The sequence below is a fragment of the Callospermophilus lateralis genome, chromosome 18 (assembly GCF_048772815.1).
Source record: "Callospermophilus lateralis isolate mCalLat2 chromosome 18, mCalLat2.hap1, whole genome shotgun sequence".
Taxonomy (NCBI): Eukaryota; Metazoa; Chordata; class Mammalia; order Rodentia; family Sciuridae; genus Callospermophilus; species Callospermophilus lateralis.
The window spans coordinates 11,169,243-11,238,686 of record NC_135322.1 but is presented as its reverse complement, the minus strand read 5'-3'; the positions used below and the strand labels follow the sequence as shown (position 1 = coordinate 11,238,686).

The following is a 69,444-nucleotide window of genomic DNA, read 5'->3' as shown; positions in this document are numbered from 1 at the left end:
AGGGAGGGTGTGGCCATCAGCCCGTGGACCTTCAAGCTGCTCTGTGACAACTTGGCTTTGTTGAGAGACCCCTTGCGCTGCTAGGGTGCCCTGACCCACCACAGAGCCAGCCTCCTCTAAACCCTGGTGTCACCAGCCGTCCATGGGCTGCACGCGGGTCCCGGCGGGAAGCCTCCCAGGTAAGACATCTGGTGTCTGGCAAGGGCCACTTGTCATTTCCTCTAGTCAATCGCCAGGGACAGTGTGGGTTTCTATCCTGCTCTGCCGTGGCCCACACAGCCCCTGAGATGGGTGTGACCTGCCAAGATGCCAATCAGCCTGCTCTCTGCAAGAATCAGGAAGGGAGACTTTGCCCCTGCAACCTTACCCCTGCCTTTGATGTGCCCCTTAAATAAACAACGGGTGCCATCTTGACTCTGTCTGGTTCCAGCTCCCATGTGGACGACATCTACCAGGGGCTTCTGAGTATTTGTGTTTTGTTATTCACTAATTATTTGAGATTTTAAGTTTTCGGGTGGCTTACACCCTCCTGGGTGGGAAGAAGAACCCCCAGTGAGACGCTGGCTGTCGACCCCCCGACACCCTGGTACTGCCTCTTAAGAGCTTGGACAATTTATTGAAGCTTCATGTATCTCTATTTTCTTGTGTGAAAAATGGAAACAATCTTTTCTACCACTTCGAGATGTTGGAAGGTTTTTAAAACCTGGGCCTTTACACTGAGACCCCAGGCTCCAATCCCAGCAGCTGGGTCTGCCCAGCCGTTCAGCAGCTGTGTGGCCGGATCAGTCACTCAACCTCTCTGGGCCTCCCTTCCCTCTGCTACAGTGGGAGGGAGAGGGCCGCACCTGCCTCACAGGGCTGCTGGAGAGAGTGAGGTAAGAGCTGTGAAGTCTGAAGTCACAGGAGCCGGGCCCAAAGCTCATCTGGGTCAAGAACAGCGGCCAGCACCAGGCAGGGTGGCGCACGCTGGGGCTGAGGCAGGAGGATCCCAAGTTCAAAGCCAGCCTCAGCAATTTAGCGAGGCCCTAAGCAACTCAGGGAGATCCTGTCTCTAAATACAATACAAAAAAGGGCAGGGGATGGGGCTCAGGGGTTAAGCACCCCTGGGTTCAATCCTTAGCACAAAAAAAAAAAAAAAAAAAACAGCGGCCAGTTCACGGTCAAGATCTCTGTTCATCTGTCCATGCAGGCAGTTGTCATGATTGCTCCTGGATGAGAGGAGGGAGGCCAAGAGGTTTTGGTGGTGTGCCAGACAGAAAGCTTCTCTCAGAACGGGGACAGACGTCTGGCTGAAGCGCAGGTTGGTACACAGCTCCCAGGTGTTCAAACCTGGGTGAGCGTCTCTGTGAGTCATTTAAGGAAAACACGTGCAAAGAGCAGACAGGAGGTACGTGCAGTCACCAGGAAGGGTCAGGAGAGAGCCCGGCTCTGGGGAGGGCTCGAGGCCACCCAGCGAGCCAGGACAGCAGACTTGGGGTGTCTGCAGGGGTCTCACCCTCCGCCTCGCGGGGCCTGAGCAGCTTCAGTCAGGGAGAGCTGGTGTCTTACTGCAGGGGCCGGCTGGAGCTCTGCAGTGGGAAATGCCGACCTGCTCAGGCCTCCTCCTCCCTCTAGGGTCAGTCTGATTGTTATGTCCCTTATCCAACCTCCGTCTCCCCTCGATCCATCGGGAGTCTCATCCTCTCAAATCACTATTCATCTTTGCTTTCAATCAGCTGAACCTTTTGGATGCGAGTAGCTGAATCCCAAATGGAACTGGTTCAGGAAAAACAGTGGGAACATTAGATGAGAATAACACAAGGATGCGCGTGGACTTCAGGCACGGGTGAATCTAGGCGTCTGAATGATGTCATCAGAAGTCTCTCTACTGACACTGACTATTGCTTTCCTATCTGTTGGCCTCATTGTCTGGCCGTCTCTCTACTCGTAGGAGAAAGATGGAGCCAGCAGCTGCACCCACATCCCTCCAGTAGCAAACCCAAAAGAAAACTAAATGCCTTGTTCCCCAGAGTTCCAATAAAAGCCCCAGGATTGCTCCCTCCTGCCCGCCCCACTCTCAAGCCATTACTGGGCCTCGAGATGCTCTGGTTGCCCAGAGTCACACCATCATCACTGTGAGATGAAAGTGGCCTGCGTGTTCCCTCCCACGCCCCCACCCCCGGCCCGCCCTCAGGGCCGCAGAGGACAGCTCTGACTGGGAGGAAGGACACAGAGAGAGGCCCACGGAGTCTTGTCCTCACTGTAGGGTAACACAGGTTGCGCACCAAGCAAAGCTTGGAATTGAGTGGCTTGGGGTCTAAAAATGACACAGAGCTGGACTTTTTAAGGCCTGGAAGAGAGGGTAACTCATTTATTACCTAGAGGCCCGCGTGTGTGGTCTGTGAAAAATGTGGCCTCAGTTGCCAAAGGATCCAGCCTCAAATTGCTCACTTTTCTGCACTTGCAAGCTGTGTGAGCTGGGGAGGGCACTAAACCTCCCTGAGCCTCGGTCTCTTCTTCTGTGAAATGGGGATCACTGGCCCCTGCCACTGTGGGGGTGGTGGTAAGGGGTGTGAAGCGTTCTGATTGGTCAATCCTGAGCCCCTCCCCACCCTGAACCCCCCGGGGTGTGGGGCTACCTGGGTGGTGCACCCTGACTCCAGAAGCTGAGGCAGGAGGATTACAAGTTTGAGGCCAGCCCCAGCAACTCAGCGAGGCCCTAAGCAACTTAACAAGACCCTGTCTCTGAATAAAAAATAAGAGGACTGGGGATGGGACTCAGCGGTAGAGTGCTAGGATTGAGTCCCCTGTTCCAAAAATAAAATAAAACAGGGTGAAGGGGAAGGAGCAGACACCAGGTCCTGCGCACACTGCAGCCACCTGCCCAGACTCTCGTGGTCTCCTGGGCGGCCCAGCACCCAGCAGCGGCCAGACAGGCCATAAAGAGGTGGCTTATTGGCAAATGCTAATAAATAACCAAGTCTCTGGGTAATGACTATTATCAGAGTCTCAGGGGTGAATCTTTGCCCCTGGGTGGAGCCTGGACCTCTCTAGGAAGGAAAAACAGGCCTGTGAGTCAGACAGATCCGAGTTCAAATCCCAACCCTCTCATCTCACTCACTCACTTGTTCATTTATTCACTTAAAGAAACATATGATGAGGCTCTATGATGTGCACAGCTATGAGTCAGACAAAAACCCCTGTCTCCTGGATCCGACATTCTGGGGGAGGCAGGGAGGGAGAAGGAGACAGATGATAAACAAGTGAACAAAGCAATAAATGAGATCATGTCAGGAAACACTGGAAGGGGGGGGGGGTGGCTCAGTAGCAAGGAGCCGGGTAGCTGAGTTGCAGCGGTTCTGTGATAGGAAAGCCTTTTTGAGGAGATGACATCTGATTTGAGACCAGAATCACAAGACACAGCCAGCCATGAGATGATTTGTATAAGGTTCTTAGGAGCAGAGATGTCAAGTGCAAAGGCCCTGAGGTGGCTCCCTCCAAGAACTGACAGGAAGTCACTGTGAATAGCTGTGCAAAGTCAGGCCAGATACTTAGCCTCTATGAGCCACTGGAAAGTGAAGAATGACCATAGCCACCCCTGGGAGGTTTCAGTGAGGACTTGATCAGGCAACAGTTGCAAGAAAGTAAGTGTTCAATAAACACCAGCTATTCATTTGAACAGTAGAAAAATTTTTTGTTTTGCTTTGTTTTTTTCATTGCTGGAAATCAAACCCAGGACCTTGTGCATGCTCTACAACTGAGCTGTGACATAATCATTAATTTGAGGAGGAAGCAATGAGCCTGGAGAGTCAGTAGGATCAGGAAAAGGAGATTTTCTGGTAAATCCTTCCAGTAACTAACTTCAGAATATAGTATGAGCAGAGTCCTAGTAAAGTAATTCTGAACATGCCTCTGGGCACCCTGGATACCAATAATGGTAATTAGCATTATTTTAATAGCTGCCGGTTTTCCTTGAGCACCTACACGCACCCTGGCCCTAACACTGAAGTCCTTCTGCCTCTGGAACAGGCTCTATTATTAACACCCTCATTTTTAGATTTTATTTTTTATTTTTATTTTTAATTTTTATTTTTTTTAGTTTTATTTACTTATTTATTTGGTACTGGGGATTGAACCCAGGGGTGTTTTACCAAGGAGCTGCACCCCCAGCCCTTTTTATCTTTTATTTTACGACAGGGTCTTGCTAAATTGCTGAGGCTGGCCTCGAATTTGCCACCCTCCTGCCTCAGCCTCCTGAGTCTCTGGGATTGCGGGCTTTCGACGAGGCACCTAGATGCATCCTCATTTTACAGGGGACAAAAGCTGAAGCTCAGAGCCCATGGTCACAGAGCCTGGGCCGGAAGCCCGGAGGCCAGCCCTGGGCCCGCTGCCACCTACCTGGGACCTTTGCCCATTGCCTCACTTTGCGGGCAGAAGGCTCTTTGGCCTCACCTCGCACCGACACGGTTCCCCCAGGGAGGGTTGCGGGGTGGGAAGGAGGAGGAAATCCCTGGGTCCCTGCGCCCTTCCACCACCACCGACTAGATACCGGGAAACCGGGCTGGGGTGGGTCCCAGAGGCAGCGGGGCCGGGGCGGGGCCGGGTCTGTGGGCGGGGCGTGGGCGGGGCCGGACCTCGGCGGTGGGCGGGGCGGGGCGGGGCCGGGTCTGTGGGCGGGGCCAGGCCTCAGGGTGGGCGGTCCGGGGCGGGGCAGGGGCGGGGCGGTCTGTGGGCGGGGCCGGCGGCTTAACTGCGGGGCCACCCATCTCCTTGAGCTGTAGCGCCCAGCAAGAGGCTCCCAGCTGGGTCCCAGGCCCAGCGCAGCGTCATGAAGTGTCCTCCGGCCACCCGCTCCGGTCACAGCCCTGCCTGGAAGAAGCTGCTTCTCATAGGTGAGTGAGAGAAATCGACTCCCCATGGGTTGGGGACAAGGGGGGGACATCCCCAGGAAGAGTCTCCGTGAAGTCAACGTCACCCTGCTCTGGTCAATTTAAAGACCTGGCAGCCAATTCACAGCGCTCTTGAACCACACCCCCTCCAGCCCAACCGGCGACACTACTGACCCCTTTACCAAGGAGGACAGTGAGGCACCCAGTGGGGACAGGGCACCTACTCCGGACCTCGGGGGCTGGCCGATGGCACCGCCGGAATCCAGAATCCCAGCCCAGGCCCGTTCCACCAGAGCACCCTGTCTCACCGCAGCTGCCCACGAGCCAATGAAACAATAAGAGTAATAAACTACAGCAGTAACGGTGATAAGCGGTCACTGCACCTGAGAACGTCTACGGCCAGCCCCTTCTGCGGCTTTCCAGGCAGGAACATAACCCCTTCGGGCAGGGGCCTATGATCCCCATTTCACAGAAGAAGAGACCGAGGCTCAGGGAGGTTTAGTGCCCTCCCCAGCTCACACAGCTTGGAAGTGGCAGGAAAGTGAGTAATTTGAGGCTGGATCCTTTGGCGACTGAGACCACACTTTTCAGAGACCACACAGGCCGGCCTCTAGGTAATAAATGAGTTGCCCTCTCTTCCAGGCCTTAAAAAGTCCAGCTCTGTGTCATTTTTAGACCCCAAATCACCCAATTTCAAGATTTGCTGGGTCCCCCATTCAGCCTGTGAGGACAAGACTCTGTGGGCCTCCTCTCTGTGTCCTTCCCCCCAGTCAGAGCTGTCCTCCGGGACCCTGAGGCCGTGGGCAGGGAGGAAGGAAGGCGCAGGACATGTGCATCCCGCCGGTCCCCGGGAGCTTCACCCACCCTGTCCTTCATCTGGGGACATACAGGTTGAGTCCCCTTCTCCCACACTCCAAGTCTCCAAGAAGTTCCCTTCAAGCCACCCTCCCTCGGACATGCGCCAGGTCTCCTCAAAGAAGCCTCCTGGGGGCCCCTGCCCCTTCCCCAAGGCCTTGGGAGCTGGCAGGGCCATGAGGGAGCCCCACGGGGCTAGACCTCAGCTGGGAGCAGAGGTTCCTGGTTTGTTTTGTCCTCGGACTTTTTATTTTTAACTATTCTTAACTTTTAAGAAGACAAAAGATGAGATTTCAGAGCTGGAACCGCATAGATGATTCCAGAACTCTTACTTTAGAGAAACTCGGTTATTTAAATAGCACTAAAAAGAGGGAGATTAAGAAAGAGAGCCAGATGCTCATAGCATGGTCAAGCCGGGAGACAACAACTCGCATTCAGTATAATGAGTAGGTGCGGAAGGAACTCGGGTCCAATGCCAATCAGCTGTGCCACTGGGCAAATCGGGCCAGCCAACTCCACCCCTCGCTAAGGATGGAACCCAGGGCCTCACATAGATGACAGGTAAGGCTCGACCACTGAGCCCCGTCCCCAGCCCTTTTTAGTTTTTAAGACAGGATCTCACTGAGTTGTCCAGGCTGGCCTCTAATTTGCCATCCTCCTGCCTCAGCCTCCTGAGCAGCTGGGATTATAGGGGTGCCCCATGGTGCCCAGCCCAGGGTTTCTTTGGGGAGTAATGAAAATATTCTAAAGTTGATTGTGATGATGTTTGTACAATCCTCAAGGGAAATGTGCCTCCCCAAATGGTCACCTTTGAGCACTAGAATGCAGGTGGTGGGGATATGCAAAGCCCCTCAGTTGCACACTTGAATTGTTGATGCAAAGAGTGGATTCTAAGTGTTCTGGTCACAGGCTGTGAAGTCATGCATGTGGGAATCCGCTCAGTTGAGTCATTCCACAATGGAGTTTTAAAACACAGAGTGGTACACCATAAACATATAAATTTGTACTCGCCAATTAAAATAATTAGTTAACCTTTAGAAAGAAAAGACGATATTATCGATTATCAGAGTACCTAGGCCAAATATCCCATCATGCTTCTAAACGTCATACCACACACTGGCGTATAACCCATTGTGATTTCAAAATGATGAAACATGTGGGGCTGAGTAAATGATATGTCCTATGGATTCTGCATCAACAAAACTATAGATTATATACAATTATATATAGCTACATATATATGCCAATGTTTTTTTGAAAAGTCTCAGTTAAAGCAAGGTACAGAAAAGCAGAAGAAGGAAAGCCGCAGAGAGGAGGCACAGGTGACGGGTCAGGTCCTGGTGATTTGCAGCTGAGCTGAGGAGAGGGTGGTAGATTGCCCCAGGCCTCCTCACTGGGCATGAGAATGAGAAATGGGTGGCTGACCCTTTAAGAGGTGAGACCTAGTGGGGAATGATTAGATCATGGGAGCATCGTTGTCCTTCGATGTGATGCCCATGTCTGAGGAGCAGGGAGTAGTGGGTGAGGTCTCCTATGACTGGATTCGTTCTGCCAAGAACAGGTTGTGAGCTGGGTGTGGTGACTCATGTGTCATTCCAGCAACTCAGGAGGCTGAGACAGGAAGATCGCACAAGTCTGAGGCCAGCCTCAACAAGACCTTAGCAAGACCCTGTCTCAAAACAGAAAATAAAAAAGGGCTGAGGAGATGGCTCAGTCGTACAGCACTCCCAAGTTCAATCTCCAGTGCCAATTGAAAAAAAAAAAAAAAGAAAGAAAGAAAGTAAGAAAGAAAAGTGGGTTGTCATAAAACAAATCCACCCTGTGTGCTTGGCCCTTTCTGCATATGGAGGTTCCTTTTGTTTCTCCACCACATTGCAACACAGCCAAGGGGCCCCCTCACCAGTGTGGAACCTTGTTGTTTGGACTTTCCAGCCACCAGAACCAAATAAACCTCTTATCTTTATAAAGCACTAGCCTCAGGTATTTTGTGATAGCAACACAAGACAGACTAAGACAGACCCCAAGTCTGAGACTCAAGCTTGCTGTGCCTTGGTTTCCCTGCCTATAAAACAGACTGTCACACCTACGACATCAGACACAGCTGTCTTAAATTCCCTGACTCTGGTTTCTTACCTGTCATGGGGTATAATAGTCATATCAATCAGGGCTGAGGCAAGAAACAGACGGTCTAATGCGAGGGACAGAGGAGTCACCCACCGGCAGAAGCCAGCCAGCAGCAACAGGCCAGGGGACCCCAGGCTGGCGCCCAGGGAAGTCGGCCTTTGGGGAAGCAGAGCAGAGAAAGGTGCTGTGGCTGCAAGGGCGGCTGGATCGTGACCCGTGTGGCACCGGGGACCTCGTCTAGCTCGGATTGTTGTGCAGCGCCATCGCCAGCCTGTGTGGGCAGCATCTCACTGTCGTGTCCTGTCCCTCCTCCCCACCCCAAGGTACCCTGCTCGCCTGCAGCACCTGTTCTGCGTCCCTGGAGCTGCCCCTGGCAGAGGGAGGCGGTGGCCACCCGCCTGTCCCCGGGAGCCCCGATGGCCTCCGCACCGCTTCACGGTTCCCAGGGCGCAAGGCCCAGCCGGCAGCCGTGGTCTCTCCCGAGGGCCTCCGAGGACCGGCTCACATGGGCAGGGAGTGGCTGGGCTCCCGGGGTCCCCTGCTCATCACCAATGTGACAGCCCGAGATGCGGACAGCGATGCCACGGTGCTGGGAACCAGCAGGGGACAGGGACGTGCCAACAGTGAGTGCAGCCCCAGGGCGGGGGGCGGGGGTCCGGGCTCTGGGGAAGCAGAGGGCCTGTCGCTGCACGGCCTGTGCCAGTCACCTGTGTGACGTCGCTTGCTGTTGCTGTGACAGAATGCCTGAGGCCAGGACACTTACACAGAACACAGGCTGGTTTGGGCTCCTGGTTCTGGAGGAGGCGGAGTTCCCGAGCTCGGTGGGAACGAGCCTGTCTTCCCACAGAGCCACTAAGGCCATCAGGGGCCTCACTGGTGACCACATCCCATTCGGAGTTTGCCCAGCGAGCTCACAACAGACCGCAGCCCGGGGTTGCGAGGCGACAGCTGGCCGTGCCTGATGCCCTCGATGTGTTTCTGTTCGTGTTTAAATACTGATCACAGCTTCTAGACGGTTCCACCTCCCACGGGTCTCACGGGCAGCTGACAAGCCATGAGTGGCACTTGGCTCATGGAGGACCCCCAGGGCCGGCGGCCGTCTCGATGAAGGTCATGCCTGCCGTTGGTGGGCGCCCTCTCCTGCTCTGAGCCCAGCCGGGCACCGCCTCCTCCGGGAAGCCCTCCCGGAGCCCCTGGCTGTGCCCAGGTCCTTTTCACTTCTCACACTGCGCTCAAGGTGGACGTGGGCTCTGGGTGGAGGTCCCAGCATGTGCCACAGTGTCAGAGTCACGGTCCTTCCCCTGGCCGGGTGCGGGGCACACACCTGTCATCTCAGCAGCTCTGGAGGCTAAGGCAGGAGGACCTTGAATTTGAGGCCAGCCTCAGCAACTTAGAAAGGCCCTAAGCAACGTAGTGAGACCCTGTCTCAAAAACATATGAAAAGGGCTGGGGATGTGGCTCAGTGGTTGAGTGCTCCTGAGTTCAACCCCCAGGGCCATAACAACAACAGAAAACGTCCTCCCCACAGCCCAGGGGCCCCACAGGGTCTCACGACCTCTCAATCTGCCTTTCTTTGACCTGAACTGGGCTAGCCCCACCTCCAGTCCAACCGCCCCCATCTTTGTCTTCACAGTTCTTACCTCACCCCAGCTATGTATGCACCCACCGGTCCACTGATTATCCCCCCACTCCCTCTCCCACTCCATGAGGCGGCTGTCTGTCCTCTTGCTGCTGAGCCCAGGGTCCTCGATTTGGTTCACCCCGAATTAGATGCCCATGGTTAACTGCTGGGGAGCTGGGAAGGGCTGGGGGTGCACAGGAAGAGAAGGCAGGGGCTGGTTATCACCATGGCAACGGAGCGCAACCCACTGAGCTCAGGGCCTGGGGTGGGACAAGCCCCAATCTCCCACCCGAGCCCCTGGGGGCTCCAGGCGAGGGCAGTCATGGTGAGGGCGAGGGGTCGGGGCACCAAAAGTTCTGTCCACTGTGGTCTCAGCGGGCGCCACCCCAGGCCAGCGGCTCCGGCTCCTTGGCGGGTGGATGGATGAGCGCTGCCTCCGCGGCGGGCAGAAGCGAGCCTCCCTGAGCGGCCTCCACCGGGTGGCCTTGCTCCCTGTTCCCACAGACAGCCCCAGGCAAGTGCAGCTGCGGACATCCCCCAGCGCCGTCCGGGGCGTCATCTACAGCGACCTCAACTTCTCGGTGATCATGGCGTGGACGGTCACAATGGACCCCGAGCCCGAGCTGACCTGGACCCTCAACGGGAGGCTCTGTGGCACCGGAGGGAACCTGTTCATCCGGCGACTGTCCCGGGAGCTGCTGGGCACCTACGTGTGCACGGGCAGGAACAGCCAGCAGCTGCTGTCCTCCTACCCTGTGACCATCTCGCTGCCACCTGAGCCACGTGAGTCCCCCCTCCCCCAGGACCCCTGCTGCACTCCGGCTGGTCTGCGGCGGACTTCAGGGCTCTCTTGAGCACCTTCCAGAAGCCTGGGAGGCACCCCCTTTTTTGGGGGGGGATCAGGGATTGAATCCTAGAATCCAGGGGCGCTTAATCTCGGAGCCCCCCCCCCTCCAGCCCTTTTTACTTTTTATTTTGAGACAGATTCTTGCTAAGTTGCTGAGGCTAGCCTCAAATTTGAGATCCTCCAGCCTCAGCCTCCCAAGCCGCTGAGGTTACAAGTGTGCACCTCGGCGCCCGGCTCTGTGAGACCCTTTCTAGCCAAAGTGTCGTCTGTCCTTCCCTCCAGCAGGCCAGCTGTGGTCGAGGCCGAAAGAGGCTGATGCTAATGAAAGCCCAGGACAGGATCTGCACCAGGTCCCAGCTCCAGCCCTCTGTCCCCTCTGCGCCCCAGCACGCGCCTGCGAAGCGGATGGATAGATAGACAGACAGATAGATAGACGGACAGACAGACAGATAGATAGATAGATAGACAGACAGATAGATAGACGGACAGACAGATAGATAGATAGATAGACAGACAGATAGATAGATGGACAGATAGATAGATAAATAGATAGATAGATAGATAGATAGAAAAAATTTAAGTTTGAAAACATTAAAGAAAGACCCTGCGGCTTCCAGCTGGTGGGGAGGTGGGGGCCAGGCTGCGGCGACCCCTGGGGAGGAGCTCGGCAGAGGCTGGGATGGGTGGAGGCCGTCCCGGGTGACCCAGAGGTGGAAGATGGGAACGGGGATGTGCGGGAGGGCGGGCAGCTCTGCACCCTCGCTCCTCCCTGGTCCCCAGAAGTCGACGTGGAGCCCACACCTGCGTGGCCCGTTCGGCGCGACCCCGGCCTGACCCTGACAGGAGCATCTGCCATCGGGCTCATCGTGGCGGCCAGCGTGGGCGGCGCGACGCTGCTCGGCACCGCGGTCTTCTTCTGCATGAAGAACCTATGGTACGGCTGTCCCTTCCCTGACCACTGGGCCCGTCCACTGGGCCCCCACCACATACAGAGCTCCCTCTGCATAGAGACAGACCTAAGCAGCCGGGTGTGGCGGTGCCCGCCTTGGATCCCAGTGACTAGGGAGGCTGAGGCAGGAGGATCACCAGTTGGACACCAGCCTCAGCAACTTAGGGAGGCCCTAAGCAAGTTAATGAGACCCTCTCTCAAAAATTTTTTAAAAATAATAAAAATAAAAAGGGCTGGGGATGCGGCTCAGTGGTAAGAGCGCAGCTGGGTTAAATCCCTGGTACCAAAAAAAAGAAAGAAAAAAGAAGGAGCCAAGGACTCCATCAGAGAGGGTCACCCTGACCTCCCGTGTGCCCCGCTGATTCATCAGTTCAGGAAGCAACATCGGGCAACAGAGAGGGCGCTGGAGCTGGGTCCTGGGCTCCACCAGGCAGGCCCTTACCCTGTGCCTCAGTTGGCCCATCTGCAAAGTGGGACCAGAATAAAAGCACCCACCACCCAGGCTTGATGTGAAGAGGGCTGGATCTCACAGCACCTGAAGCAGTGCCAGGGACCCGGAGGGGCTGCCGGTCCCCTCGTCACACCTACCTCAGCCCACCCTGGCCCGGGGGCTGCGGTCCCAGGGGATTACGCATGAAGGGTCCCTCGGGGACCCCGTGTCCCTCTCGGGGATGCCCAGGATGCCCACGTGAGCAAGGAAGACCTGATAGTGGGTCAGATGAGGCTGAGTGGCTCGGAGGGAAGGCCTGGAGGGGGACAGGGAGTGTGGGGGCCGGTGCCACTCATCCAGCAGGGAAGGAGCCCCGTGGGGACCTTCCGCGGAGGTCACTGAACGCTGCTGAAGACACGGGCCTCAAGCGGGACGCACCAGGGCTAGGGCTTCAGGTCTGACGGTGACGGTGACTCTCCCTCTGTCCCCCGTCTTCATCCCAGCACTGACCGACAGAGGTGACGAGCGTGCAGCTGGCCGTGACCTCGGACAAGCTCCAGAGCAGGGGGTCCTCGGGGACCTCCTCCCTCCTGGTTCCCTGATGATTTGCCGAGAGCCCAGGACTGCTCCTCTCTGTCCTGCCGACTGCCCGGGCCCCGACCGTCCAGCTCACCAGGCCCTTGAAAGCTACCTAAGCAGGCCGTCTGTGTTTCTTCCACATTTGGAGCTGCAAGTAACAGAAACTCACTAATGTAACCCCCCAAAACAGGGGGGATGCCAGATACTGTGGCCTGTCATCCCAGCGGCTCAGGAGGCTGAGGCAGGAGGATCACAAGTTCAAAGCCAGTGTCAGCAACTTAGCAAGGCCCTAAGCAACTCAGCAAGACACTGTCTCTAAATAAAGTATTTTTAAAAGGGCTGGGGTGTGGCTCAGTGGCTAAGAGTTCCTGGTTTTGATCCCTGGTACCAAAAAAAGGGGTGGGGTTAAAGTTTGGGGTGAACTCAGGGACAGAGTGCTTGGCTAGCATGCATGAGGCCCTGAGTTCCAGTGTCAGCACTGCAAAATAAACAAACAAACAAACAAATAAATAAAAATAAATGGAAAGGAAGACTTTAATATTAGGATCCAGAAGGATTTCCAAGAATCCTAGGTGTATCCGTCAGCATCTGCTAGGTAACAAATGACCCCCAAAATAAAGCAACTTGAAAACAACTGTTTATTTAATCACAGTTCTGTGGGCGGTCCGTCAGTTTGGGCTGAGCTCTGCTGGGCAGTTCTTCTGGATGCTGTGGGGCTTGTTCCTGTGTCTACAGTCAGGTGATGGGCCGCCTAGAGCTATCGGGACTAGGACAGCCTCCACTGAGGCACCGATCTCGGGCCTTTCCCATGTGGACTTGCCCTCCAGCAGGTGACCCAAGCTCATTCCCGTGACAGAGTCAGGGCTCCAAGGTGGGGGAGCAGGTGCTGCAGGGACGCTCGAGATCCAGGCTCAGAACTGGCCCACGGTCATTCCCGCCACATTCTGCTGGTCAAAGCAAGTCACGTGGCCGGTCCATTGCAGGGGTGAGGAGACCGACTCCACCTGTTGCTGAGAGGGGTTGCATGCGTGGCCATTTTGGCAATCTGCCACCACCAAGGCAGAAGTGCGTGGCTGCCGCTTTCAGCCTGTCGCCGCTGCGCCTCCGTCCCCTTCTCCATCCACGTGGAGAGAGACGGTCCGTCCCTAACACCTGTGTTCAAGGGAGCAGCCCAGCTCCGCCGGCCCTGTCCCTGCTTCCAAAGCCCTGGAGGAGCATCTGATGGTCCTGCGCTGCCCTTGGTTCCGTCGCCGTGGCCATGGGGCCGCGCACGGCGCCAGCTGATGTCCAGGTCAGCCCTTCTGTGCGGCTCCTAGAGCTGGGGGACTTTGCTCATCGGCTGGGCAGACCCCAAAATATGTCTTATGTACATGGAGGTCATTTTTGCTCAAAAAAAAAAAAATCCCAATGTAGAGAAGATGGGGAGGTGGCCACAGCCCCCAGAAATCCATGGCACACATGGAAATGAGACAGGGAGGGGACTGGCCTCGCCAGCGAAGCCTCACAGATGGCAGGCATCGGGGACATCATCGTTGATGGCCCTTGTGGGCCAAGGTCCAGCCCCGGTCCTGAAGGGAGAGTGGCATCCGCGAAAGAAGAAGAGTCAGACGACAGGCTGTAAGTTAGGAGCAGCCTCCTGAAGACCGCTCCCTGCCCCTGGAGGGACCTCTATTTTTATACCTTTTTTGCAGGTGTTTTTTCAGGTAGTTAATGGATATCTTCACAGCCCAAAACTTTTTGATTTACGTAATTTTCAAGAGTTACGATCCTTCCTGACATACATTGATTACCTAGATATTGAGTACATTGTTCAAAATATTTTTCTGTAACCTTAGACAATCACGATTCAGCTTTTACATTTTCACCTCAATCGCTAGGTGCTAGGCGACACAACCGGACCACACGACTCCTGACCCATTATGCACTTCTAACTTTAAAGCACACCTGTAATCATTTCATTAACCTTTAATTTTAAAGCGTACTTATGATTATTGGTGAGCTTTCTTACTTCTAAACTAAAAACCCAGTAAAACACACTTAAAGTAGTGAAAGTCTATATTTAAAAGCCTACCACTCTGAAGTGCCTCTAAAGTAGATCTACGTTAACTTTACATTATTCTATTTTTAATTTCCAAGGTAATTTCCTTACTTCATATGACTTAATCAACTGCTTTCTTAAAGAACTTCCTTGATCTTTGGTCAATGCACAGCAATTCCTGTGTCTTTGTAATCTTTAACTAAAGGGCAGGCTTGGCACCTCGACCCCTTTGTCATTAATATTAACTAGTTTTCCAGTTTCATCATAAGTTTCTGCGTAAGGCAAAGGAGGGTCTCTTGGTTGGGGAATGTATTTCTATTAGCCTCTTGTCCTTGGGGGGATCCCATAAGCTGCACAGGGTGGTCCTTGTACTGTGGGCACAGCAACTGTTTCTCTGAAGCTAGGAGTTGTACAGGTTGTGGGTTTAGGATGGGGTTGGGGGGGCTGGTGTAAATTGTTAACCGTGGGATAAACATTTCTCGTTGTTCAGGTTGGGGAATACACCAGGTTTGTATCCTGGGAGACACTGAAACGCACCTCAGGGCCTGTCTCCACTGCACCCTTAGTCTCATTCTGGTTAAAAAGGTTTAAGTAAATGATATAAAAAAGGTCTGTGTAAGTTGCTTATAAGTATAAGTTTTTAAACAAGTAATCTTAAAAAAATTAAACAGCTGGTTAAACAAGTGCTGTTGTTTTAAAAAATTTGCTATGTTATCTCTTTAAAAGCTAAAATTGGTTAATATAAAAACATCAATGTAATTGTGGTGCCATTAATATGTTTATATCTTCCAGGTATACAAGTCTGTAAGGTAAAAGCTTCAAAAGAACATTATATCAAACTGGTGTCCTAAAGTTGTATGGTAATTTTAGGCTTAAAAAAATGTTAGAGATTTATTTATATCATTTGTGTTCTATAACTGGACTTGTTATCAATAAGATATGTAAAGTTCTATGTTAGTTTTTACACTGAGATACAATTTAAATATATTTTTAAGTTAATGAGAGCCTAATCTGTGTAAAGGTTTTATTGCAAAACACAAAAGTACTTTGCCACTTTTCTACAAAAGGTTAAAAGCTTTCAGCCTTTCTTTAATTCATGTTTTAAATGTGATATTATGTTATGTTTGCTCAAGTTCACAACAATTTATGTAAACTTTGTAAAATGATGTCTAAAAAGTAAAGATCAGTCTCAGAACTGCAGTACTTAAAATTTATAAAGAACCCCGCCTTACTTGAGATAAAGCTCTATGTCCCATCCCACTATATATAAAAGTGACTATAAAAAAGGTAGGCTAGATTTCAGTACATTTAAAGTTATGTCCAAAAGTTAGTTTTTGTTAAGATTACTAAGATCTCAAACAGGAAATTATAATGTATAACTCTGCCAAAATTCAAGGTAGCTATTATATGAACTAAATATGTTTTTACTCTTTGATAATTTTATCTTGTAGTTTTCAAAATGGCTGAAAGACTGCCTGTTAATGTTCTGCAGAGGTACTGATTTAAGAACTCACAACCTGGGTTAATGTAAGATAAAAAGTTATCACCTACAGGATAGAGAGATAGACATTAAAGCCCAGTGCTCTTAATATAAGGCTGTTGACTTATTTGCTGGATGTTTAAGATCAAGTTTTAAAATTAAAAATTTGGCTCTTGCCCTCTGAGTCAGTCTGAGTCAAGGGATAGGGGACTTTTCCAAAGGGCTCTGCAACTCTAGGCCACATAACCTCCCGATCAGGGAGATTAATGAGACCAGTGGAGGACAGAAAGCCAATCAGTGCATTTGCTGTGAAGAGGAGGGTCATCAGAAAAGGGAGACATCCCTGATGCTTCCAAGGGAAGCCACATGGTCAAGCAAGGCCTGGACCCATCCTAGCACAAATGGCACTAGCAGATCTGAAAAGCTGCTGTAAGTTCCCGAGGACTCCCAGGGAAACTCAGCTGACTGTTAACAATAGATAGAAACAAAGGTCAGTTTGACTTGCTTCATCTTAAACACTTAGCAAAGACAGTCAAAGCCAAAACACAGTTATTCCTGGACATTTTAAATAAAATAATAGTTAAATGTAACTTCCATAAATAAATAAACTGGAGGCTTCAAAAGAGATTCTTATGTAGAAATGCCTGATAACCATCAAAAGGGAACTGCCAGAGTAATTTTAGCTTAAGGTTAAGGCCTTTATTTCTAACCTATACAGGTGGGCTTAGTTTTTGCTAGTATGGTTATTCAGCCCTAATAACAGAATTAAAGATTTTACAAGATCAGATGACATTAAATTATTAAACTGTGTCTTAAAAAAGGACATCTGTAACCCTAAAAGTTAAATGTTATGTTTACAGTCCTAGTAACTGGGGATGTTAAAGCCTGGTGAGGAAACTTACGTACAGTGACGTGTTCCAGCTGCTGCAACACTTATTCAGTACTCATGGTTTTTGTTTCTCTCATAGAAGCACCCATCCCCAGATGACAGCCTGTTTTTCCCCAACCAGACCTCAAATGAAACCTTCTTCTAAAAAAAAAGTCACATCCCCCACGTCGCCGCTCCCCAACGTCTTCAAGCCCCCTCATGTTCGACACCCCTTTTTCAGCTCTGAAGCAGCCGGAACGAGTCATCGCCCCTTCTCCACACAGCAATAAAGTTTCTAAAATTAGGGGGGGAACAAAGCCAAAAGTAGATAGATAGTGTAGATAGGTAAATCGAGTCAGGTTGGATCTAGGAGGTCAATTTTAAGTAAGTCTGGGAAGTTAAAGACTGTCCCCTGAGGATTACTGTTTACCAAGATGTAGAGCCAGCCCAAATAGGCCCCCAACTGAGGGAACCATGATTGGTTCCCAAGTTTCCAGACAAAGGGGGGAATGAAAGACCCCAGCCCAGCAACCTTAGGCTTAGTTACAAAATTATTAGGGCACGTCACAAACCTGCAGACATGTGTTTTTCAGATAATCAGTTAAGTGTGACCGATTGAAAAGGGAAAAACAGGATGGTTGGGAAAGAGCAGAAAAACAGATTCCAGGGCATGCCTGAATAAACAGGGACTAATAAGCAGGAACAGAAAAATCAGAGTGCTCATATGTAACTGTCATGTGGTATAATTCCAGGAACATAAAATGAAAAATAACTTTACCCTTTAGGTAACCTGTATGCTGGGTTCAAAATAACCAATAAGAAACCTGTTGCTTACCGCGCGCGCGAAACCTGTCCCTTGACCCTATAAAAAACCTGTACCCCAAAGCCCGGTGTGCCAGCTCACCGAAGCTCCGGCTGAGGTTTCGCTGAGCACCCACAGGCGTCTGTGTCTGAATAAACCTCATGCGTTTGCAGCCAGTGCCTCGTGCGTCTTTCCTGGACAGGGAATCGGTGGGTCTTTCACTGGGACTTTTCCTTCCATCTCATGCAACACGTACTTTTATTATCGATTGACGCGCACCCTGTTGTCCAGATCATGAGGATCACAAACAAAACGCTTGACATTCCCGATGGCTCCGGTTTCTGTCGGAAGCCATTCTCACACGTGACTGGGTGACTCCCGGTTAGGGTCTGAGGCGCTCTGGCTGTGTCGGAGCTTTCCCGGCCCTCTCCTGATGAGAGAACCTGTCCGTGTGGGGGTGTAACTGACCACTGACCCCGGAGGCCCAATCACTGACCCTGACCTTGGAGTGCGGCCCCCCTTCAACCTTCATTGGATGGAATTCTCCCCTGAATTTCTTGTTCCCCAATAAAAGGCTACTCCCTGGCGTGCTCGCTCTCTCTCTCTCCTGCTAGCCCTGAGTAATCCTTGCTGCCCTGCCGGGCGGTTAGAGGAGGGAACCAGAGAGGGGAGCCGTCTCGGACCTGGTCATAGAGAAAGGTAACTGAGTCTGTGTGTTTATTTCGATCTCACTAGCTAACTTTTATGCCAAGAACCTCATTAATGAAACCATTGCGCTGGCCGCATGGTAGAATTGGCGCCCACGAAGGGGGCATTCTAGATTAGCTAGATTGAGTGGGAGTGCGCGCTATAAAGATAAAGAAAAAAGTAAAAGATAAAGGAAGTGGTGACAATTTGGGTCACAAAAGGAAGTGGTGACAATTTGGGTCACAAAAGTACCTTAAGATATTGAAGGAAAGAGATGTTAAATTAATTAAAATAAAAAATTCAACTTCTACCTATAAGGAAATGTATCTATTTTAGACAGTATAATTAATCAGAAAGGAAAACAGATAAAGAAAGCTCAGTTATTATAATTCTTAGAGATTGTAGGTAAATATTGTCCTTGGTTTTGTGAACAAGAATCTCCAAATTTACTTACTTGGGAGAAATTAGGAAGAAAGTTACAAAAGGTCTGTCTTTCTAATGAATTACCTGGAGGCATAGATAATATTCAGAGAACCTGGACGGCTTTGGAAGTTTGTCTTTTTGAATATATGGGCCAGAATTCGTGGCCCCCTGAAGACCTGCTAAAAGGCATTCAACGGGCCATCAAGTCTATTCAAATGGAAAATCCGCCTGAGGCTACGTTAATTCCTTTTCCTTTAAGCCGCTTAAAAACGAAGGCGCTAGGGGCCAGGCCCAAAGTTAAAAATGTAAATTTAAACTTGCAAAATCAGGCTACTCCACAGGGAGATTATGGAGAGCAATATCAGAAAGGAGATACCTCCGAGGTCCTAGAGAGCCCTCCAAGGGAGGTAGACAATCTTCCTGGAGAGGAAAATCCGGAAGAGGTTCCTAGAGGGGCTCAGAGTTCCTCTCAGCCACGTGACTTAGAAGCCCAAATTCAAAATGGCGATAGCGCAGAATCCGACCTTGTCTCAGAGTCAGAGGGAGAAGAATCAGATGTTGAAATTCGGGATTTACAGGGAAATTTCGACAGGCTGCGTTTAACACCGCCTGCCCAGGCTACTCAAATTCGGCCCATACCCGCTAAAAGAACAAAGTTTAACAGGTACGCTGGATTAACGATGACCTTTCTTACCCCATTCCAGCGAGGTATTAAGAAGGCTCAGGAATTGGGGGAGGATACTAGTGGCTTTCAACTTTTTCCCGTTTTTGAGCAAGTTAATGAGCAAGATCAGAGAGTTAGAGTTCATGCTGTAATTCCTTTTAAAACCATTAAGGAACTAAAAAGTGCATGTGAGACGTAAGGTCCAAATTCGCCTTTCGTACAGAGTCTGATAGATAATATTTGCTCCCAGCCCCTTCCTCCTAGCGACTGGATTTCTGTAGCCAGATCCTGTCTGAGCGGGGGAGATTTCTTGCTCTGGAGAACTTATTGGACTGATTTTTGTACTGAACAGGCAGAACTGAATAGGAAACGTAATATAGAAACACCAGTCGAAATGTTTTTAGGGACAGGTGAATTTGCTGATTTAGAAAGGCAGTTAAATTATGACTTTGTAATATACAGTCAAATAACTGATTGTGCAAAGCGTGCCTGGAGACAAATAGTCTCTAAGGACCAATCCAATTTAGTTCTTACCAAAATCAGGCAAGGTGCCAGTGAACATTATTCAGATTTTGTAGCCCGATTGTACCAGGCTGCAAACAGGTCGATCGGAGATCCAGGAGCCAGTGAATTCATAGTCAGACAACTAGCATTTGAAAACGCAAATAAGTACTGTCAAGATATTCTCCCACCGCACCGTAAGAAAGGCACAGTTTCTGAGTTCATTCGCTTGTGTTCTGATGTGGACTCTACACATTTACAGACTGTAGCTTTAGCCGCAGCCCTAAAAGAAACCTTAAAGCCACAGGATTTAGGGCGAAAACCCCTCGGAAAATGTTACGTTTGTGGGAAAAACAATCATTTTGCGCGGGAGTGTCGCATGCGCAAGTTCAGGACTCCATCTACTGGCGATAATAGATATTGCAGGACTCGATCCCACATGGCGGATCCAGATGGCGCGGATCAGCCCGCCTTCTCGCCGTCATTTCCTCCTAGCGGGAGGACAAAAAACTTCCGGTCGGCCCCTCACCAGGCCGAGCAACAATACGGGGAATTCGAGGAGAGGTCGCACAGTGTGATGTCACTGGCGCCGACCAGGACAGCCCGCGATTTTTTCCGGAGGGATTTTTACCAGAACGTAGATCGCAGACAGTTTTCCTAGGGCCTTCAAGGACAATTGAATTGAGTCCTGAATCAGGACCAGAACAAATCCCTACTGGGATTTTCGGGCCGCTTCCTGATAATACTATAGGTTTAATTTTGGGACGTAATAATTTAAAGGGAGCCATTGAGGTGGTACCTGGTGTGATAGATTCAGATTTTAAAGGACAATTAAAGGTTACTGTAAGATCCAATTATGCCCTAAGGCTCACTCCAAGAGATACATTTGCCCAATTAATTTTATTGCCCTGTGATGCAGGGAGACACCTGCCGGTAGGTTCAGCTTCTAAGCCACTGGACAGAGTATACTGGTCACAGTTAGTACGACAAGAGCGTCCTTTATTAGAACTTAAAATTAATAATAAAAAATTCCTCGGAATAATTGACACAGGGGCTGATATCTCTGTTCTTTCTAGTAGGTTCTGGCCAAGAAACTGGCCTTTACACGTAGCGCCAGCTAACCTAGAGGGCATAGGGCAGATTTCACAGCCCGCTCAAAGTGCCAACTATCTCCATTGGAAAGATTCTGATGGGAACAGTGGAGTATTCAAGCCTTATGTGTTAGAGACTTTACCAGCTAATCTATGGGGAAGAGATATTTTAACCAAAATGGGATTATTATTAGTTACTCCTAACTCTATGAGATCAGTTGAGGAAGTTAGTCAGAGATATTTGCCTGGAGATGATAGGGAGACCCTTCAGGAAGAGTATCTGTTTACAAACCAGTCTCCACGACAAAGATTAGTAAATGCTCCAAGCCAAAATTTTTATTAGGGGCCCTGAGTACTTCCCCGATCCCTAAGACAGCTGAAAAAATCACTTGGCTCACAGAGGAGCCTATATGGATTTCTCAGTGGCCCATCTCAGGGGAAAAGCTTAAAATAATTCATGGGTTAGTAGAGGAACAACTTCAGGCTGGTCATATAGAACCAACGCTTAGTCCTTGGAACACACCTATTTTTGTTATTAAGAAAAAGTCAAGAAATTGGAGATTGCTGCAGGATTTAAGGGCAATAAATCATGCAATTCAGCCTATGGGATCCTTACAGCCAGGACTTCCCTCTCCCACAGCCATTCCTTTAGATTATAGCTTGATGGTAATAGATTTAAAAGACTGTTTTTCCTCTATAAGGTTACATCCTGGAGATTGTGAGAGATTTGCTTTCACTGTCCCAACAATTAATTTTAAGGAACCTGTTAAGAGATATTGCTGGAAAGTACTCCCACAGGGAATGCGTAATAGTCCTACTCTGTGCCAAAAATACGTAGACCAGGCGATAGATCCCATAAGAAGTAGCTTTCCTGATGCATATATTATTCATTTTATGGATGATATATTATTGGCTCATGCTAATCCAGAGGTACTTTCAGAAATTTTTACTCAGTTAGAGACTTCGCTTGCAGCAATGGGTTTATGCATAGCTCCTCAAAAAATTCAAAAAGTGTCACCTTTTCAATATCTAGGTCAGATAATTCAAGGACGTACAATCCGTCCTCAAAATCTTCAGATAAGAATTAAGGAGTTACATACCCTTAATGATTTTCAAAAGCTATTAGGAGATATTAATTGGCTGAGGCCATCCTTAAAACTAACTACTTCTGAGTTAAGTCCTTTATTTCAGATATTACAAGGAAATCCTTCTCCAACCTCTCCACGTCACCTAACTTTAGAGGCTAAAACAGCTTTAAGGAAAGTTGAAAATGCAATTAAAAATGCACAGCTTACTAGAGTTGATCCTAAGGAAATGGTGTATTTATTAATATTTCCAACTGAACATACACCAACAGGAGCCATATGGCAAAAATTAGGAGTTATTGAGTGGATTTATTTATCCCACTCCCCTCAAAAAACATTAATTCCTTTTCATGATTCTATAGCTCAATTAGTAATTAAGGGTAGAACTAGGATTTTACAATTAATTGGATCTGAACCTGATATCATAATTATTCCATTTTCTGTTCAACAGATTAATTGACTTTTTCAAACTTCTAGCCCATGGCAAATAGCTTTTGCTGATTTTCCTGGCCAGATAGATAGTCACTATCCTCGTGATAAGATTATACAATTTACATCATTAACGTCACTTATTTTTCCAAAGATTGTACGTGCCCATCCTATAGATGAAGCCTTATCAGTGTTCACTGATGGATCAAGTTCAGGTAAAGCAGGATTTTATAGTCGTGTTCACACAGAGGTAATACAAACTTCTTATACTTCTGCCCAAAGAGCAGAGCTTCAAGCTCTGATTTGTGCCTTAACTTACTTTGCAAATGAGCCTATTAATATTTATTCTGACAGCTTATATGCAGTCGGAGTTACTAAAAATATTGAAACTTCAGTTATTGGGTATACTTCATCACAAGAGTTATTTAAATTATTTCATAATTTACAAAAGGCAGTGCTAATGCGGAAATATCCATGTTTCATAGGACATATACGAGCTCATACTAATCTTCCAGGACCTTTAGCTTCAGGTAATAACAAAATTGACAGACTCGTAGCTTTTTGTCAACAGATGTCTTCATATGACTGTGCACTAGCTTCCCATTCCTTGCATCATCAAAATGCTTCTAGCTTACGTAAAAAATTTAATATTACTAGAGAACAAGCTCGTCAGATTGTAAGCCAATGCCCTAAGTGTGTTATTCACACTCCATCTCTGCTATCAGGGGTAAATCCCCGTGGATTAAAACCAAATCAAATCTGGCAAATGGACGTAACTCATATTCCTCAATTTGGTAAGCAGTGTTATGTGCATGTCATAGTGGACACTTATTCTAGATTTATTTTTGCCACAGCACGTACTAAGGAAAATTCTCAAAATGTAATTTCTCATTGCCTAGCAGCTTTTTCTGTTTTAGGATGCCCTATGCAGATTAAAACAGATAATGCTCCAGCTTATGTGAGCTCTTCTTTTCAACAATTTTGTCAAGAGTTTAAAATTAATCATAAAACAGGAATTCCTTATAACCCCCAAGGTCAAGCCATTGTAGAACGAGCTCATTTATCTATTAAACTTCAATTACAAAAATTAAAAAGGGGGGATAGGCTTATGACTCCCCAAAATAGCCTTAATCATGCCTTGTTTGTTCTAAATTTTTTAAACTGTGACGCAGAAGGTCACACTGCTGCTGAGAGACAAATGTCTCCCTCAGTAACAGGCCCTTTAGGCAGAGTTTTGTGGAAAGATTTACAAACCGGTCAGTGGAAGGGCCCAGACCCGGTGCTTATATGGGGCAGAGGGCATGCTTGTATTTTCCCAGAAAATTCTTCTCGTCCTATTTGGGTGCCTGAACGTGCTATCAGACATGGAAGAGATAGAACCCAGATTCAAGCGACTGAGGATCAACCCAGAGGAGCCCCCATCCAGAAGGAGGAGATATCGGAAAAGGATGAAGAAAGACCAGATTGACCCAGCCAAAAAGCTGATTTCATGGAAAGACGTGAAGAAGCTAACAACCCAGGCTTCCCGAATACTTCGAGACCTAGGAGAAAACAGGACCCCAATGATGATGGTAGCAACAGTAATTGCCCTACTGGGCTGTCAGGTAAAGGGGGATCAAGTAGACACTTACTGGACATATTTCCCAGATCCACCCCTGGTACACCCAGCTGTGTGGACTGGAGAATCTATTCCAGTATTTACTAATGACTCATTCATGATGGGAGGATTTACAGATACTCATATTACTCCCAATCATGTGACTAGATTTAATTATTCTGGCTATAGTGCCCAATTACCCTTGTGTTGGTCCCACGATAAACATGCTGGCTGTCTGAAAGTATCATTCGAAGAAAAGACAGCGATTGGTAGACCTAGACTGACAAATAATTCTATTTATGGAGATTTAAAACCTAATACTAGATCAGTAATTAAGATGGGACTTTCCCATAATAAGCCAGTCATTTCTGCAAAACCTCCACAGATACACCACTGTCCAAATAGTTCTACAATTGAGATTGGCACCTTTCCTAAATGGATGGATTGTATAAATCCCTTTCCTGTACAACATAAGGTGTCTAAAGATAGTGGGTATATTTTAGACTGGTCTCCAAAAATTGATAAGAGACAATTACAAAGAAATTCTGCTATGACACCTGCAGGATTTGTTAGTAATATTTTGACTTATAGTAAAGGTGGTGTTCAAAAAGATATTTGGCATTTAATTGCTGCCTCAGAATTCTTACATTTTACAGACAAACCCTTACCAAGATTTATTGGCAAGAACTGTAAAGAGGGATCTTGCTATGGCTTACGAGCTTGTGTCCAATCTCCTTATGTTTTAATTATTGGAAATGTAAAAGTTAAATGGATAGATGACAGATATATTGTTACTTGTAATAAATGTAACCTAACCAATTGTATTACTAGGTATAATGGAGGAAAAGGAGTGTTGATACTTCATCAGCCCTCTTTCATTTTATTACCTGCTAATATTTCAGAGCCATGGTATGCTGATGCTGGTTTACAAGTCTTACAGCAAATTCATGCCCAGCTGGCAAGACCTAAACGTGCTATTGGAGTTATAATTGTTGGTGTTTTGGCGTTAGTCTCTTTTATTGCATCAACTGTCTCTGCGTCTCTGACATTGTCTCAAAATATTCAGCATGCAAAATTTCTTAATAATTTAGCTCAAAATACTTCCAAGACTCTACGTAATCAAGTAAATATTGATGAAAAGATTGAAACTAAATTAAACGCCTTAGAGGCAACTGTTATTGACATAGGTAATAAACTTTCAGCCTTAAAATTTAAAGAAAGTCTTAAATGCCATGCTAATTATAAGTATGTGTGTGTTACAGCTGCCAAGTACAATGCTTCTCTCTGGGATTGGGAGAAGGTTAAAAACCATTTGTTAGGTATTTGGCAAAATAGTAATAATAGCTTGGATATTCTGGAACTTCATCACCATATCCAAGACATTCAAAATAATAGAGCTGATTTTTCAGATCCTTCTTCTTTGGCTAACCAAATATTGAAGGAGTTAAATGGATTCAACCCTGGAAATATTCTTAAACACTCGGCCTGGTACATTATTGGATTATTCTCTTTGCTGCTAATTCTCTACTGCATTGTAATTGCAGGATGGCAAGTCTTCAGAACAAGAATGCAGAAACTCCAGAGAGTGAACCGCCGCCTCATTTTTACGAAAAGAAAGGGGGAATATGTCGGAAGCCATTCTCACACGTGACTGGGTGACTCCCGGTTAGGGTCTGAGGCGCTCTGGCTGTGTCGGAGCTTTCCCGGCCCTCTCCTGATGAGAGAACCTGTCCGTGTGGGGGTGTAACTGACCACTGACCCCGGAGGCCCAATCACTGACCCTGACCTTGGAGTGCGGCCCCCCTTCAACCTTCATTGGATGGAATTATCCCCTGAATTTCTTGCTCCCCAATAAAAGGCTACTCCCTGGCGTGCTCGCTCTCTCTCTCTCCTGCTAGCCCTGAGTAATCCTTGCTGCCCTGCCGGGCGGTTAGAGGAGGGAACCAGAGAGGGGAGCCGTCTCGGACCTGGTCATAGAGAAAGGTAACTGAGTCTGTGTGTTTATTTCGATCTCGCTAGCTAACTTTTATGCCAAGAACCTCATTAATGAAACCATTGCGCTGGCCGCATGGTAGAGGTTTCCAGGTGGTGGGCCCTGCCCAGCACCCCCCCACCTGTGACCCTGTCAGACAGCGGGGACAGGACCCTTCACCACTTGTGCGGATCTATCATCCAAGAGCATTCGGTGCTTCCCCGACCAACGCGAAGCCCCCTGACACAGGAAAACAATTAGCAAACACTGTCCCCACCTGAGCTCAAATCCTGTCCCTGAGGACGCTCCCAGGGAAGGCCACCACCTGGGCACCTGATGTGACCCATGCAGTGTGCTTCCTTCCTGTGCCCACTGAGGACAGGAAGACACAGCTCCATTTTTCAGACAAAGCCAGGGAGGCTCAGAGAGCGGTGGAGTGACTCACCCACGGTCACACAGGTGGAATGTGAGGCATGGTCTCTGACCCAGGCCACCTGGCTCTGAAATCCCTGTGTCCAATACTGCACTGTCCTGTGGCCCCCTCCCTGGAGCCAGGGCCCCCTTCCCCTTCTCTGTCAGGTAAATGGCATTGTGCTCAGGTATAGAGGACGAAAGTGAGGCTCAGAGAGGAAAGGCAACCTGACCAGTGTCACACAGCCTTGCATGATGCCAGGTCAAGTCTGCCCAATTCCAGAGCCCGGCCCAGTCAGCACCTCCCAGTAGAACTTAGCACTGGTGGAAATGGTCTGGGTCCGTAGTCGTAGGTCACCTTCTAGGCTAGTGCCCCTCGGTATGTGAATAGTGCAACTGAGGAACTGGGTTTTCAAGCTTCTTTACCTCTAATTCATTTTAACTTTAATGTACAGAGGCACCTGTGGCTAGTGGCTATTGTATTAGACAATGCAGCTCAAAATCCTGATATTATTTTTTGACACTGGGGTTTGAACTCAGGGGCACCCAACCACTGAGCCCCATCCCCAGGCCTATTTTGTGTTTTATTTAGAGACAAGGCCTCACTGAGTTGCTTAGGGTCTCACTTTTGCTGAGGCTGGCTTTGAACTCCCGATCCTCCTGCCTCAGCCTCCCGAGCCACTGGGATTCCAGGCGTGCACCACCGAACCCAGCTTCTAAATACTAGTTTTCACCAACAGTAGTAGTAATGAATCCCCAGCAGCCACATGGTTCCCTTGCCGACTCCGTGGCCACCCTGGGAGGCCTTCCCTGGTCTGTCCGAGGGTCAGGACTTGCTGGAGAGCCCCTGGCACCCTTCCCACCAGAGTGTCCTGTGAACCTCTTCCCTTCCTGCCCTTCCCTCTGTGGCCAAAGGAGAAGTCAGTTACTTCCTTCTGGGTGACAGTGGGGAGGGGACTTCCCCACAGCTCCAGAGCCTGGCTGCGTCCCAGAGGCGACACGGCAGACGCTGCCTCGTCCAGTCGGCCGCTGACCGACGCTCCGGCAATTCCCCCTGCCCTTTAGAACAGCAGGCAAGGGGACACTGTGACAGTCCCTCCATTGTCCCCTGGGAATAGCTTCAAATTTCCCCAGAGAGAACTTCCTGGCTACCCCGTTTGTAAATGTCACCCCTTGGTCACAGTCTCACTTACCAGACTGTATCATCAAGTCTTTGTGTGGACATTTGTTTCTCTTGTCCATCAGACGGCCAGCCCCGTGACTTCCGTCACACAAGAGGGGCTTCATGACGGCTGCTGAATGAATAAGTGAATGAGAGACGAGACCACGGCCCCAGGGAACTGGGAGAGGTCACCTGAGGACCCTTCCTGCACCTGAGGCTCCTGCACCTGAGGCTCCTCCTTCCTTAGGATGCTACGCGCCCAGATGCAGGAGGGGGACAGCCTGAAGAAAGGCTCCCTTGAGGACGCGGGCTGAAGGTCATTCCTGTCACTTCCACTCACCTCCATCCCAGAACGTGGTCCTGTGGCCCCACAAGGTCCAACGTGGCCTGTCCCTAACCTGCCGATGTCCCTCGCCTCGTTCACACCACGCTCCACCTCCCAGCCACGCTGCCCTGACTCAGCCCGGCTCACAGGTGCTGGTGCCTTCGCTCCGTGGGAAGGGACACCACATCCGTCCTGGTCCGATGCAGGTAGCTGAGGGAGATTCTGCTCCCTGTGGCCATTCAGGGACCAGGCTTCTCCCAGCCTGGTTTCTGCTCTCCTTTGGGCCACCCGAGACTGTGAGGACTCACCAGAGGCTCTGAGAGGGGTCGTTGAAGGGAATGCTAGGAACAGCCTGCCAGTCTCCCTCACTTCGGTACTTCGCGGGTTCTCTCTGACCACAGGGCATTTGCACCTGCTGTTCCTTCTGCTTGGTAATGCTGTCCTCTCCTCTCTTCACCCCATGCATCCCTACTTATTTAAAAATCCCATCTCGCTCTTGTCTGAGTTGCAACCATCCAGCAAACTTCTCCTCAAAACTGATCCAAAGTGGCCAATTTGGCCTGGTGCAGTGGTGCAAGCTGTAATCCCGGCACCTCAGGAGGCTGAGGCAGGAGGAACTCAAGTTCAAAGCCAGCCTCAGCAATTTAGCAAGGCCCTAAGCAACTCAGGGAGACCCTGCCTCTAATGAGACATTAAAAAAAAAGGGCTGGGGACGTGGCTCAGTGCTTAAGTGCCCCTGGGTTCAGCCCCCGGTACCAAAAGAATAATGCTAATAACAATAATAATAATAACAAAACTGAGGGACACACTTGTGCAAGCTGAGGAGGGGAAGGACTGAGGGACACACAACATCAGGTCATGGCCAAAGCTGTTCATTCATTCAGGGACACACTTCCTGCTGGGCCTGATCTGGGGATGACAGGTGGCCAGCCCTCCTGGCCCGAAGTTCAGCGGGGGAAGCAGGGCTGGGCCGACCCAGCAGGTCAGGGTCGAGGCTCCAACGCAGAGCAGCAGGTCTGGCCCCGGAGGGGGCCCTGGGGCGGGCAGGGGGCGGGGCGGCTGGGCCACGTGAAGGGGAAACTGGGAAAGCTGTTCCCGAGGGCGGTGCTCCGGCAGCCTCGAGGGCTCAGGCGTCCTTGTGTCCTGGTTCCCGGGGTCTGGAGGGTAGGCGCCCTAGGACGGGAAACTGACCAACCCCGAGAAGTGGGAAAGTGACCGCTTCCTAACGTGAGCGTCACTGCCCCAGCGCCACCAAGCTGGCAGCCCAGTGGGACTCAGCCCCGTCCCCACGGTGGGCAGGCTGGGGCCGGCCAGAGAGGGCACTGCTCACCCTGGGGTCCCATCGGGCTTCTGGAGGGCGGGGGCTTGGCCAGGAGCTGAAGGGTGAGCAGCCACCAACGGGGCGCAGAGGGGGGAGACCAGGGTCCAGGAGACAGGACACGAGGACACGAGGACAGGATTCATCCAGAGGAAATTCCTCCGAGTTTCCAGGGCTGGGGGGGGCTGGGGGGAGTAGACGGCTGGATCCCTTGGGATGTCGCCAGGTTCCAAGAATAGGGACTCTGTTCTGGCAGAAACCCACAGTCCACCCCAGGGTGTGGCCAATTAGTCATCAGACGCAGGGGAGGACTCTGTGTGTCACTTCCTCCCCCCACCCCCACCCCCGCCCTTGAGAAGACCTGGAATTTGGAGAACGACCCTGTGAGGCACCACACTGCACCCCAAAGGGACCGGGGAGTGTGGGGGCTGTGGGACATGGGGCTGGGGATGGCCGCCTGGGAGCCAGCAGGTCATGGAGGACCAGAAAGGGTGTCGTCACAGCCTCCTTCCCAGCTCTTTGTGCCTAGCCTCAGAGAAGAAAGAATCCTTTATTCTCTGCACTCCCGGGTCCCTTTGGGGTGCAGTGTGGTGCCTCACAGGGTTGTTCTCCAAATTCTGTACCTTCACCAGCACCGCCATCCACTCTCTGTCCCCTCCACAGCACCACCCCAGGAACGGACGGGATCATCATCCATCTGAGGAATGTGAGACCAAGCAAGGGTGAGACCCCTCCCCTGCCTGGAACTCTCTATAGCTCCCTGCTACCCACAGAAATCGATTAATTAGGAGTAGTGCAGGGGGTCTCCCGAGCCCCCAGACACCAATACCTGTTGTTGCCATTTGCTAAGCAGCTGCATAAGTATATTATTGTTATTATTGGAATTGAATGCAAGGGCACTCAACACATTTCTGTGCATTTTTATGATCCACCACTTCATGGCTAAGAAAGAACGAGGCAGGAAAAATGATACAGGTTGCTTAGGATTCCAGCTGTTCATTAGTGAAAACAGAATTGGGACCAAGGGAATCCCAGAGCCCCAATGTCACCTCTGGTCTGTGTCCTTCCCCTCCGCAGGCTTTCCTCCTTTCTGTCCCCACCCCCCCCAAGCCCTCCCACATAGACCCTTTTGGAAAAATCTCCACATCTGAATGTAAAGGAAAACCAACTTCAGTGATGATCATGCGGCAGGAACCACTGCCTCCCTCAGCCGGAGCTCTGCGATTTAGCAATATCTCCGAAGACCACGAGGATGCCTTCCCTTTGATCCAGAAGGCCAGAGTCTAGGAACACGTGTGAGAGATACTATCCAGGAAACGGAAGGGACATGGTTTCCCAGATGGAACAGTTTGATAAAGATTGGAAACACCTGAAAGTCCCTTCCAATGACGACAGCTTCAAAAATTGTGGTGCTGTCTTAGAATACCTAAGAACCGGAGGTTTATAAAGAAAAGTTTATTTAGCTCACAGTTCTGGAGTCAAGGAAGTTCCAGAACAGCAGTCGCATCTGCTTTGCTCCTGGCAGATCACAACCTAGGTGTCACACCGCGCGCTAGAGAGCTCTGGCTTCTATAGCAAAGCCACTCCCTTAATAAGCCACCGACCTATTCACTCATTACCACTAATTTGTAAATGGATTAACTCATTCACGTGGCAAAGCTCACATGATCAATCACCTCTCAAAGGTGCCACCTCTCACACCATTAACATATCACGGAGGATCAAGTTTCCCACACGAGAAATTTGGGGAACACATTTCAACCACAGCAGGGCCTTCGTGTTCCGACGACCGCACGGCTGTGCCCGCATGAGCAGAGCCAGGACGGGCGAGCCTGGGTGGGTGCCAAGGTAGCCAGGCAGGCTGCTGGGTGGAACCCAGAGGAGGGTGTCCGCTGCTGCTCCTTTCTGGGAATGACAGTGTCCCCACAGGAATGTGCTCTGGCAAAGGGTCTCCCTCAGCCCTCTCCAGAAAAGGGGGAGACCCACGAAGCAGCCCCCAGTGCGGAGCCCGACTCCTTCTCCGTGGATGTGCGGGGCCGGATGCTGGGATCCCCTGGTCGTCGGCCACACACGGTGGTGGTTTAGGGTGGTGGCTGCTCCCTGTCTTCTGCCAGGATACGGGAGCGAAAGCAAGGCTTCCAGAAGGATCTTCCTCTAGGGCAAGGCAGCACCAAGGGCCTGTGAATCAAGTAGTGGGAAGCCATCCCGAAGCACACACTGTTGATTTAAGGGGGACGGGGGGTGCAGCCAGGCACGGTGGCCCACCCCGTGATCCCAGCAACTCAGGAAGCTAAGGCAGGGGGATCGCAGGGTGGAGGCTGAACAGCAGAGGGGGATCAGGACCTCGGAACAAGAATGGGGCACCCAAAGAAGGCTTATTGGGGTGCGCTCTCGGGCGAGGATCACCGGTGGGAGGCGGCTGGAGGAGCAGCTGACTCACCGCCACGTGGAAGACTTCGCTGATGAGGTTTCGGATAAATCTGGGGGGACAAGGAGCAGAAATTAGGAAGACACAGATCAGGGGGACGGCCCACAATGGGACCCAACCAAGCAGCCAGGGTGGAGCTCCACCAGCCTAGGAGGAGCGAGGTGGACCCTGAGATTCGGTTCTTCACTCCGACCATGCAGCGCGTCCCTGTTTCCCTCTACTAGGCCGCTCCGTCGAGCAATGGCAACCTTCGTCCCCGAGAACAGACAGGTTCCTCCTGTCAGCGCTGAGTAGGTCCAGGGCCCGCCTGTTTTGGAAAGTGACCAGCACAAGCCACGTTCTTTGTCTTTGGAGAGATGCCAGGGAGCGGGCAGAGGCTTCCACGCCAGCTGTGATGTTTCAAGCTCTTCAGTTGTGTTAAGCTATGGCCCGACGCCCGGCCCCAATGCCCCAGGCCACCAGGGACCAGGCAAGGGAAATGACTGAAGAAAGGCAGCCCGTCCAGGTCCGGTGGGTGGAGGCTCAAGGGGAGAGGCCTAGTCGTCTGGCTGATGTGGGTGGTGAGAATCACCGTATGGGGTCCCGTCCAGCACGGTTGGAGTGACCCAGGATGGGGTTCCTTTAAGAGGACAGAGTCTCCTGGTTGGAGTGGACCCTCAGAAGGCGCTAGTTCTGCGGGGGCAGGAAGGTGGTGGTCCATAAGTTCCCGGAGGAGGAGGCTGCGGACCAAGGTGAGGTAAGGTAGGTGAGGCCAGGGGCGGGGGCTGGACGGGAAGGCTGTGGTCATCGGGGAGGGGCAGCCGTGGAGCAGTCCGAAGGGCTGAGCCCTGTGGGGGCTCTCGGGCAGCTGGGGTTCGGGTAGAGCACGGGGGAGCAGATGGGGCCAGGAGATTGGAAGCTTGACTGAGAGTTTGTCAGGTGGTCCTTGAGGACCCGGGCCGCTCAGCCTGACCCGGGGACTGTGGCCTGTCAGGAACGCGGAGTCCAGGAGCTGTTGGGCTGTGTGAGGAGTGAAGGCAGGGCCACCGCGTGACTGGGTGGACGTGGGAAGGCCGGACCTGGGTGATCTGCTCAGTGAGGACTGGGGCCAGTGTCCGGCGTCTCTCGGGAGGACAGGAAGGCCCGGTCCATCCTGAGAAGGTGTCGACCAGGGCGAGCAGGTGTCTGGGCGAGTGAGTAAGGTCTGCCTGCCAGTCCTCGCCTGGTTGCTGTCCTCGCACCTGATGGGTAGGGACCTTGAGGTGTGAAGGGGACCATGTGGAGCTTGTGGAGTGGCCTGCTGAGGGAAGTCAGCCTGCGGGGAGGTAAGAGGGAGAGGGGTGTAAGGGCTGGGACCGCTGGATGGAGGGAGGAACCACCTCACGGACTAAACGGAGATCCTGCTCTACGCCGCCTGCTCCTGACCGTGTGCGGAGGGAGAGTCTGTGGAATAAGGAGGCCTCGATCCAGGAGCTGCTCGATGACCGGCTGGAGTCCCCTGCGGTGAGGGAGAGAAAGGGGACATGGAGGTCTAGAGGGGAACTTAGAGGCGGGCTTCAGCTGAATCCGCACCGGTTGGTGGTCGTTGCTCTTCCAGTTTGGAGGTGCCCCAGGCTTGGGGGGCTGCGAGGCCTGGTGGGAGGGGGTGAGTGGTGGTGGGGGAGGGGGTGTCCATAGGGGACTGAATCAAGGGGAGGAGGAGTTGGGAGCAGAGTCATGGGGTGAGAGCTGGAGGGGAGCCCCCAGGAGCTGGAGAACGTCTTGTCCCAGGAGGGGAAGGGGACAGGAAGGGAGGGTAGCTAAGAAGCCCTGGGTAAGGGGACGTCCCTCTAGGCAGTGCGTCAGAGTGGCTGTTTTCTTTGGGAAGCAGGATGTTCCGTCTGTCCCCATGACCGAGACCTGGGAGGGATAGACAGGCCCAGAATGGACAGGCAAGACAGAGTAGGTAGCCGTGTCCACAGGAAGGTGATGGCCTTACCCGCTACCTGGAGCGGCACCCTGGGCTCGGGAGGGTTACGGGGTCCTGAGTCCGGGCTTCTTCAGTCATGAGCCAGTCCCAGAAGCCCAAGAGAAGGGACTGCCTGTCCGGCCATACCCCAGTGTTGAGGCTCTGGAGCGGGACCAACCAGGGGACAGTCACTCTTCCAATGTTGTCCCAGCTGCTTGGCACTAGGGCGTGGCCGAGAGGGGGACCACGAGTTAGGGCACTGGGGGGGCCAGTGGCCTTCTTGTCTGCATTTGAAGCAGGCCCTGGGTGGGGCCGACTTCTGAGGACCCCTGGGAGCCCCCGCGGGGGGCCAGGGCTGGCCTCAGAGCTGCCCCAGGGCTTGTGTCTGGAGGCCACCCTTTTCTGTGAGCGGCCTGCCGGAGTTGGGCTGATTCCTCACGGGCACCGTAAACTGTAAAGGCCATTTTCACCAGGTCTCGGGTGGGGCTTGGGACCATCCTCAGCCCACTTTTGCTTTTTCCTAATATCGGGGGCTGACTGGGTGATAAATGAGTGGCCAGAACGGTCACCCCAGAGGGAGATTCAGGGTCTAATCTAGTACAGAGAGCAAGGGCCTCCGCTAGGCAGTTAAGGGACATTGCAGGGCTCTCACAGGCCCCGAGTGTCTTTGGTTAGTTTATTAAAATTAACAACCTTATTAGAAACTGCCTGCCTGCCTTCCTGCCTGCCAGCAGACGCGGAATCATCTGGGCACAGCCGCCTCGGCCCTCTTCTCCATTTTGATAGTCCCAACCAGGATTGGTGTCGGGGACCACGGCCACGCCTGTAGGCATGGTGTCCTCGGTCAAATGAACCTGGTCGGCATGGTCCCGTGCAGCTACCTGGGTAAGGTGGAGGCGAGGGTGACGTGGACATAGGCCACGTAAGGCCACAGGCTTGGGAAGGCACTTAAATTCTTTGACGTAGGCAGTGGGTCAGCAGAAAGGGAGCCTAGGTGTTTCTCGATTTGGGAGAGGTCTTCTGGGGCAAAAGGGACATGAACCCGGACGATGCCCTCAGATCCTGCCACCTGGCAGAGAGGACAGAGAAGTTCAGCAACAGATGATGCCCCCAATACTGGCCATTCCTTCCTCCGTGATGGCCTCAGAGCCAAAGGCTTCCTAGGACCAAAGACTCTTTCACCTCCCAAGATGAAGGTGGGAGATTTGTCCCGAGACCAGAGCCACAACCCAGATGAGAACTCTCTAGATACCCCTGCAAGGGACTAAGGACCTGCCCCTGTTGACCAGAGGGAAACGCCTGAGGGAGACGAGGCCGTTTTGTGTGCCAGCCTTTCTCCACCCCAGAGCTCATAAGCTGGAAAAATCCTGCTCCCTCCTACACGGAGAAACCCTGGGCCAGGACTGATCTGGTGCAGCCCATTCTCCAGACCAGGGATGGGGCCCAACCAAGAAGAAGGTCTAAAGGTAAAGAGATGTCAAGAAGCCCTCAGAGACCTGGGATGGGCACTGACTGGAGAGGAGCCGGGAGGGAGGGTGGTCTCACGGGGGGGGGGGGGGGGGGCGGTTCCGGAGGAGGAGGGGGGGGCAGGAGGGTCTGCGGGTGGTGAGGAGAGTGGGGAGGTTCAGGGAGTGGAGAGGGTCAGGGTCAGGAGTGAAGCGGCACCCCGTTTCTCCACAGAAAAGCCTGCTTCACCATGGCTGCTCTCAGGACTGTCAGCAAGAGAGTTCAGTGTAGATAAACTTCCCATTTTCCTGTCGCCCTGTTTACTTGGCCACTGGCCGAGAAGATACCAGCCCTCCAGGTGCTGGACAGCCCCTCACTAGTTTTCACAAACGTATCCACTACAGTACTTTGAAGAAATGTGCAAACAAGGCCTCTTTCTGGCCTTGGGCTGGGCTTCACAGAGATGCCTACATTCCTAAGTTACAACTGGGCCCAGGGTAACAGCTGGCAGGGGAGGAAGGAGGGGAGAAGAGGCTCCCCCCTTCCCAGGTGTTGTCCTTGAAGGGTTAACTTGCCAGAACAGTGAGAAAAAAACCTGCTTTTATGTGAACTTCTGCAGACTGGGAACTTCTGAGCCCCTCCCCTGACACGCTGGGTATAAAACTCTGAAACTCCCTGAACTCGGGGTTCAGGGGATTGATGACAGCAACAGCTGTGCCCTCTGAACCTGGCTGCAGCCAAATAAAACTGTGTCCTGCTGTCTCGGGTGCCTTGCCTCGTCTGTCCGTACGACTGGAGCGGCGGGGACTTGGGACGACGAGTGTCTTTAGCAAGGAGGACTGGAAGTGGAGCAGAGCAGCAGAAAGGGGGGGCGCGAGTCCCAAGAGGCCTGAACATAAGGAACCTCCAGCCACCTTTCCGTGTGTCGGCAGAAATGGCCCAAATCAGTGAGGACTTTAAAATCAAAAGTCCCCTCGGGAGGCCACTTAGAGCCATTATCTAAAGTGTCTTGTGGGACAGAAGAGGAGCCATTCACCGCATAAGTCCCCAGCGAGTCCCAGCTTGGGAACAAAACTCCCCAAGGGAGTTTCGGGGTCCAGAGAGGACTCTGCGTTTCCCATGACGACGGACCCCGGGTGAGCAGGGGGGAAAAGGCAATTGGCTGCTCTGCTCACCGGGAGCCGTGGCCTGGCCAGGGACTGAGAGGCTCTGCAGTCCACTGGGGGCCGGGTCGGGAGGGGAGTCTCTGCAATCGCAATCGGGAGGGAGTCAAAGATCAAAGAGAAAGGGACTCACCCCACGTCCTGATGGGGTGAGGGCGGGTGGGCTGGCCATCCCTGTTCCTTCGGGTGGTGGACAGGAGCAGCCTCCACCCCAAGGGGAAGGCGTCAGCTCCTCCCGGTTCTCGGCACCAAATGTAAAGCAGAAAGGGCGCGAGATCAGGACCACGGAACAAGGAGGCCCCAAAAGAAGGTTTATCGGGGGCGCTCCCGAGCGAGGGTCACCGGTCCCCAAAAGGGTGAGGGCCGGGGAAGTCGCAGAGGAAAGGCAGGAACCATGCTCATAAGGGAAGCTGGAGGTGGAGGGCCTTGGCCATCTACACTGCAGCTGCCGACAGCAGGCTGGCCCGGCCAGGTCTAGGGCATCGAGTCTGTCGCAGGTTGTCAGGGCTGATGTGGGATGGAGGGGCGATTGCTTCAGCCAATGGGAACCATGATGGTTGGGGTCCGTTGCCGTGACAGCTTCTGATTGGCCATTTCGGGTCTCCTTGGTCAGGTGGAAAGTCCCCCCCCCACAGCCACCATGGAAGGGGAGGGGAAGGGAAGCCTGCTGACCCCACAGAGGCCAGCCTCAGGAACTTAGCAAGACCCTGTCTCAAGAAGAAATATAAAAAAAAAAGGCTGTGGGTGTGGCTCGGTGATGATTTGTTCTATGTCAGCTTCTGCTAGATCTTGCTGCAGTAACAAACAAGCCCAGCACCTCGGGGGCTCACATGATCAGTTCCTCTCTCACGTTTCATGTGCACTGCAGGTCAGCCGGGGGTCTTTTCCATGTGACATCATCTGGGATCATGGCCGAAGGAGCAACACTCTCTGGGACAGGCAGTTATTGTGACTGATTGAAGAAGAATCATGGATGAAGCAAGAACTTTTCAGGCTCAGAACTTCTGCTGGGAATCAGCTGACCTCACTTTAGCTCACACTCTGTTGCCTAAGCAAGTCACACGACGGTGCTTGCTGTCAGTGGGGGGTGGGACAGTGGCCTCCTCCTGCAGAGAGAGCAGCAGATCACTGGGAACCATAATACTATCCACAAACCTTCCCTGACCCCACCGTGGTATGACCTTCTGGAATCTTCCACCACCCACTCTTGGCTGTATGCAATAGAGAGCACTGAAGGATGGAGGCAGGAGAGCTAACAGGTCACAGGCAGAACCCCCAGGACAACCAGAGAGCAGGACGGTGCTCCGCAGGGGGAACTGCCAGCTCCCCGAGGCTGTCCTGGACTGGATTGTCCCCAGCCCCACCCCAGTGGACCAGACACAGGGCCACCATGTTGCACATGCAGGGTTCCCCATGGACGAGGTGTGACTGGACTCCCTCTGGAGCCAGGTGATGAGGTGCCCTTCACCACTCCCTCCACCAGGCCTGCCTAAGGGGTCATTCCCTTGCCAGGCTACCAGTTGGCACTCTCATCTCCAGAGGCAAGCTGATTGGTGAGACCTAGTCCACAGCCAGGCAGCTTGCTACAGGAAACACTAGAGCTGTGAGTTTGGGGACTTCCGCCTTGAAGGAAGGACATGAAGAGGAGAGGTTAAAATGTTGGGTAACCACAGAGGAAGTGTCCACGAGCTGGGGTGGCAGTGAACTCCTGTAATCCCAGCCGCTCCAGAGGCTGAGGCAGGAGAACGGCAAGTTCAAGGTCAGTCTCTGCAACTTAGCGAGGCCCTAAGCAATTTAGCCAGACCCTGTCTCAAAATAAAAAGGGCTGGGGATGTGACTCAGTGATAAAGCACTTCCTGGGTTCAGTCCCCAGTGCTGGGGGGGAAACTCTGTGGGTCCTTATGTTCTCAGAAGATCCAGACAGAGGCACCATGGCACTGGAACAAGACTCTATTCTTATGTTCAGGCACAAAGGAGGCAGTGCTTGGGGCACAGCAATCCCAGGCTGATTCAAACAAGGGACAAAAGTGTGCAGCTTCCACAGCATCTACAGGTAGGAGAGACGGGGTCTGTTGACAGGAGAGACGGGGTCTGTTGGCGCCATCCCAGGTAGAAGTGGGGTTTGGGCTGCACCTGAGCTCTTCGGGCCTGGTGGAGGGAGGCAGGCTCATTATTCTGTGACTCAAGGTGCAATTTTTATTAAGCTAAAAAAGTCCATGAATCTCTAGGCTACTTTGGCGAATGAAGTCTTACTCATGGTGCTTGCTACTGACCACCTGGAAATTGCCCCTTATCATCTGGGAAAGGTCATAAAATAATTTCAGAACAGGGCAGACCATTGTCCTGCCTCATGGGTTTGATTTTAATGGCCCTGCATTTCTGGGAGGGATCTGGCTTCCTGCTGTCTCTGCTGGTCACACAGCCTTTGAAGGCTGAGCCGAATCCTCAACTTTCTGTTGTCTTAATTCCTTAACCTTGAAAACTGGATCTAATTCCTCTGGAGCCAGGTGATGAGGTGCCCTTCACCACTCACCTCTTCCACCAGACCTGCCTAAGGGGTCATTCCCCAGGCCGGGCTGCCAGTGTTGTTGAGCTGATGACCAGACGGAATCCTGGTTATCAGAGGCATTTATTTGATGGAATCCTCCCTTGTCTGCTCACCTTGTCTTATTTTTTACCCAGGTTCCAACAAAGCACCAGTCCACCTTATCTTTCTTTCTCTCTCTACCTCCCACCCCAGCATGGGACCTCCAGCGGGGCAGGGACATACTCCTGAGGTGTCTTCAGCACCTGGGATAGATCCCAATACATAGTAGGTGTTCAATAAATCTGTGTTGACCGGATGAAGGCAAGCAACAAAAGACCCAAGCTGGAGGAGTCCACAGAGCTGTGGGAGCCAAAGGAGGGTCATTTCAATGGTTCCCTGATCGCCCCTTTGGCTCAGAGGTGGGGAGAGGTTGCCAGGGGAGCCGCACAGCTTCCTCTGCTCAAAATGCCCCTCCCACCAGGCAGCAATCTCCTTCCACTGATTCCCCTCCCACACTCAACCAGACCCAAAATAAGACGTTTAATATAGCCGTTCTGACAACATGGGCCTTTGACCTTCTCGGCTATTTGCTGACCCAATTTGTTTGTTCATTTTACTCAGGAACATCGGCTACCAAAATCCTAGCCCCCTCCCTGAGACCCTCCCATTTCTTGACCTCCGTCCGCTCTGACTCCTTCTCAACCCCCACCCCATTACTGACCCTTAACCCTGACATGCACCCATTTCTGAGCTTCTTGTGACTAAGAGACCAAAGCCTCAGTGGTCTATTTTAGGGCCGAGACCCCATTCCTGTCACCAAGAAACAGATACACAAAGGGAAGCGACAGAGCATGAGGTGAGGGGGCCTCAAACGTGGAGCCCAAACATCAACAGGCGAGCGACAGCCTCTGACCGCCCAGAGCTCCGAGAGAGGCAGAGCCACCATAGCAGGGAGCCCGGGAGCTGGGGTAACCCCAGACAGTGACAGCACACTCCAGAAGAGGAACACTGCGGCCACACTCTCCCTATTTGGCAACATCTCAGCAGAACAAGGACGTTAGAAAATTCAGAGATTTCCAAGACCCGCCCCTGAGATTCCATCCAGAAATTCACCCAGGTGTGTCAGGCTGAGAGCTGCCCGGCCAGGTCCTCGGACCCGGGGCCACCCGTGGGCATCAAAACCAAGGCAGAGGGTGTCCAGGGACCAAATCCCCCAAAGTAAACAAAACTCAAAAGAGGAATCTTCAAGAATGACATAGGGATGTTGCAAAAGAGGACCAGACCTGCTTGGGACTTATGGGGACTCTAGCCAAGACAGACACCCCTGGGGACCAGGAAACCTCTCGGGCTCTCTGGGTCTGTCTCTCTCTGCTGGGTGTTGCTCTCCTCACCTCTCTCTTGGTCTCTCTGTCCTTTCTCTGGTCTTCATCCTCTGTGTCATCTCTCTCCCTCCCCCCCCTCCCTGCCTGCCCAACCCCCTACCTGGCTCTGTGGCTCCATAATCTTTATGGCCTTGGGACCTGAGAGCTTTTGCTGAACTGTTACCTTTCTGATCCATTTCTGTCCACTAGGCTGGGGCTTCAGGAAGGCAGAACTCCTTCTCTGCATTTATTTTCTGCTGTGTCCCCCCAGTGCCGGGGATAATGGCTGGCTCAATGACTTAAGGCTGGATGAAGAACAAACGAGCCACCTCTCTGGTGAGCATGGTCGGTATTTGATTTGGTGCTGGGTTGAACACAGGGCTTCACTTGTGCTAAAAGGAGCTTCCGGCAGATGGCTGTAAAGCAACAATGCTAACCATTGTCTCCACCTCTGCTGCTGCTGCTGGACTGCCGACTCCAGGCCAGGAACTGGGCCACGCAGCTTCCTGCCCAAGCCTTACAAGTGGTTGTGAAGCACTATCACCATGCTCCATTTCAAAATGAGAAAACTGAGGCCCGAGAGAACCGATTTGCCCGTTTGTGCCCAGATCTGCCTAATTAATTCCCCAGCCCGCGGGTCCCCGATGAGTGGAAGATCAGGGGCGATTTAGAGCTCGGATCTGTCCCAGTTACGGGTTCCAGTTTCAGCTCTGCCCCTGAGCAGCCGAGACCTTTTAGAAAACTGCTGAATCTGCCAGGTGCAGTGGCGCTCGCCTGTGACCCCGGCGCTTCGGGAGGCTGAGGCAGAAGGATCCCAAGTTCAAAGCCAGCCTCAGCAACTTAGCGAGGCCCGAAGCAACTCATGAGACCCTGTCTCTAAATAAAATATAGAAAAGGGCTGAGGGTGGGGCTCAGTCTTAAGCGCCCCCTGGGTTCAATCCGCGGTACCAAAAAAGGGAAAAAAGGAAATCGCCAAATCTCTCTGCGTGCCCGGATTTCCTCCCCTGGAAGATGGACGTCCTCGCAACGAAAGCGTCGTGGGACCCGCGCCCACCTCCAGGGCTGTCACGAGTTCCAGGTGGCTCACGCCTGCGCAGAGGACGCGCCTTCCCGCGGCAGGCGCCGGGCTCCGGAGAAGTGGGACGTCCCCTTCCGCAGCTGGCGCCTCGGGTGGGGCGGTGCCTAGGGCATTCCGACGCTGGGCTCGTCCCAGTCGCTACCTCCGACGTCCGCGAAGGAGCAGCCAGAGTCCAACCCGCAGATCGCAGCGGCGCTCTGGGCCTGCGACACCCAGGAACCAACATGGTCTCACCCCTGGCTCTGCTGGCGCTGCTGGCGCTGTCCTGGGCGACCTGGGGAGCCGGTGAGTGACCTCTGCGCCGCTCGCGGTCCCGGCCCAGCCCCCGCCCCGCTCCCGGCAGCTCTCTGCCTCTTGGGCCTCGGAAGGCTGCAGGCACCGACCCTCTGCCACACAACCTCCTCCGCCCCGGGGCTGGAAGGAATAGGGACCCCCGCAGGACCCCGCCTCTGAGCCGCCCTGACAGGGGCCCGGTGGAGTTTAGAGATTCCCGAAACCGGAGTCCGACTCCGGGAAAAGAGGATGACTCACGGCGGTGACCTCCGGCTCGCGATCGCCACGCCCGGGCCAGCCCGCGGCCAGGACCACCGAGAGGGCTGACCTGGGAGACGGCGGCACCGGCGCTGGCCCCGGGACCCTGGCCCGTCAGGGATCCATTCCTTCCTAGGACCAGGGCATTCTCTCCGCACTGGTTTATTGAGCACCTGCTGTGCGTCGGGGCGGGCGCCGCAGCTCTCAGTCAGTCCGCTCGGGCTCAGAGCTCCGCGGCTGGGATTGACACCTGCGTGGCCGTGGGAAAGTGCACTTGCTGCGTGGTGGCCGCGGGGGCGGGGGGGACCTTCCCTTGCAAGGCGGGTTTTGCGAGGATCTCGCGGCCCGCCCAGCGCCAGGATGGTCTGGGTGCAGGGTGGAGCCCACCGACCCGCTCCCAGCCCAGGCTCTGCTAACCCCAGGAAGTGACTTCACCCTCCCAGCCCGGCTTTCCCCCTCTTAAAGGGACGAAAATTCTAGTGTGTATCACACAGGGCTCTGGAGAGGGTTGGAGGAAACTTCAGCAGAGTCCACCTCGCCCAATTTCATCCCCCACAACAGTCCTGCCAGGGAGGAGAGTCACTGACCCAGAGCTGCCCAGCAGCAAGTCAAGGGCAGAGTCGCATCCGTCCCAGACCCCTTCAGTCACTGGGGGAAAAAATGCCTGAGATAATCTTTTTTTTTTTTTTTTTTTTTTTTTTTTTTGAGACAGTCTGGCCTTCATGGACATGATCTTGCTTCATTTCATTGATATGTTTCTTCTGTGCCTGGTGGGGGTCGTTGAGGGGTGTTAATCTGACGTTATCTTGCCTTGAATTGCTGTGAGGTTCCAGAAGCTTCTGGGGTGCAGGTTGCTCTGGGGGAAGATGCTACTGTGCTATTGAAATCTATTTTGGGGGGGAAGGTTGTTACCAGGGATTGAACCCAGGGGCATTTAACTACTGAACCACATCCCCAGCCCTTTTTTTGTACTTGATTTAGAGTCAGTCTCACTGAGTTGCTTAGGGCTTCCCTAAGTTGTTGAGGCTGACTTTGAACTTGTGATCCTCCTGCCTCAGCCTTCTGAGCCACCGGTGTGTGCCACCTGCCTGGAGAGATTATCACCTTCTAAAGAGCAAAGGTTTATTTTGGCTCACAGTTCTGGGAGTTTCAATCTCTGATTAATTGGTTTTGGGCTCGTGACAAGGAGCCTGTAGTGGAGCTAAACTCGTGCCAGGATGGGAAAGAGGAAAAAAGAGACCAAAGTCCCACCATGGCCTTCAAGGGCACACCCCCAATGACCTAAAGCCCTCCCACTAAGCCTCACCTCTTAAGGGGTCCCAGCTTTGACCACATGGACCTTTGAGGGAGCCCTGAGATCCAAACGATAGCATCCATTTTACAGATGAGGAAACTGAGGCTCAGAGGCCTGAAACCACCTGCACAAGGCCCCACAGCTGTGCACGTCCGGGCTGGAGCTCCCGCAGGCCCCTCCTGTTCCCTTGCCTCCTGTCCCCTCCTGCTCCCCCAGGCCTCTGAGCCAGGCACTGACCTTATTATTATTAAGAAGAATCCCTAGCGTTACGTTTACTAATGTCGGCAAGGGCCAGCACAAGCTGAGGACCTACTGTGTGCTGGGCTGGCACAGAGAAGATTTTCCTATAGGATCTGGCGCCTTACTCAGACAGCCCAGGTTCCAATTCCCGCTGGCCCCGGGGTGACAGGGAGCAGACCTCTGGGCCAGTGTCCCCATTTATAAACATGCTCTTGGTTTCCCTGCAGGAACTGGGACTGTCGTGGTCCAGGCGCCTGCTCAGGTGAGCGGCCTCCTGAACGGCTCTCTGTTACTGCCCTGCCACCTGCTGCAGCCTCTGGAGCCCAATGCGCAGGTGACCCAGGTGACGTGGATGCGGCAAGACTCAGAAGGAGGCCTCCACAAAGTGGCGGTCCGCCACCCGACGCGGGGCCCCAGCCTGGCGGAGCCGGAGCGGATCGGGTTCGCGAGCGCGGATCTGCTGGACGCCTCGCTCAGGGTGTCCGAGCTGCGCGCCGAGGACCAGGCCAACTACTCCTGCCAGTTCGCCACCTTCCCCATGGGCAGCGGGATCGCGTGGACCTGGCTCCGGGTGCTCGGTGAGCCGAGGGGACCCGAGGCCGGCGGCGAGGTGGAGCGGGGACCCTGCAGGGACTGATCTTGGGGACTGGGAGGAAAATGCAAAACTCCTGTAAACAGCGCCACACTCAGAAAGGTGTCCTGGGGTCGCCCGAGTTTAGCCAGGTGAAGCTCTGCAAGGGGACGCTTGGGGACTTGTCCCCGCTCCTGGGAGCTCCTCACTAGATGTCAGCCGTGGCTCCCGAGTTTAGAGAAGAAGGAAAAGTTGAAACTGAGACAGTTGGGAGGCAGCGACCGCCAGTCCCGCAGGGGACCGCTGGTTGCTCACCACCCCCCCCCCCACTGCAGGTGGGGCCCTGGGGACGGTTTCCTGAGGGAGGTGGGAGGGTGGGGGGTTGACTAGTTTTCCTCTTGGAACTTGAACAGAGGTCCCCACGCCCCAGTTTTTCCCAGCCCTTCCAATGAGTCACTCACGAAATTTTCATCACCTGCTTGGAACGTGCCCTGCAGACAATAGCCTGGGGTCCCCCAGGCTGGGTTCCTGGGATTCCGAGTGTTAGATTTAGGCCGGGGGTGAAACTGAATCCATGAGTCACCCAAGGAAAAAATCTTCAGTGAGTAATGACCCAGGTAGTGACAGGAAGGGACCCAGGGAAGCCCCGGGCTAGGGAATCACCACAACAGCCCTTCAGATCCCGTCAACAGGGTTCTGGAATCAGGCGCACCTTGCCAGGAAGCCCAGCTGGGTGACCCTGGGTGGGTCACTTCCCCTCTGGACTTTCAGGGCTCAGGCGTCCTCCTCTGCAACATCTTCCTCAGATGTCCTCTCTGGGTCCCCCATCCCACTGCGGATCATCACTGTCTGGGGAACATCTGTCTGTACCCCAGGAGGGCAGGGCAGGGTGGCCTTGGTCATTACCACCCACCACTGAGCATTTATGTGCCAAGAGCTTTGCCTGCCCGCCTTCTCATTCCCTGTGACCCTTAGTTATCCCCAGTGGACAAATAAAGGCCACCGAGCTGCTCGGGGCAGAGCTGGGATCTGACTGGACCATCCTGGATCCTTAAATAGACACCGGCTGCTGCTGAGGGGTTTGGGAATGACCTCAGGCAGGAGGTGACCCGCCCTGTTGCTTCTCCCCCCAGCCAAGCCCCGGAACACAGCAGAGGCCCAGGAGGTCCCGCTGAGGCCGTCCACCGGGGAACCTGTGCCCGTGGCCCGCTGCAGCTCCAAAGGGGGGCGCCCACCCGCCAAAGTCACCTGGTCCCCGTTCCTGAATGGCTCAGCCAACAGCACCGTGGAGCCAGGACCCCAGCCCGGCACCTACACCGTCGTCAGCGTCTTCACGCTGGTGCCCTCCGGCCGGGCAGATGGCAGGAACGTCACCTGCAGGGTGGAGCACGAGAGCCAGGAGGAGCCTGCCCTGCTGCCGGTGACCCTCGCTGTGCCCTGTGAGTGTGCCCACGTGTGATCAAGGGCAAAGTCTCCATCGTCACATCGGCCCCACTGAGCCATGACAGCACCGCCCCGAGACAGCCACTGCCCACACTGACGCCCCACCCAGTCTACATGACTCCCTTCAGCACGGTCCACACTGCCCCACACCTTGCCTACAACCTGCTTCCTTGGGCAACTGTCTACACTGACCTTCCCCACGTGTCCACACGGCTGCCCCCTTGACTATACCCGTGCCTGTCCATTTTCTTTCTTTCTTTTTTTGGTACCAGCGATGCTCTACCATTGAGCTACACCCCCTGCCCTTTATATTTTTTTTATTTTGAGACAAGGTCTCTCTCAATTGCTTAGGGCCTCACCAAGTTGCTGAGGCTGGCCTCAAACTTGCAATCCTCCTGCCCCAGCCTCCCAAGCCGCTGGGATTACAGGAATGCACCACCATGCCCAGCCCTCCTTATCCATTTTCTACCCAGCTTCCCGTTGTCTACACTGACCTCTGACATGGTCTATACCAATGCTGCTGAGCCACCGGCTCCCCTGGGTTGGATCAGTTTGCCCTGAGTTTTTCACACAGGCTCCCTGAGCAGCATTGAGATGATTCTTTCAGTGTAGCCTACGCTGCCCTCTGCCCAGTGCTGTCTACACTGCCTGCTCCCTGGGCTGCCCAACCCCCTGCATTGCCACACGGCTTCCTTGTGTTCTGAGCTCACAGCCCCCACAGCCCGGGTCTCCTACACAGGGTCACTTCCTCTACCCCCCCAGTGTCGACGTCATGGACACCCCAAAAATGTGTCCACACGGGCAGCCCCATCCAATGGCAGGAGGGCACAAGCTACTATATGACTTCAAAGTTTGGAGTAGCCACCTCTTTAAAAGAAAAAAAAAATGGTCCTGGGGACTGAACAGGGCTCCCCACGACTGAGCCACGCCCCAGGCCTGTTTATTTTTTATTTTAAATTGCCCAGGATGGCCTTGAACTTGCATCCTTTCTGCCTTAGCCTCCCAAAGTAGCTGGACCATGGGGGGCCCCAGTGACATTTCTGGACTGACGCAGGCTCAGCCAGGACTCTGTCTGCAGGACTTGTCAGAACCTTGAACAGGCTCCCGTGGGCTTCAGGTGTCCGGGAGGCTTCTGCTCCCAGGACACCCAGGGCAGGCGGGGACGTGTCCCGAGAATGTTGGCAGGGAGCTGGGCCCCGAAGCCCCCTCCACTACCCCCCTGACAGGGCCACCCCCGCTCTGCCCTCGGAAGGGGTCCCCCGCCCTGGAGTCCCCCCACAGGCCTCTCCACCTTGGGCAGCTCCGCACCCCACGGAGGCCTTCTCCTGCCGGGAGGGGACACAGTGCACCTTCACACCCCAGGAAAGCGCCCGACTCAGCCTGTGTCCATCTCCCCCAGACCCCCCCGAGGTCACCATCTCTGGCTATGACGGCAACTGGTACGTGGGCCAAGATAAGGTCACCCTGAACTGTGAGGGACGCAGCAACCCAGAGCCCACAGACTACGCCTGGAACACGTGAGTCAAGTGGACCGAGACCTGGGTCTGGGGGAGGGGCTGGGCCTGGACCCCAAACCAAAGCTAAGCCAAAGAAAAATCAACCACAGTCCAGAGTCCGTGTCTGGCTCCTCACTCAGTCCCACCAACCCCTGGGCAGTGCCACTTCCCTATCACCCTGTGAAGCCACGTAGTCACCCCCACAGGCTGCGTGAGAGAGTTGAGGCCCCCAGCCATAAGCTTCCCCAAAGTCGCACCAAGGTTGAGATGGAAGGAAGAGGCAGAGGGGCTCATTCCTGTCGACCCAGTGACTCAGGAGGCTGAGGCAGGAGGATCGCACTTGTGAGGTCGGCCTCGGCCACTGAGCAAGACCCTGTCTCAAAATAAAATAAAGGGAAGAAAGAAACAAAAAGAAAAGAAAAGGGTATGATTAATTTCTTTTTTTCATTTTGGCGCTGGGGGTGAATCAGGGCCTCAAAGGTGCTAAGCAAATGATCTTCCACTGAGCTACACCCCCAGCCCCATAAATTGCTTTACATTGTTGTTATTGAGCCCATTTCTCCAGACAATATTTAGGAGTGAAAAGAAGAAAATAGTGCCTATAGTCATGCGAAGGCAGTCACCTCCAGAAGTATCTGCTATTACCTTTTGTTATTTATCCTTCCTCTCTTTTTCTCTGTTTCTAAACAAAAGCTGGCTTTCCGTTGCTTGCGTGATTTTGAAACTTCCTGTTCTCTGAACACCTTTCCGTGCCAAAGCACGTAGTTCCACAACCCCATTTTCCCAAACATCTTTATTAGGGGATTTTTCAAACATACAGTCATAAAAATTTCCCAGTCAACACTCCAAAGTCCACCCAGTGGATTCTCTCGCTGACACCGTCCTGCAGGTCTTATCCCAGGTCTGCCCACCAGCCCACCCCCAGCCACCCGCCAGCCCTTTCTGTCCTTGTATTTCAAAGCACCTCAGTCCCTTTTGGAATCTTGCTGGGATTCCATCCCAGGGCCTGCCATTATGATCAATTAGACCCTAAGGTGGGACCTGGGGATCATTCTCCATGGTCCACTGTGCAGATGTCATGGTAGTGCCTGTACTAAGCCACCCACTTTGGCAAAAAAGTCACAGATATTTACCAATTATCAGTGGGAAAACTGTCATCAGGATTTTCTTTCTGTCTTTTGTTCTGGGGATTGAACTCGGGGGCATTTAACCACTGAGCCACCTCCCCAGCCTTGTTGGGTTTTTTGTTTGTTATTGTTTTTATTTTAGAGACAGAGTTTCACTGAGTAGCTGAGTTGCTTAGGGCCTCACTAAGTCGCTGAGGCTGGCTTTGAACTTGGGATCCTCCTGCCTCAGCCTCCCAAGCCACTGGGATTATAGGAATGCGCCACCACGCCTGGCCAAGGATCTTCAGCTGGCTGTGTCAGATGCCACCTTTGGCATCCTGGCTCCAGGCACCACAATTCGGAGTCTCAAATCTGATGGCTAGATTTATATCCAGCTCTGCAGAGCCCCAAACGTCACCTCCTCCACCTCTGTCCATTAAACCAAGGTGCTCCGCTATTTCCTGTGTTCGGGGCCATGGGCCAACCTACTGCAGTAAATAAGACGGAGCAGCTTTCGTCCCCTTGTGGGGCCACCGAGGGAGGGGAAGTAGGCAGGATGGAGTCGGAAAGCACATAGCAGATCCGATATTGATAAATGTCGTGACAAAGATAAAACAGAGGAGGGGGATGGAAAAGAGGGGGATGGTTGCAGTTGAAATGGGGTGGCCGAGGACGTTGTTGTGGAGGTGACATCTGGGCAGAGGCCTGAAGGAGGTGAGGGTGAGGTACCTGGAAGAGCATTCCAGGCAGAGGAACGGTGTATGCAAACACGTTTCTGCCCCTGGGCCTGCATCTGCAAAGGGCAACCAGGAGGCCACCGTGGATAGATGTGGATAGACGCAGGAGCAATGGGAAGGCTCATAGATAGTGTGGGCAGACGGCTGGGGTGGGAGGGCGCAGGTCACCAGGGTGGCAGGGACCAGCCAGGGCAGGGTTCTGAATCCAGGAGGGGAAGGAGCTGAGGTCGAGCTCGCTGGCGCCCTCTGGTGGTCACTTGGGGAACTGACAGGCGAAAGCAGAAACTGGAGGGTCCAGGACTGGACCAGGGTGGTGGCCATGGGGGCCCCAGGAGCGCGTGGATTCTGGACAGGTTTTGAAGGTGGGGCAACAGGATTTGCCGGTGTTGGATGTGGGTGTGAGAGGAGGAGAAGAGCTCCGGGACTCCAGAGTTGCTCTCGACCTGTGTCATAGATGGCGTGATGGTGTCCATGTCCCTGGCGCACACTGCGTGCTGGGTGGCAGTATCCCTAGGACTCCAGCAGAGCCACGTCCTTACCCATCTGTCTCCCCCAGGACCACAGGTTCCCTGCCATCCTTTGCTGTGGCCCAGGGCACCCAGCTCCTGATCTCCACCAACCAAGCGATCAACATGACCTTCATCTGCAGCGTCACCAACGCCCTAGGGACAAGTCAGAAGGAACAGACCATCCTAGTCAAAGGTGAGGCGCTCCTTGGAGACCTTCAGCCCCAGGATGCTCTGACGCCAGGCTTCCTCTGAGCCCTCTCATGAGAGGACCAGCAGGGTCAGCTTTACTTTTTCTTTTTCTTTTTTGGGCACCAGGGATTGAATCCAGGGGCACTTAACCCAGAGCCCCATCCCCAGCCCTTTTGATTTTTTATTTTGAGACAGGGTCTCACTAAGTTACTTAGGGCCTCGCTAAGTTGGGGAGGCTGGCCTCAAACTAGTGATCCTCCTGCCTCAACCTCCCAGGCTGTTGGGATTACCGGGGTGCACCCCCACACCTAGCTAGTGGACCTGCTATGTGCCACCAGACCATAGTGCAGCCACCTGGACGCGCTCCCTCCACCCACCCAGGCTGGGCCAGTTGTGCGATGCCTCTTCCCCCAGGCACTTAGAAAAGCCTTTCTAAGTAGTTGGGGAAGAACTGCATCCATCGCAATTGACAGAGAAAAGCATGACTCAAAATAATCCGAGCAAAAAGAAGTAGAAGACTTTATTGAGAATTTGCTTTCAAGTGCAGTTGGATCTTGGCGCCCCAGCTATGGAGCCCAGGAAGTTTCCTGTCCTCTCACATCTCCGTTCCTTTCTGCTCTTCGGTTCTGTCCTAGGGAATCCAGCTGGTGCTCAGCAGCTAGAAGAGCTCGCCCCCACCTGTATACCCGGGGGAAGACAGCCCTGAGAGCTCTAAACCAAAACCCCAGGCTCTCATTGGCCCAGCCCAGGTCCCAGCCCGCCTACATGAGCCAATCACAGCAGCCAGGGAGCTTGGGACGTTCCCATTGGCCAGGGCTGAGTCCAAGTCCGCCTGAGCCACACCCACTGGGCGGGGCAGAGTGGCCCGCGGGCTCTGGAGGGACGCGCGCTGGGCTGGGGATCGCCCCAGAAGCTCCCTCACCTAAGGCCTGTTTCCTTCCTGCCAGACCCAGAGGGGCCTCACCCGAGCACCGGCGCCATCGTCGGCATCGTTGTCGCCGTCGCCGTCTTCATCCTCATCGTCGTAGGGATCCTTTATTTCAAGCAGCACAGGGGCCGTGGTGAGTCCTCTCCTCTTGGGCACACCCCCACCTGCCTGCCGTGAACCAGCACCCCCAGTCACCATAGTTGCACGCCCACTGTGTGCTGGGCGTGGTGCTCACCGCGTGCACCTCTCCCTGCATCACCATGGAGTGTCCCCCATTTTAGAGACAAGGACCCAAGATCAGGGAGTCTCCGTCCTTAGTTCATCGAGTCATTTTACAAATATTTAGGGAGGGGGACAGTCATGTAAGGCCTCGAAGGCCACCGCAAGGACTTTGGCTTTTAGTCCGGGTGACACGGGAGCCCCTGCCAGAGTGATGGAGGGTGGGGTGACACGCCCCCACCAGCTTTTCTCTGCCTTGCCCAGGAGTGACCCCAGGGGGAGGTGGCAGGAACTGGCCCCCTTGATGCTCGGCTCTCAAAGGCCAGTGCCTCTGCACCGCAGGGACTTTGTCCAGGCTGTCCCCTGCCTGGAACCCCCTCCCCCCTCCTCCTGTGAAGCGCTTCTGCGGATTCTATTGTCACAAGGCTGAGTTCGCTGAGCACTTTCTAGGGACTAAGGGTTCTGACACAGGAGCTCAGTGAATATGCACAACCATCCAGAAAAGAGGGTGCCACCGTGAGCCCTGTGTGACAGAGGAGGGAGTGTTTGCTGTGACAGGAGAAGTCTCCTGTCAGCGGTCACACATCGAGGCAGGACTCCTGGGAGGAAGCGTTTCCCTGGGGGGAGGGGGGAATCTGGGGGTCCCCCTGGCCACACCTCCAGGAAGCCCTCCATCACCCCACCACCACCACCACCCCCCCGCAGAGTGCACCAAGGTCTGCTCCCAGAGTGCACCAAGGTCTGCTCTGGAGCCTTCCGGTCACCACCGGGTGGGTACGTGTCTCTATGAGCCCAGGAGGGCACAGTGGGAGTGTCAGGGCCACAGCTGTGTCCCCAGCACCACCCGGCACTTAGGGAAGGGTTTCCTGAGTGCAGGGGCCAGTATCTGTGTGGGGGCCTCATGCCACACCATGTCGCCCAGCTCGCCCCCTCCGTGACCCAGGCCTGACAGGCACAGGGAGGGACAGTTATTTGGGCTTGTGGCTTCAGACTGTGGTTGCTCAGCCTTGTGGCTTTGGGCTGGTGGCAGCTCAACACGTCCTGGTGGGAGCCTAGGACAAAGGGAGCCCGGCCAGCTCATGGTGGCCAGGAAACAGAGAGCCAGGAAAGAGCCAGGGCCCAGCATCCCCTCAGAGGGCATGCCCCCCAGTGACCTAAGGTCCTCCCATGGGCCCACCATCCAGTCTCCCAGCACCTCCCATAGCTCCAGGGCTATGGTTAAGCCTGCAACACATTGTCCTTGAAGGTCATTCAAGGTCATAACCATGGCAATTGCCTCAATCTCACCATGAGCAAATGGTGTGCCTCAGTTTCCTAAACTGTAAAGTGGGAGTAGCCATCAGCATTTTAGCACAACATCGACCCACTGTAAGCTACGCCCGTGCTCTTGCTATTACGATCATCATCATCATCATAATTAAATTTCTACTAGAGCGGGAATTTTTGTGTCTTATGCACAGTTGAATTTCTAGCACCTTGAATGCCCCTGGCACAAGATAGTTACTGTCTGTTGAATAATAATACAATCTTCTGAATAAACCCCTGTTGGATAATGGAGGAAACTGAGGCACAGAAAGGTTAAGTCATTTGTCTAAAGTCACACAGATCCTAAAGAACAGAGATGGGATTTGAGTTCATGCAAATAAATTTTCATTTATTTTTTATAATCAAATTAATATCTGAACGACTAACTCCTTAAAGAGCACTTGACCATCCTTGTTTGATAAATGTGTACCCCACTAAGGGAAAGAGCACCCCCAGATCACTAGCAAAGGCAGGACTTTGAATTTCCAGGGCCCAGACACCCGCACAGGTCCCCTTCCCAGCCCCGCCCCCCAGCATTGTCCTTTCTTCCTGAAATTTTCCTCTTTCTCCAGATCGCGACCGACCCAGACCTTCGGAGAACGGGGTAAGTGTGGAGGTGCAGCTGAGGAGGGTTTGGGGGTCTGTGGGGACCACAGGTCAGTTGCTAGGCCTTTCTCCAGGAGGGGACACACATCTTTAGAGGCTCACAGAATGGCACTGGGGGCCTAGATCTTTCCTCCCATTGCCTCAAGCTGCAGGGGTCTCGGTAGAGTTTGAAGCCCCCTGCGACTCAGGTGGGGGCTGGGGATCGTCCCTGCAGCACTGCGCCCCCAGTGACTGTTCCTGGGAGCACTGGCCTGGCTTCCAGGGAGAGGGGAGAGGGCGGCGCGCTGCCCTTTGGCTCAAAGATGCCGCCTGTTGTCTGAAAGTGTCCGAGGCTAATGCCGAGCACCCCCTTCCAGGATGTCACCTACTCCCAGGTTCAGAGGGACGACCCCCTGGATGGACCAGCCCAAAGCACAAGGTGACAGTGTCAGCACTGAACAGAGGGACAGAACTGCTTAGGCCGGAGCCTCGCTGGCAGGACCCCACCGGATGGTGGAAGACCCCTGCAGCCGGCCAGGCCGGCCCCGCGCACACCTGCAGCCTGTCCCCTCACAGTGCCGTGGGCGGCTGCGAGTTGGGAGCCCCAGGGCCTCTTTCTGGGCTCCCCACTTGCAAGAAGAATCCACAGGCCTCCAAGAAACCGCTCGCCTCACTCAGGAGAGCCGCCAGCTCACGAGGACAGGTCACCGTCAGCCACGAGGACAGCACCGAGCAGGTCTGGGGGAGCCAGGGGGGCTCCTCCTCCTGCCTCTCCCGGGGACGCCCAGGGTCAGCACTGAATGCCCCCAGCACTGATGTGGCCTCTACCCAGGGAAGCTCACCAGCGACCCGAGGGTCCCGACTTTGATTTGTTTTTATTGTTGTGATTGTTGTTTTTGAACTGGGATTGAACCCAGGGACACTTAAACACTGAGCCACGTCCCCGGCCCTTTTTTATATTTTATTGAGAGACAGGGCCTCGCTGAGTTGCTTAAGCCTAAGTTGCTGAGGCTGGCTTTGAACTCGGGATCCTCCTGCCTCAGCCTCCTGAGCCATTGGGGTTACAGGAGTGCACCACCCGCGTGTCCTGGCTTTTTATTGGGGTCAGCACATGGACGCTGCTGGCCTTCTGTGCGGCTGACCCTGCTCTAGCATCTCGGTAGGTCAAACCAGTACCGTGTGGCCCGAGGGCCCCGCTGTAGCTCACGCCATTACTGGAAACCCCCCTCCCGGAGTGGCCCAGGCCCTTAGGCAAACTGACAGGCAGGATGTTCCAGGGGTTCAGAGGTGACCTTGCAGGGGCCGGGGACAAAGGCCAGCTCTCTCCTTGGGCAGGGTTAATCTTTTACTGCACAGAGGACACCGAATGTGCCACCTGCCAGAGAAGGTGGGCCTCTGGCACTGAACTTCCAAACGTCTGTGTCAGCTGGATCTCTATGGTGACAAGTAGCAGCCCTGAGCCTGGTCACCAAAGAGAACCAGACTGCCCAGGGTTGTACGAGGACGTGGAGTGGCAAGTGACAAGTGCGAGCCTGTGGGGGGCTCTCAGCCACCACCCAGGTCCCAGGACAGCATCTGCAGCCGCGCCAGGATTCCCGGGAGGTGACCTTTAGCAAGGTCAGACCCTGTGCCCAGCAGCTATGCCACCCCGGACACTGCGAAACTTATTATTTTTGACTTCTGTAGAGGGTCACGTGCCTCCATCTCACTAGCTCCTTATTATTTTTACGTGGTGCTGAGTGTGGAACCCGGTGCTCACACGTCAAGAGACTTGGGACTTTTAAAGTTGACTGTGAAAGGCCTGTGGGAGGCGGGGGTGTTGCTCAGGGCTAGGGGACAGCCTGAGGCCAGCGCACCCGCGGCCCTGGGATGGAATCCCAGCACCACAAAAAAGAAAAACCCCTAGGATCCGAGTCTGTGGGAGGAAATGCAGCAGGGTTCGGAGTCCCTCCAGAGACCGAGCAGAGAAGGGTCGGGGAGAAGGGACAGGAGTGAGGGACCAGGCCGAGGTCCACACCGCTGCAGAGTCGAGGGAAGGGTTGATTTCCGTATATTTATTTATTTAAGTAGAATTTATTTAATAAATAAATAAAATTTATTTAAATAAACAAAATTTATTTAAATAAACCCTTAGTTTATTTAACTGTGTGCCCAGGATTTTTTTTTTAATTGTTGTTTAGTTGTGACTGGACACAGTACCTTTATTTCGTATTCATCTTGACATGGTGCTGGGCGTCGACCCCAGGGCCTCGCACGTGCTAGGCGAGTGCTCTACTGCAGAGCCAGAGCCCAGCCCAGGGGGCTTTCCTTTAACTTATTTTTTATATTTGTTCTTTTTAGTTAGACCTGAGTGTGTTTGACATATCGTACACACAGGGAGCGTAGCTTCCCCTTCTCGTGGATTTCACTGGACATGTTCACATATGAACTTGGGAAAGTGATGTCCGGTTCATTCTACTGGCATTTGCATTCCCATCCCCCTCCCCTTCATTCCCCTTTGTCTTCTCCAGCAAACTTCTGTTCTTCCCCAACACATCTATTGTGAATTAGCATATGCCTATCGGAGAGAATATTCAGCCTTTGGTTTCTGGGGACTGGCTTATTTCCCTTAGCACGATAGTCTCCAGTTCCATGCATTTACCAGCAAATGCCATGATTTCATTAATCTTCATGGCCGAGTAATATTACATTATATATATTCCGCATTTTCTGTACCCATTATCTGTGTTGAAGGGCACCGAGGCTGGTTCCATAGCTTAGCTATTGTGAATGGAGCTGCTAAGAACATTGATGTGAATATGTCACTGTGATGTGCTGATTTTAAGTCCTTTGGGTATATGCCGAGGAGTGGGATAGCTGGGTCAAATGGAGATTGAACTTCTTTTAAAAGAAGTTTGTATGTGTGTGTTTTAGCACAAATGTATGTGTTTTAGCACAATTTTTGTAAAAATAATAAAAATTTGTTACAGAAAAAAAAATTTTTTCCTAAAAAAAAAATTTTTATAAAAGGACAAAGTGACCTGGGAATTCCACTCCCAGGAATGTAACCCCCAAAGAATTGAAAACAGGCACTTGAACACATATCTGTATGTGGAGGTTCACACCAGCACTGCCACAATAGGAAACGTGGTGTGCCCAGACAAGGGATGTTCTTCAACCGTAAAAACAGAACCAAGCCCCAAGGCATTACACTAAGTGCAAGAAGCTGGCCACCAAAGCCCCCTGTTGCATGTATGACATTTGCAGAAAGGGCGGCATCCACAAGGACAGCCAGAGTGTTGTGGAGGGCTGGGAAGGAGGAAACTGGGAGCAAACTGGGGTCGAGGTTTCCTTCTGAGGTGATGAACATGTCCTGGGTGCAGATGGTGGTGATAGGTGTGCAACATCGTGAATGTACTAACGCCATAAGTTTTCAATGGTCAGAATGGGAAAATGTATGCATTTTAGCATAATTTTGGTAAAAATAATAAAAGTTTGTTACAGAAAAAAAAAATTTCCTAGTTCTTCACTTACTGGCAGAATTTTCAGGAATACATCAAAGCTTTGAAGTGAAGGATGGACGTATATGTGAGGGCAGCCAGCACAGTGGGGCCCACCTGTAATCCCAACGACTCAGGAGGCTGAGGCAGAAGGCTCACAGGTTGAAGGCCAGCCTCAGCCACTTCGCCAAACCCTAAGCAACTTAGGGAGACCCTAAATTTTGAAAACGTAAATAAAAATTAAATGGGCTGAAGATGTGCTTAGTGGTAAAGCACCCTGATTCAATCCCCAGTATCAATAGCAACTCCCCCGGCCCCACCCCACCCCACCCCTCCTCTGTAGGCTGATATTTAAAACAAGGAGCTGGATTTTCCTGCTCTACTCCAGGAACCCTGGTTTCTCAGCCCTGCTTCTCTGCGGTTCATTCTGTTTTCCTCCAAATGTTGCCATCAGCCTCAGGTTGATGCCAACACGGAGGGGCCACCTCCACCCAGTCTCAGACCCAGAGGAGCAGCCCATCCCCTCGGCCGAATCTCTGCAGCATCCCTCCCATCTCATTGGCCAGCTCCCACACCGCCCAACCAATCCCAAGCCAGAAGAATGGGCCACCCGGAGGCTGGGACCAATGGGGTCCGCCCTCTGAGGCTGGGAGGAGCCTGGAGGAAGGAAGGCTGTTGGTCTCCACTGCCTCTTGGAAGCTGCTTGGAAGACGTTTGAATTTTATTTTCTTCTTTTTGAGTTAATGACTAATAAATGTTTTATAATAAACCTAATCTGTGTTTTAATAGTTGAAAATGAATCAGGAGAGGGAGGAAGGGGGAGAGGAAGGGGGAGAGGGAGAGGGAGGAGGGGATAGAGAGGGGAGGGAAGAAAGAGAAGGAGAGGGAGGGGAGGGGGACAGGAGAGGAAGGGGAGGGGACAGGAGGGGGAGAGGGAGGGGGAGGAGGGGATAGAGAGGGGAGGGGGAGAGGGGGAGGGAAGGGGGAGAGGAGGGGAGGGGGAGGGGGAGAGGGAGGGGGAGGAGGGGATAGAGAGGGGAGGGGGAGAGGGGGAGGGGAGGGGGAGAGGGAGGGGGAGGAGGGGATAGAGAGGGGAGGGGGAGAGGGGGAGGGAAGGGGGAGAGGAGGGGAGGGGGAGGGGAGGGGAGGGGAAGGGGAGGGGGAGAAAGAGAAGAGAGAGAGAGAGAGGAGGGAGAGAAGAGGGAGAGAGAAAGCTGCTTCATCAACTGGAACATCCGGAATGGCTGGCCGTGCTTTAGGCCTGCCAAGAAGTAATTGCTGATTTGCGACAATCTGACAGGAGATCCCGAAACTACAGCAAGAAGGACTGGGCTGTTCTGACCTGGGTCACCACGGGGAACCCTCCCTGGCAGCCGGGAAGTGGGGATTGGAAACCCTGCAGGGAAGCCGCACCTGGCCTGGAGGGGGGGCGTGGGGACTAGGTCAGCAGTAAGTGACAGCCACCAAGGCCACCTGCGCACAGCCCCGGTTACTTACTCCTCTGAGCCCTCGGTGAAGGGCCCTGCGGATTCCCATCCTCCAGAGGAGGAAGCGGGGTTCAGGGGCGCAGCCAAGGTCTTGTTGGGTCACTCAGCGAGAGACCAAGCGCCCGGGGTTGGAGGGCAGGTGGACTGGCTGCTGACCCAGAGGCGCTGGTGCTCTGAAGCTGTGGCCCGAGCTGAGGCTTCCTGGGGTTCCACAGGAAGCTGGGCATCCCGTCTTGACCGCCAGGACATGGGTGGCTGGAGTTCTTGACCTTTGTGACCAAGGACATGGGCAGAAATGTCACCACAGCTAGCTCACAGGCGCGGAACAAAGGCAGTAAAGCACTTGAGGCCGTTATCTTTATGTATATATTGGTTTTTCCTTGAGGTGGGCACAATGCTCTATTTATTTCATCTTTATTTGGTGCTGAGGTTGGACCCAGTGCCTCCCGTAGGCCAGCGCTCTACCTCCAGCCCCAGCCCTTGTGGATGTTATCTTGACCTGATGTCACCACGGGCAGCAGGAGATCTAGATGACAGCGTTCCCCTCCCTGAGCGCTGTAGTTCTAAGAACCTACGAGTTACAGTTTAGACTGCAGTAAATTTGCCCAGCAATTACGTGACACAGCTGCACCCCTACAGAGTCCAGAAAGTTCCAAGTAGAAGAAGGGACCCTTCAAAGACACCTGTAGCATCTCTGGCCTTCAAAGCCTCCAACAGGGGCGTTACATTTTAAGAGGAGTCCTCAGACTCCTAGAGACGGTGGGGACCCTGGGGAGCTGGGCTCCCTGGAGAAAGGCTACAGGAGGGGACAGGAGCCAGCCCCTTCCCCAGGCCTTGGCTCTTCATCGTGATGCTGTCATGATTTCATTTTGTAACCAGGTCTGGCCTCAAACTTGGGATCCTCCTGCCTCAGCCTCCCCAGTTGCTGGGACCACAGGTGTGCGCCACCACACCCAGCACTCATTTTTTAATACATTTTAAAATGTACATTGAAATACATGAAGTATGTTAAGCTACGGATACATTTTAAATGGCTATTTAATTTTTTTTTTTTGATATTTTAAGTGGCTATTTAAACTTATATTGAACTAGCCGATGTGGCTAATCGCTACAATCTCAGCACAACCCGGGACCTTCCAGCGCCCAGGCTGTGTCCCAAAACCAGATGCAGTTGATCCCTCAGGCTCCCCCAGCCTGGCAAGCTCCTCCCTCACCCGGGACTTTGCAGCCCCCACAGGGCACCTGGGAGGCTGGCCCAGCCCTGTCCACACCTCAGCCCTCCCCACACATTTCTATTCCTATTCCAGGTCTCCTCCGGGAAGCCTCCTGCCCCTCAGGCTAAGTGGGGTGTCCCCTGGGGCTCTCTGGGGTCTGGTCTGCTGCAGCTGAGGATGGATACAGGACCGTCCCAATCACTGTGTCACAAGCACCACCCAGCACAGGACTGGGTGAAACGCCGAGCACTTCAGAGTGAGCAGGCGCGGGTGGAATCCCACCTGGCCTCAAAGTGGATGGAGTCTCGGTTTCCTCATCTGTGATGTGAGGTGGTTTCTGGATGGGGTCTTCTGCAGGGGGATGGCTGCCCTGGCGGCTGCTGGGACCGGGGCTCTGGTGACGGCTGTCACTGCTGACAGTCACTTTGAGTGGGAAGAAGAGGCTGGAGGGCGGGGAGGAGTCCAGGAGGCCCCAGGAAGCTCCTGTCACCCTGGGAAACTGGTCCAACCAGTGCCTGGCTCCCATCTCAGGCACCGGAGCTCAGGAGGCTGTGGAGGGGACGCTGGGGCTCGGCCGGCCTCAGGACTTCTGGGCACCCGGGAGTCCCACAGAGTCCCTTCAGACAGCAGGCCCAGCCCTCTGGCCTCCTGGGGTCCTGCCTGTGGCCTTTGGCATCTCCACAGGACACCGGGGGACTGTTCTCATGGGGACTCGGAGCTGCTTCCCAAAGGGCCTGCTGCTCTCAGGTGAGGAGGGAGCCGGCTGGGAGGGTGGCCCTCGGCCCAGGGCTGGGTGTCTTCTAGGAAGGAAGATGAAATCATTAGAGTAACGTCCCTTCCCAGGTTGTCTGTAGAACATTCTAGAGCCGTGGGGGCAGGAAGGGGTTGGTGTTTGATTCCCTGCTGTACCCCTTGTGACCAGGGGGAAATGTCCGGGATGTTGACACGTCACCTGGGGTGGGCCACAGATCCTGTGAGTGTCACACTGGAAGGAGTGGTGCCATAAATGAACTCGGGGATCCTGGTGACACCGTACCTCAGGGCAGGAAGCCTCCTGGGCCCACGGGGACACCACTCATGATGCCAGCCCTGTTCCCAGTGCCCCGCGCTCGGGCTCTGCCCCCACATGAAGATCGGTGGGGGGGGAATGACAGGGTCCCTCCCCGCGCCCCAACCTCGGGTCTCCCCTCCTTCCCGCAGCCTGCATCCTGGCCCTCTGGCCACCCCACGGCTCCCGGGCAACCCTCCGTATCCAGAAGATTCCAGAACAGCCTCAAAAGAACCAGGACCTTCTGCTGTCCCTCCAGGGTGTCCCCGGCAGCTTCCAGGACTTCACCTGGTACCGGGGGGCGGAGGCCCACGGGGGGACGATGCTCTTCACCTACATCCCTGGGCTGCAGCGGCCCCAGCGGGACGGCAGCGCCCTGGGACAGCGCGACGTCGTGGGCTTCCCCAACGGCTCCATGCTGCTGCGTCGCGCCCGGCCGTCGGACAGCGGCACCTACCAGGTGGCCGTGGCCATCAACCCCGCCTGGACCATGAGGGCCAAGACCGAGGTCCGGGTGGCCGGTGAGTGAGGGAAGCTGAGCGCCGCCATTCCCAGGCCCCACACAGACCCGCTCCCTGGGTTCTCTCGTCCATCCACACACACTGATTGAGCACCTACTGAATGCCAGGCCTTGCAGATGTCATTAAGTTTTCAAGCGCTTTAACTAAAGCGCCCCCAGAGTGTCTGCCTGTGACAGACCCCACGGAAGGCACCTTCTCAGTGACGCCACGTGCAGGGGTCAATCAAACCTCGATTGAGCACCTCCTGTATGCCTGAGGAAGACACTGCATCTCTCCTTCCTCGTGTGCACGGGTCAAGGTGTGCTGACACTCAGGCAAAGCACAGGGACAGGGCAGGGGACAGCAGCACTGGCCAGCTGAGTGCTGCCCTCAGCGCGTTCCCCGGAGCACAGTTTCTCGCCCTCCCCCTCCAGGTGCTTCCCACGACCCGATGACCTGGAGCCCCGGAGGGTGCCATGGGCGAGTCAGCGTCCCACCCCGGGTCCCTGGTCACCACGTGGCTTCCTGGTCGTGACCCTCCAAAAGGTCTCCAGGGGAAATCTCACCCTGCTTAAGGGTCACTGCCCCACGGTGACTTGATTCTACCTTAAACCAAGAGGCAGAGCCACTGTTGTGTCTGTTACAGGTGGGGAAACTGAGGCACGGAGAAGCTATGACTCACTGAGGAAGACGAAACGGGACAGAGTGACGTGGGGAAGGTCATCGGGGAGGCCAGACGAGGGGGGCTGAGGAGAGAGGGGTGATGGCCGGGAGGTCATGTCCCCCAGATTCATACGCTGGGACCGTAACCCAGGTGTCGGCATTGGAAGGGGGACCTAGCCGGGTGTGGTGGCCACGCCTGTCATCCCAGTGGCCTGGGAGGCTGAGGCAGGAGGATCGCGAGTTCAAAGCCAGATTCAGCAGCTCAGTGAGACCCTGTCTCTAAATAAAGTACAAGAACCATGGACGGGGCTCCACGGTCCAGTGCCCCGGGTTCAATCCCCAGGACAAAAAAAAGGTGGTGCCTCTGGCATTTTGTCCCTGCTGTTTGGTGACGGTGGGGAGGGACCAAGGACCTTGTACCCGCCGGCAAGTACTGACTGTACCACTGAGCTGTGTCCCCAGAGCAAAAGGCGGGTCACTGGGAGGTGATGAAGCCAGAAGACAGAGCCTCTGCAGATGAGGCCAGGCCCTTTCTAGAAGAGACCCTGGAGAGCGGCTCAGCCCCTGTCCCGTGAGGGCCCAGCAGGAAGTCAGCCTCCCTGACGGAGCCCAACCATGCTAGCCCATGACCGTGGACTCCCAACCTCCAGAGCCGTGAGAATCACACCCCATGGTTTCCAAGGCACCTGGTGTACGCTGTGCAGTTCCAGCGCTTTAATGAGCCAGGACAGGAGGGAACCCGCACAGAGGCCCTGGCAGAGGGAGCAGCAGGTGCCAAGGCCCTGGGGCTGGTCCGGCTTGGTGTATAGTCAGAGCGCAGAGAGCAGACGCAGAGGCTCCAAAGGGTGAGCGAGGCGGGTTTGGAGGCCAGGCGGGGACACACGGCCAGGCTCGAAGGCCACTGGGGGCATTCGCTGAGAAGCCACTAGCAGGTTTTAAACAGGGATGTGATCTGATTCGCGGTGTGACCTGACCCTCGAGTGCAGCGGGGGCTGGATTTCTGCTCTGCTCGGTGGGGAATTGAGACGCCGGTGACTTCAGGACATCAGAGTCTGGGTTCCCATGCGCACCGGGTCGCTCAGCTGCTCACATTCCCATCCTTCAGCACACGCTCCCCAAGGGCCTCCTCTGTGCCCGCCTGGGCTGAGCGGTGCTGAGGACACAGTAGTGACAGGCAGCCTGGCCCTGCCCTCCCAGGGCTCCTGTCCAATAGGGAATACAGATGGTACCTGGGTCTCAGCTTACAAAAATACAACATTAGGAACAGTCGCAGCACTGAGAAATCATACAGGAGTTACCAGGTCGTAAACAGGGGACCCACGGGGCATCGGGAAGTTGCCCTCAAAAGTGACCTTTCAACAGGCTTCATGGAAGTTCTAAGAAGCTGGGGGAGGTGTTTGGACAGAAGGCTCAGCCTGTGCAAAGGGCCTGTGGCAGGACATCATAGGGCCTGTGAGCTTAGCTGGCACGGCTGGGCAGGAGAGCAAGAAGGGCTTCGCAGGGCGGGTCCCTTCTGGGTCCATCTGGCTGGGAAAGCCCATGTCACATAACAGTTCCTGACTGTAAAGGAGGGTGGCAGAGCAAGTCGGCGGCAGGACTCGTGGCGTGGGAGATTCCCTGGGCCTAGGGCAGCCGCGGTGGGGGGCTGCTGTGGCTGCCCCCAGTTTACAGTTGAGGAAACTGAGGCAGACAGAGGGGAAGCCCAAAGTCCCTGGCCAGTAAGTGGCAGAAATGGGGCTCAGAAGCACGTACGGCTTGTGCCTGTCGTCCCCAAACCTGGTGGCACCTTCGGGCCTTCAATGCTGACAGGTTTCTCCAAACCCTGGGCCTGACCCAGGGCTGTCCATCAGCCCCGTCCTGTCTGGGCGCTTCCTGAACACTCGCCCTCCGCCTCCTCAGGGTGTGGCGCGTTGAGCCCATTTCACATAGAGGAAAACCAAGGCCGGGGTTGGAGAGACTCGCGTGGTCTCCCAGCTGGAGAAGGGGCAGCTGCTGCCCTTTCAGCCGTGGAACTAAACAAAGGTCCACCAAGCGGCAAAAGCCAAGGCCGTTTTATTCAGAGCTCACTCTGTATGGCCAGGGAGGCGGCCGCCATCCGTGGAGACTCGGCTGAGTCTCAAAGGCAGCAGAGCCCTGAGAAAAGGTCACGGTGGCCGAAGGGGACGATGGCTTCAGCTGCACCCCGTTCCCCTGGGGCATGAGCTCCCTGGAGAGCTCCCTCCCCAACAGCCTGTGGTCACCCAGCAGCCCCGTAAGGATACGTGCTTTTCTTTTGTTTTACAGAAGAGGAAACTGAGGTTCAGAGACGCCCTCAGCAGAGGCTTTAGGTCCTGATTAGTTAAATGACTTAGTCATTGTTGGAGAAAATCAAGGCAAAGGAGAATCACAATGACAATTCAGGTTGGGTGTCCCTTATCTGACCAGAAGTGTTTGGATTTGGGATGTGTTTGGATTTTGGAATTCTGACATAAACACAACTAGGTGTCTTGGGGGTGGGACTCAGGTCTAAACAGGAAACTCTTATGTTTCACTGGCACCTGATGTACACAGCCTGGGAGGGGGTTTCTGCACATTTTTTTTTTTTTTTTTTTGGTACCAGGGATTGAACTCAGGGGCACTCGGCCACAGAGCCACATCCCCAGCCCTATTTTGTGTTTTATTTAGAGACAGGGTCTCCCTGAGTTGTTTAGCGCCTTGCTTTTGCTGAGGCTGGCTTTGAACTCCTGATCCTCCTGCCTCAGCCTCCCAAGCCGCTGGGATTGCAGGTGTGCGCCCCCCGCCCCACCCAGCGCCCGGCTTTATGCAATTTTTCTGGGTGGAATTTTCCACTCGGGTTCTGTCGAGTCCAGGAGCTCCCAGTTTTGGAGCATCGGGGTGTAGATTTTCAGATTAGGGACATTCAGCCTGTGACAGTGACGTCAGAGCGGCCGGTGCACTTGCTGTGGCAGGCCCTGGTGTTGTCCCCGAGGTTGACAAGGGCCAGAGCAAGCCGAACCCGGAGGCTGGCTGGCGGGAGGGAGAGCCCTGGTGCTGCGGAAGCCTGGGCCGTGGGGTGCGGTGACCTTGATGCTGAGATGGCGGCTGCTGGAGACTTCCTGCCTGGCCCCACCCGCCTGAGTCACCCACAGAAGCCACTTTATCTGATCTTGCCACCTGCAGGATTCGCCAGAGTAGAAAGCTCTCGGCCGGGGCCACAGGCAGCCTCTGGGCCTGCAGAATGGGCTTAACTGAGCCGCCTTGCTGGGGACAATGGCCAGAGAGGCCTGGACACAGCCCAAACCTGGGCATGGGTGGCCCCCTGTCCTCTGTTACATTTTCAAATAGGTTTCAGACACTTTAAGTAGAAGAGGTTGAGAGAAATGAATAAATACACAAACTACGGATTAATCTGACCACACAAATACACACAAAGGACACAGTCTACACAGTGACCCCCCCCACTGAGCCTGAGGTCACTCACACCCACTTCAGGGCTCCCAGGGCCCCCCTCTTGGAGCTGCAGAGAGATCATCAAGTGCCCAGGGGGCCCGGGTAGGACCCCAGCACCATGAGCCCTCAGGCGAGTCGTTCCCCCTCTGTGCCTCGGTTTCCTCGTCTGTGGAACGACACAGAACCCACCTGGTTGGACAGCGGAGGCTGCAGTCTTACTCCTGCTCCCCAGAAGAAGAAACCGAGGCACAGAAAGGCTGAGTAATTTGCCCTAGGTCACACAGCCAGCAGGATTGAACCCCTGCATTCTGACCTCAGAGTCCACCTGCTTAGCTGCCAGAGGGCTGGGGACAACAGGCGTCCAGCTTGAGAGTAAGGCCTGGGAGGTCCCCAGGCTGGGGGTCAGGTGAGTGGGAGCCGGTAGACTCGGGGTCCAAGCCGGGAGGGCAGGTTCCAGAATCCTGCGCGTCCCCACATCTCCCGCAGAGCGCAGCCAGCGCCTCGGGCCTCTGAAGCTGGGGAGTGGGGGACACAGAGCGGGCAGCAGGGTGGGGACACCTCGGGAGGTCCATCTGGAGGACAGCAGGTCCCGGGAAGCGGAGGCCTCGAGGGGCGAGAGCAGGGACATCACTGTCCTCTCTCGTCCCCCAGAGAAGCCTCAGAAGCCCATGGACGCCGGGCTCCTGGCTGCCACCATCATCGGCTGTCTCTCCACCGGGCTCCTGCTGGCCGGCAGCCTGGCCTTCCTCCTGGTGACCCGAGGCTGCAGGGGCCCCAGGTGCGTCCCTGCTCCCCCGAGGGCAGGAGGGAGGGAGGACTGGGCGGCTCCTGGCTTCTCTCCACCCACCACCTAATGGGGCTCCCTCCCCGCACCCCAGGGCGACCACCTCAGGGAAGCCGGAGCTGGGCCCCCGCGGTGACCCCGGTAAGCTGCCACCTCCCTCCGCCGTCCTCCCCATCGGGCCTCCCTGGGGGCCAGGACTCAGCCCAGAGAATCCCAGGGCCCCCCCCAGCTGCTTCTCCTCCTTCTCGGTGGCGGTCCCTCCTGCCATCATGCGGGGGATCCTCATGGGGAACCCAAGGTCCCTCCCGGGATTCCTGGATCCAGCTCCTCTGCTCTGAAGCCCTCCGTGGCTCCCCAGTGCCCTTGGGGTGCACCAATGTTAGCGAATGAATGAGTCAGCGGAGGGACAGGCTGAGCTGCTGGGGCGCCATCACCAGCTGGTCCCCCTCCATCCTCTGCTTCAGGTGACAACAACGTGTACGAAGTGATGTCCTCTCCAGTCCTCCTGGCGACCCCACTCAGTAACACGGAGCCCACGAGCGCAGCCTCGGTGAGTCCCATCCCCGTGGCCTCCTAAAGCCCGGGCCCGGTTTCTTGTTAGTTTTTGGTATTGGGGACAGAGCCCAGAGGCACTTTGCCAGTGAGCCACACCCCCAGCCCTCTTTATTTTTTATTTACTTTTTAAATTTTGAGACAGGGTCTAGGTGACTTAGGGCCTCACTAAGTTGCTGAGGCTGGCCTCCAACTTGCCCTCCTCCTGCCTCAGCCTCCCAAGCTGCTGGGATGACAGGCGTCACCATAGTGCCTGAGCCCTAAAACCGGCTTCTAACAGGGCACCTCTCCTCCGAGTTGGCCACGGCGCCTGGGGCGCCTTGACACCCAGTTTAGCCTCCCCACCTCCTTATTTTAAAAATCATAAAGAAAAGACCCTGAGAGGAAGTAGTCCTTGCCCCTGGCACGTGTGAGAAACCCGCTCACCTGGCCAGGCGCAAAGAATGCACCAAGGGACACAGGTCTGCAAAGATCCAGGCTTTACTTTAAGGATGGTCTGGCAAGACCGGGTAGCTGGTGGTCAGGGACACACCGCTGGGCACGACTCGTGTTTTATCCCCTGGAGGGCAGGATCCCTCCAGTTCCTCGTGGGCTGAGTGCTCTGGCTGAGTGCTCCAGGCTCAGTGCTCCGGGCTCAGTGCTCTGGGATGAGTGCTGCGGGCTGAGTGCTCTGCACTGAGTGCTGCGGCCTCAGTGCTCCGGGCTCAGTGCTCTGGGATGAGTGCTCTGGCTGAGTGCTCTGGGCACAGTCATCCCCAACATTGCCTTGGTCTCCGTTTCCTGTTGGGTTGTTTAAAGAAGTGTCCCTTTAGTTGTCCCCACCTCCCTTTGTCTCTTGTCGCAGGAAAGTCCCTTGGATCCAGGGTCCTTTGGCACACACACAGTTCAGCTCTGCCAGTCGGTGGGGGCTTCCTTTCCTCCTCCTCCCTCCGGGGGGCTGTGAGCTTGCCCACGGGGCGTCACCTGCCACCAACCCTCCCCCTCTGGCCTTCCTTACACCCAGGTCACGTGACATTCAAAGGTGGACGCGTTTTATTCTGGAAACGGCCCAGTGGGCTCTCCTGGTCCCCGCCCGGGCGGGTGGCCTGGCTTCTTGTACCCTCCTGGACTTTCTAGGCGGGGACAGTCTCCCCTTCCACTGGGCCACAAATTACAAACTTAATGAAAAGAGAAACTTTAAAAATGAAGGCTGAGGCTCAAGGGCAGGTGCCGGGGACAGGAGCCGCGTGGCTGACCCACGGAACACAGGCCCCAGGGGCTTCCCAGCCAGAGGGGCGGCGGGGACTTGGGATCTGGGCCTGCGGAACCCCAAAGGTCCAAGGTCCCGGGGCGCCGAGGGGACCCAGCTCACCTGTGCCCTTTCCTCGCAGCCCCCGTCCCTGCCTCTACCCTTGAGGCCCGAGCCGGAGGCCCACCAGTACCAGGTGTGTGGGGACCCAGGCAACTAGGTCGGGGACGGTCCTCCCTCTGCCCACCCCCAGCTCCCCGGGACGCCCTGGGCAAGCCCCCTCCCCTCCTGGGCCTGGGGTCCCCTCCTCTGTAGAAGGGTCCATGTCCTGGGACTTTCATGGGCAGAACAAGGCCCAGAGAGGGATAAGGGATTGCCCGGAGTCACACAGCAGGTCAGGACGCCAGTCGAGACCAGTCCCTCATGTCCCCTCCCATGTGTCCTGTGTCCCAGTCTCCCTCTGAGTGACAGTCTGCTCTGTCCTGGGCTCCCTCCCTCGTCTCTCTCTCTCCACGCACCTCGGTTCCTCCCATCTCTGTCCCTCCCACCTCCTTTCCCAGCTCCCCTCACCTCGTCCTCCCTGTCCCCCCAGGACCTGCTGCACCCCGACTCCTCCCCCTACTGCCAGCTCGTGCCCAAGTCCTGAGTGAGTGGAGGGGACAAGGACTCGGCCACCCTCTGGGGACCTTGCACAGACGACGAGGCCTGGCAGGATGGCCCCCAGAGCTGGACAGGAAGTCGGCCCCAGACCCAGCACCCACCCCAGGCCCCTGGGAGGACCAGGCAGGTCCCCACCTGCCATCAACCTGCTCCTCCAACCACTGGCCTGGCCTCTGCCTGGGCGCCGGGCCCTCGCAGGGTGGGGTGGACAGGTGGCCTCATGGGCACCACCAGAGGGCTCCAACTGACCGCGGCCTCCAGTGACCCCTGGAGCCCCTCCCCCGGACGAGGCAGCTCCCACCCCCAGGTCCCCCCAGGGGGACACCTGGCCCAGGTGACAGACCTGGCACGTTACCTCGGTGCTGGAGCCCCGCCCTGCTCAGGCAGCTGGAGCCCCCTCAAAATTCCGCCTCCCCAAGCCTGCAGCCAGCTCCTGGCATCGCGCACCGTCTCACCGGTCCCTCGGGCAGCAGCTTCCCGCTCTGCCCCACCCACCGCAGGTGCAGAGTGGCCCCTTGACTTACTCAGCAGGAATGAGCCCTGGCTCAGTGGGCAGCCTCGGCCTCCGCCCCACAGGAAACTGAACAGACAGAAACTCCTGCCGCTGGAGGCCATGGGGCAGGGGAGAGAGAAACGCAATAAATAACTAAATGCCATGTGTCACGTGGGTGACGAGTGACAGGGAAGCAGAGAGGGGAGGGGTCAGGAGTATTGGGGGGCTGAGATTTTGGAGTAGGGAAGGCAGGGAAGGCCTCACTGAGAAGGCAACAAGCAAAAATATGAAGGAGAGAGGGGAGGGAGCCACGTCGGGTTCTAGAGGGAGAGCATTCCAGGCACCCACGAAGGCTCAACAGCAGCAGGGAGGCCAGGCCGGTGTGGTAGAGGCAGAGAGGGAGAGACGGGATGCAGGCAGATCACCCAGGGCCGTGTGAGACAGCTGCGGCTGGCTTTTGCCCTGGGGGTGACCGGGGAGACTATATAAGCTAATAATGGTCCCCAAAGCCCCCTACCTCCTCATCTCCGTGAAAGTTTCCTTGTATGGCAAAGACTCTGCCGTGGAATTCCAGACGCAGAGCCGGGGTAAGGTCCTGAGTACCCCAGGCAATGGGTGACCACCAGGGTCCTTTTCAAAGGAGCTGTGACGATGACAGAAGCAAAGACTGGCGGGAGAGTGGCCGGAGCACTGTGACACTGTGGGAGGGCCACTACCCAGGCAGGGTCTGGGGTCACAGTGACTGATGAGAGAGACCCCTCGGGCCATTGAGAGCTCTCAAGATGAAGGGACTGTGAGTCAGAGAGTGGCAGTGAAAGACCCACCGACTCCCTGTCCAAGAAAGACGCACGAGGCACTGGCTGCAAACACATGAGGTTTATTCAGACACAGACGCCTGTGGGTGCTCAGCGAAACCTCAGCCGGAGCTTCGGTGAGCTGGCACACCGGGCTTTGGGGTACAGGTCTTTTATAGGGTCAAGGGGCAGGTTTCGCGCGCGCGGTAAGCAACAGGTTTCTTATTGGCTATTTTGAACCCAGCATATAGGTTACCTAAAGGGTAAAGTTATTTTTCATTTTATGTTCCTGGAACAATACCACATGACAGTTACATATGAGCATTCTGATTTTTCTGTTCCTGCTTATTAGCCCCTGTTTATTCAGGCATGCCCTGGAATCTGTTTTTCTGCTCTTTCCCAACCATCCTGTTTTTCCCTTTTCAATCGGTCACACTTAACTGATTATCTGAAAAACACATTGTCTGCAGGTTTGTGACGTGCCCTAATAATTTTGTAACTAAGCCTAAGGTTGCTGGGCTGGGGTCTTTCAGCAGAAGCTTCTAGAAGCTGAAAAAGTCAAGAGGGCGGGTTCTCTCCCAGAGCCTCGGGAAAGGACGCTGACAGCTGAACGGTACCCAGTGAGGCCCATTTTGGGGTCCGATCTCCAGAACTGTAAGATAAAAAATTGGGGGTGACTTTAAGCCACCAAGTGTGTGGCCTTGAGTCACAGCAGCAGGGGTCGGGGGAGCACTCTAGAGGACCAGGAAGAATTCCCAGAGGGAATGTGGACACCAGGCCTGGGCTCTGACCTCTTCCCAGGGGCCAGCAGGTCGGCCAGAGGCCAGGCTGAGGACTGGGGCGTGGCCGCTGCTCCTTTGGACCTGGACGGGCCCTGCGGCCTCTCCCTGGGCAGCAGCTGCTC

General features: G+C 54.2%; 3 protein-coding genes across 3 annotated transcripts; all 3 read left to right on the top strand.

Annotated features, from left to right (window-relative positions):
* Positions 1-7,186: 7,186 nt before the first annotated feature.
* On the top strand, positions 7,187-13,557 carry Igsf23 (immunoglobulin superfamily member 23). Its single transcript, XM_076837505.2, has 5 exons — positions 7,187-7,244; positions 8,171-8,470; positions 9,973-10,251; positions 11,099-11,249; positions 13,437-13,557. The coding sequence occupies exons 1-5, from the start codon at positions 7,187-7,189 to the stop codon at positions 13,555-13,557; spliced, it is 909 nt and encodes a 302-aa protein (XP_076693620.2).
* Positions 13,558-41,199: 27,642 nt separating this feature from the next.
* Positions 41,200-56,355, top strand: Pvr (PVR cell adhesion molecule). The gene is made up of 8 exons (XM_076838937.2): positions 41,200-41,341; positions 43,349-43,699; positions 44,826-45,131; positions 46,535-46,652; positions 49,031-49,176; positions 50,120-50,233; positions 52,197-52,228; positions 52,587-56,355. The coding sequence occupies exons 1-8, from the start codon at positions 41,281-41,283 to the stop codon at positions 52,650-52,652; spliced, it is 1,194 nt and encodes a 397-aa protein (XP_076695052.2). The 5' UTR covers positions 41,200-41,280; the 3' UTR covers positions 52,653-56,355.
* A 2,738-nt stretch (positions 56,356-59,093) lies between these two features.
* Ceacam19 (CEA cell adhesion molecule 19) lies at positions 59,094-67,239 on the top strand. Its single transcript, XM_077105669.1, is given in 7 exon segments — positions 59,094-59,136; positions 59,590-59,958; positions 64,681-64,820; positions 64,822-64,954; positions 65,278-65,363; positions 66,736-66,789; positions 67,186-67,239. Coding segments are annotated over 7 exon segments (879 nt in total).
* Positions 67,240-69,444: the final 2,205 nt, after the last annotated feature.

Excerpts from the sequence above, each read along its gene's own strand:
- Pvr (XM_076838937.2), top strand. The coding sequence starts at position 41,281 with ATGGTCTCACCCCTGGCTCTGCTGGCGCTGCTGGCGCTGTCCTGGGCG. Across the intron at positions 43,700-44,825 it reads GACCTGGCTCCGGGTGCTCG|CCAAGCCCCGGAACACAGCA; the intron begins GTGAGCCGAGGG and ends TTCTCCCCCCAG. Across the intron at positions 50,234-52,196 it reads CAAGCAGCACAGGGGCCGTG|ATCGCGACCGACCCAGACCT; the intron begins GTGAGTCCTCTC and ends CTCTTTCTCCAG.
- Igsf23 (XM_076837505.2), top strand. The coding sequence starts at position 7,187 with ATGGGAGCATCGTTGTCCTTCGATGTGATGCCCATGTCTGAGGAGCAG. Across the intron at positions 7,245-8,170 it reads TGAGGAGCAGGGAGTAGTGG|GTACCCTGCTCGCCTGCAGC; the intron begins GTGAGGTCTCCT and ends CCCCACCCCAAG. Across the intron at positions 10,252-11,098 it reads CTCGCTGCCACCTGAGCCAC|TCGACGTGGAGCCCACACCT; the intron begins GTGAGTCCCCCC and ends GGTCCCCAGAAG.